Source organism: Vespula vulgaris, chromosome 4 (assembly GCF_905475345.1).
Source record: "Vespula vulgaris chromosome 4, iyVesVulg1.1, whole genome shotgun sequence".
Lineage (NCBI taxonomy): Eukaryota > Metazoa > Arthropoda > Insecta > Hymenoptera > Vespidae > Vespula > Vespula vulgaris.
Window position 1 is genome coordinate 2,253,597 of NC_066589.1, and position 72,089 is coordinate 2,325,685.

Consider the following 72,089-nt stretch of genomic DNA (forward strand, 5'->3'; position numbering starts at 1 on the left):
CAGCCACGCCGCCAGACGTCGGCCAGTGGCGTCGTCGTCCTCCTCTTTGCTCGCCCGATCTCTTCCTTATGAAGTTAATTTTTCTTCTGGAAAGAGAGAGAGAGAGAGAGGGGGAGAGGGGAAGTAAATCATCTTGGTGTTTGTCGAAAAAGAAAAAGATTATTTAATAATATATATCATTATTTATACAAATTTTAGATTTTCTTTTTATATACATTAGTAGTTTGAAAAGAATTCTCAAATTATCTTTTTCTTTTATTTTTTCTCTTTTCTTTTCTTTTATTATTAATTTTTGTTGGTTTGTCGACGATATTTATCGAATTGGAGAAACAATGTTTATAGTAGGAAAAATAAAATTGGAACTTAGCGAAAGGATCATCAATCTGATCCAATTTTTGTGTCCACGATTTTTGATTGGATGGAGAAAAGATATAGTGGAATGAATAAGCGAATAATATCCCCCGTCAATTCAGCTGCCATAAAAGTCAAGTTTATTTCAGGGCGATAATGCTTGTAATCCAAATATAATTCTTGTTTGAGGGGTGAGTCGACCGAGTCGAGTTAGCTTGTTCTCGTTGAGGGGTTGTAAAGAGCGAGAATGAGAGACGGAGAGAAAGAGAGAAAGAGAGAGAGAGAGAGAGAGGAAGGGAAAGAAAGAAAGAGAACGAAAGATCACCCCACAAAACTGTAGGATGTATTCGTGGGCAATGTTCCCAACGACTTCGTTCTCCTGGTGTTACTTTCGCTTCCCAAAATCACAGAACCATCATCCCCCTTTTTGCTTGCGACCGCAGGCGCGTTTACATCCCTCTGAAAACTTAATACGAAGTTCAAAGCTTGAAGCGATCGAGTTACCACTACACCAAACCCTTAATCGTAATATTTTCTCTTCAATAAGAAATTTATTACAAACATGAAAGACACGATATCGATACCAATTAAAGCTCAAGATAAAACGTAATTACGGAGTTCGTTAATTAATTGGGAAAACGAAAAAAAGAGATGAAGAAATTCGATAACGATTGAAGTTGGTATGTATTAGATAGAGAACGTATGTAGGTACGTACAACGTACGTTCGGCAGATTCGTAGGAAGAAAATTTAGGATCTCTTGGGTTCTTTTTACGTTTCTTTTTCAACACCGTTAAGTCTGTGTGTATATGTGTGTTAGAAAGAGAGAAAAAGAGAGAGAGAGAGAGAGAGAAGGGGAGGAAGGAAGGAGTGAGAGAGAGAAAGAGGGAAAGAAAGAGCTAAAGTCAGCAGGTTACCATCGGTGGGTGGACGTTGAAGAATTATGTAATCTTCCCTTAAGCGAGTTACTTCGAACTGCTCTAGGAAGTTTCGCTTTTTCTTCGAATCCCATTCAATCACGATGATCGATCGTGCGTGTTACCGAACGTTCTTATCGTTGGAGCACAAAAATACGTCAGTAGGTAGGGTTTCTTTTCGAGTAGACTGACATCATTGAATCGTGGAACTTTTTAATGCAAACGAACGGAATATATTATCCTTCGTGATTGAATGAAAAATCAAACTTTCATAGGAAATCAATTTATTCTGAGTATTAGCTATCAAGCTATCAACGATCGAAAGATCTAGCTCGATCACGTTACGATGAAGTCTTCGTCGAACTTTTTACTATTTTATGCTCGTCGATCAACGTAACTTGTCGTAATATTTGTAAAACTCTGGTATATCCCTCCCTTTAACTCTCTCTCTCTCTCTCTCTCTTTCTCTTTCTCTCTCTTTCTTTCTGAGAGAAAGAGAGAGGCTTCCTTTGAAGGCCGCACGTGACTTCGTCAACGTTTTGACAGCGTCCAAAGCAGACGAGTCCTTTCTTCGCGATTCTTCGACGGCATCGGAGGTCTTTAAAGGGATGATGGATGTTTGGCACGCGACCGACACGCCCACGATCGGTGTCGGCGAGTTCGAGATCGTCGAGGCTGAGCTGGATGTTCAACGCAATTCACAAGACACACAGTCTCGTTCACACACACACACACAGATAAACCCACATTATCACCCTTCTCTCTTTTTCGATATTAATGTTGGGATACGCCGCGCTTTTGATATCAAACAATTCATATATCTCCTGCCCGACGTACTGAAATAATAGGGAAATGAATTCGCGCGAAAGATGGAAATCACAGCGGCTAATCGATGTCCGATGCTAAGCGAACGACGATTCTGACTATCAGTCATTCCGCGGAGTTTTAAGATAAAAAAAGGGGAAAGAAGCATTTGTTATTTTCGAACTGATGTCTTTTAATTTCTTAATAAAATGTAGTTCGATAGAACAAGATGTTTTTTAACTTGTGAAGTTTTTTGCAATATTTAATTCAATAAAAAAAAAAAAAAACTAGTAAGAAAAGTCCGTATGTATTTGTTTCATATCCCGGAAGATATAGGTAATCTACTTTCGACGAAGAAAATAATCAATATCAAAGAAAAAGTATTTAAGTTATTTTGTTCATCGAATAACTTTCTCCCACTGTGTTCGACACCTTGACAAATTTGCATCGAGTTACTTATCTTGTATATTAATTAAATTATACATTGCTATTTATTGATTCAGTATTTTTAAACATTTAATCAGTATTTTAAACGAATGCTCAATATTTATAATGGAATATCAATACGTAATACAAGTGACACAATCCTAATGCAATTCTGATATTTATACTGATTAATGTATTTATATATACTGACCGTTTATTTTAGAAAATATTTAACATTAATTGATAAAAATACTAACCAAATAATTAGAAGTATAAATTGCATAGAGATTGTAAACTAGAGATATCAAACGGCAAATTGGATATTCTTGATGTAAAATGAACTAAAAGGAAATTTAATTCAAATAATTTCCAGGTTTGATCGAAAGGGTTTCGCGAGGTATATTCGGAATAGGGTGGTAAGAGGGGTTCGACAGGGGGTGGTAGAGCTAGGAGAGGAGGTGGTTGGCACGGTGGCAGTGATTTAAAATGACAAGCGCTCCAGGCCAGTGCAGGGGTTATCCCAAGAGTGCAGTGCCTCACAGTTGGTTACCTCGCTTGTTCTCCCTCTCTTCTCTTCTCTTCTCTTCTCTTCTCTCCTCTCCTCTCCTCTCCTCTCCTCTCCTCTCCTCTCCTCTCCTCTCTCTTCTCTCTCTTTCTCTCTCTCTCTCTCTCTCTGCTTGCTCTCTGCTACGCTGAGCTTCATGCGACGCGATTAAAAAACTTCCGCCCGGGGCACTGCAGAGCCTCGCGAATTTATTAGCTTCGGGCTAGTCTCGATCTCTGCGTTTTCCCTCCAATAGCTTTTTCTCTTTTTTTCGTGAACGAAAGTCACCATTGTTTTTTCTTTTTTCTTTTCTATTTTTTTTTTTTTGTGAAAATTCTGATTAGTAGTCAACAAGTTTACGGAGGGAATCATTTCGTGATAGCTCTACTTTTCTCAATTTATTAGATAACTAATCAATTTATACAATTACACAATTAATGATCTACAATGAGTTAAAGAAAAAGATATAAAACAATATATGAAGAATGTAATGATAATCCAATTTTTAGAATAGAATATTTTTAAAAATCGATCATTTAATTTATCGTACACTGCCAATTAATGATTTAATAATTAATGATCTATTAGAGATAATATATGATCTAAATGTAGAAAATAGAAATTACTTCAGATCATTTTTATTTTTTGAATTGACTTGAATCTTTGAAATTCAAATTTGCTTTGTTAAAGATTTGCCGAATTAATCGAATCTCAAGCGTAGAAATGGTTTCAAGTGTGCCGAATTTAATACAATAATAAGGCTAGGGTGGAGGTGCTAGGAATAAATTACTGAGGGCGGATAGGTCCCACGCGCGTTGTATTTACGTGGCACGAAAACGCTCTCGGCCGGGGGACGAACACGCTAATTACGAGGATGAATGGTCCGCGAATGGATGTCGTTCATCTTACGGCGAACGCAGCTTCCGTTTCCGGTTAGCTCGACGTATACTAGTATGAGAACGAGGAGAGAGAGTGAGAGAGAGAGAAAGAGAGAGAGAGAGTCGTTGTATCGCCGACTTAAGCTCCAATTTGCATCTGTCGTTCTGCTACGTTTGCTTCGACCAACGTGAACGCTAAATCGAAATGGTACGACTATCCTTTTACGCTGAACTATCTCCTCTTTTAATGGCAAACTTCTTCATTCGACTGATTACAGTACCTATATTCGAAAAAAAAAGTTTTCTATTACAAAAAATTTTGTTCAAACTTTTAAGATTGATAATTATGAGAAATTGGAAAAATCAACGGATTAATTAATTATCGTTACGATTTTTGATATATAAATATGATAAGAATTTTCTATTATAATTCATTGATCTATTCAGTCGAATGAGTTAGAGTATTATCTTATATTTTGGAAGGAATAGATTTCAATCATTTAATGGTGCTTATTCGGTATGACATGGAATAATAATATTTTGATTTTTCCTTTTGATGAGATATAAAATCGATTTTCTGTCTTATTTAGAATCCATAGGAAATAATGCCTTCCAGTATCCTTTTTTCACGCTTATTCGTTTGGTCGTAATTCTGGTCTCTAGAGAAAATTGCAAAAACGACATCGCGATCGGGGTCTCGTAAAGAAATGCGAAACAAGGAGGAGCATTGTTCCTTCTTTACGACTCGCCTGTCTGCATTTCTCATTCCTACGTCGTGAACCCAGTAGTTTCTCATTTTCGATTCCACGAACGGTCCACGTTTCTGACAGATTTCTTTGAGATCGAGAAAGGTCCGTAGAATCGAAAGGGAATACTTTCATAAGAGAAAAAATGACGGAAGGGACGTCCATTGCACGTTCCCATCTTGATTAGATCTAGAACAATTCCTGAGAAATCCACCGAGATCGCTGATCCTCAAGATTATAATCAAATTCGTGAACATTATTTCTATCCGTTGATCGTTTCCTTGAAAATACGCTACTCTTGCAAATTAGCGTATATTTAATTAAACATCGTTGTACGTATAATTAAACTGACTTGCGCTCATAAAAACGATTTATCATTGATTAACATCGAGCTTGTATTTGAATTTCGTTGTATTTAAATATTCAACGGGTATCTTAACGTTCTATCAACAGGACTTTTTCTATTAAAATCTGCTTCCCTCGAAAGACTCTCGGTTCGCTAAGAAAAGCGAAAGATAACGAATTAATGATGGAAGCTAATTTAGAGACGAGAAGAAGCATGAAAACCAGAGGGACGTTGTCTCTCTCTCCCTCTTTCTTTCTCCCTCTTTCCTTTCTTTTTCTTTCTTTATTTTAAGCGAGTTCGTTCGTCGGTCTCCTCGCATAAAGTGGAATCAATATTTTAATGATAACGGAGACGCCACGGAAGCATAACTCACGATTCCATGGAATGAGAGCGGATAGAAACGATATCAAATCGAGAGTCCGATTTCTGCATGAAGAATCGTCTAGGAAGAAGCTTTCGACGTTTCACGGACGTAGTGCCTATCGGCCAATTAACGGACTCGTTGCTCGCGAGTGTTTATTATCAGTTCGTGTAATTAATATCCTATACGGAGCATAACGAAGGGGGTTGATGAGAAAAAGATAGTCATATATATGAAAGCCGTATGTATGTGTGTAGAGAAAGATAGACGAATGGACAATGGAAGGGGAGAAACGAATAAGAAAAAGGTACGACGATGCAGCTGGCTTGGCTGTCGCAGACTTTAAGACGCCGCTATCAAAGGAAGTGAGGTCGACCTCGGTGATCGTTAATGTTGGTTTGAGCGTGGGACAAGCTTTTCATGATCGACGACGAACTAAAGATCGTGAACTGAATCTAAAGGGAGAGAGAGAGAGAGAGAGGGAGGGAGGGAGAAGGAGTGAGATAGCGTCGTTCAGTAATCATATCGATTGTAGGTTCTTTCGAAATACACTAGCCGCCGACAAATGAGTTCTCCGTTGGCTTTTAGATTAGTGACCGATTTTCCAAGCGCTTATCTTGTTGAGTTAACTTTATCGAAAAAAAGCGTGGCTCGTTCAGTGAAACACAATGTCCGATATTGTATATCGAACTTCATTCAAACATCGATTTCTTTAATTCTCTTCTCATTGACGAACGCGAGATATCTCCTAAAAATGGCGGTGAACGGAACAACTCGGAAACAACTAGAACACTCGTTTAACGCACATTTCGAAGCAAAACAAGAGCGAATAAATTTCTTTCGCGTCGATTGCACCGAATAATCGTTCTATAATCTTAATTACATAATTATGCGATCTTGAGGTCGATTTTGGTATACTTCTCTTCGGTAGCTGTTAGCCGGGAAAACGTATGCGAAAATCGCACAGGGAAAACGGCTAGGGCAGATGCGTAGCGCGAAGCGTGTCGAATTCCCCCATGGGCCAATGGGGGTGAGACTTTACATTCCCATATTAACATAGAGATACGGTCTTTCGGTGGTGTGTATTCGGGGCTTTACGCGCCTTCGTTCGACCGTGTGTATATTTTAGGTTAGGTATGCTCTCTAATGGAGGGCCTCGCACGTGGCGCCACGTGGCGTCGGGTTAAGCAAACTATCGATTATGGGATTTCACGCTAAGCACCTATAGGATTACACCGGCGATGGCCGATAAAGCCACTGGATTTGTTGCTCTTTTCGAGAGAGATCCTGCTACAAGCGTACGCCACTCTATCTGATCTGTCTCTTCTATCCTCTCTCTCTCTCTCTCTCTTTCTCTCTCTTTTTCTTTTTCTTTTTTCGTTCATCCTCCCTGCCACTCGTATATATCTGCGTAAGCGAGAATCTAATACGTGTGAAAATTCTTATTTTTTTTCTTTCGTCTGTTTCTCGCAAAATCGTATTACAGTGCTCTATCATAAGATTAAATCTTACGAGATAGATTCGAGAGAGTTTTGATATTTTAATCCTATTCAACTTGAAAAAGAAAGAAAGCAAGACAGAAAGAAAGAGATCGGATCATTTAAAACCGGGAGCAGTCGGCTAATTATCTGTGTCGAATCGGCGGGACCGGTATAGAAACAATTTTCACGGTGATTAGAATTAGAGCGAATGGAGGTGCCAGCCAGTGGGTTGTTCCCATGACGCGGAAACGAGCCGTACTTAATCGCTCGGCTGCCTCGCTCGATTCGCCGTGCTCGGTGAAATGATTTGGGAATCCCACGACTTTTCTCATTTCGATCGAGTTTTTCTTTTTCCCCGTTGAAAGATTTTTCACTCGTTACCGCACACCTGCGATTTCTCAAATGTTAAATATATTTTCTATTCAACGTGTCCCAACAAACTTGTTTCTGTTTTAAATCTTATTTTCCTTTCCTTTTTATTACTCAATGAATCGTACGGTGTAATCGATAGCCGGGAGGTTATTGGCTCCTTATGAAGCCACTAACGCCGCGTAATGACCGAGGAAGAACAAAGCTCGTAAAAAGGCACGAGCACAGAAATAGAAACGATCGAAGCAGGAAGTAGACAAGTATGGTTAAAAGGGGGACAAGAGAAACAGAGAGAAATGAGAAATGTATATATACATACATATATATATATATATATATATATATATATTTACTATGATTTGCTTTTCTAGTCGTTCACGAGTGGCGGATATATCGACCGTATCGTTGATATTGCGTCTTGCTGTAAAAAGATGAAGAAGATGAAAAGGAGAAGGAGGAGGTAGAAGAGGAAGAAAAAGAAGAAGAAGACGTCAAAGAGGGGTGGAGAGTGAAAGGAGGAGACAGCCAAGGAGATAAGACCTTTGAATATAGCCGCAAGGTCAGCTTGGAATTGACCCCAGCATCCTGCCCGACTGAATTCGAGTTTAATGAATAACTATTGAATCCCGCCTCTATCGCTGCCAATAAGAGCAACGTGACCGGCCACTGTGGCAGCGAGTCGAACGGAATGGAAGAAAATCGAGCGTGCCTCGTTTCTCTATTTATCACGTACGTTACCCAGAGAATTGATTAATATGCTTACGATTTCATTATTACTCTCTGTCTTAAATACATACACGTTTTCTTGCATAATTTCGTAAATTCGAAATTACAACTTACCAATTTTTAATAAATTTTTTCCTTTTCCCGATGAAGATATTAAGATAATCACACATATGCAATATGTCATAACTCGAAATTTCCAAGAGAAAAGAAAAAGTTACGAAAAAGTCGACGAAGAAGACAATACTGCGCCCGAAGGGCACGATCTTTTTTAAAGCTTCCTCCTGATCGAGCAGGTGCGTCACGAAGAGCCTCTACCCTTTGATCCTCTCTCTCTTTCTCTCTTTACCTCTTTCTTAAGGGAAAAAGAGGATGATCGAATTCATGGAGGGAGATTCATCGAGATGGAAGACAAAGACAGGGAGATGAAAGGTAAGATGAAAAAAATACTAATAAGAAGGTTAGGAAATGAGAGTGATAGAGGGCTGGAGAAAACATAGCGAAGAAAAGGCGGAAAGGCAGGGCGATGTTCAACGAGAGAATGAGAGAGGGAGATACAGACAGAAAGAGAGAGAGAGAGAGAGAGAGAGAGAATAATCTCTATACAGTGCCGAGGCATCAGTGCCATCGGTGTACGGAGCGAAAAGGCTAAGTATACATTTTATCCGTAACGTGTTCGCCATTACCCTACGACGCTGAGGCCACGGGCTAAGTAACGGCTCGTGAGGGTCGAGAACGGCCTCGTAATGCGATGTGTGTGCAGCATAAGTGGCCATCAGCCAACATAAACAATCGCCATGGTAAGTATATGGTGCGACGATCCTTTGCTCCCTCCCTCTCCCTCCTTCTCTCTCTCTCTATCTTCTTTCTTTTTTCTACTCCAGCCACTCGCTTCGTCTTCTCCTTCTTCTTCTTCTCCCTACCTCTTTCTTCTACCACCACCGGTTTTCTTCGTAGAGCATCGATGGAATCCTGCGGGTTCCTTACGGGACGCACGCTACACACGTTCATACTGCGAGAGGGCTCCATCGAAGAAGATGGTGCACCGTAATGGAGCCATTATCGCTGGATAACTTCATCATCGGTCATTGGCGTAGGCCGTACGCGACGTTGCCCTTCCATCGAACTCCATCGTCCGTAGTCTGGAGAATGAGAGAGAGAAAGAAAGAGAAAGAGAGAGAGAGAGAGGGAGAAAAGAAATAGACAGGAAAGGAGTTGGATCATAAAATGAAAATCGATCCTTATTTTTTCTTTGTATCTCATTTTTTCTCTTCCTTTTTATTATTATTATTATTTTTTTTTATTATTATTACCATCTCCACGATCTCGCGATGCAATGGATCGGTCTCCCTTAGATCTTACGTAGCATATTGAAAATTCTACGTAATTTAATGTATCCTCGTACTTACGTTACCGCAAAAATACAACAGTTCCTGGAAGAACGTCGTTTCACTCGACTTACATTCTTCGGTTCATTTGCTCGCGATATTCATGAGTGCATAAGGGCCACCTTCCCTTCATCCAAGGCCCCGTTTCCACCTTACTCCTGCTTTTGACCTGGCCTTTTTTCCCTTTACGACCGATAATTGGAACGCCGGTCTCGATTCGAGACGGCTACGCGAGCTCGTACCGTGCGATTATCGGGCCGCGTTTGTTAAAATCGCGCGAGCGAGCAAGCGAGATGCGAGCGTCGCACGATCGGCCGATTTCCTTTCGCGGCACATTATCAACGCTCGGCTTACTTGAGCAACGAACAAGTCGATGGGTGATCGCAAAAATAGTAAAACGGGGAGATGAATTATCTTAACTGCAGAGAACGAGAAGAAGAGAGGGGGGAAAAGAAAGAAAGAGAAAGAAAGAAAGAAAGAAGATGATTTCGTTAATTCTTCGAGAATGAAAAGGAGAAGCGCGACGATGGAAATTACAAGGCTTGGACATCGAATGATCTTCACCGTACGTCGCATCTTAACTGATCTCCGCTCCTCGTTTTCACTCCCTCCCATTCATTTAAAATAACCTCCTTCATGACTTTTAATATAAATCGTTCGAACGATCTAACAAATCGTATCGTAATGCAAAAAGAAATGTTAGAAGAAACAGGATGATGCTTTTTTCGAGAAACTATTCTCTCTCTCTCTCTCTCTTCCTGTCTTCCCCCCTTCTCTCTGTCTTCTTTTCTCCGTGAATTTGATAAATCGAATGCTGATAGAGTAATCTTCGGAAATCAGGATAGTGGCGTATCGTATCGCAGTTTAGCATAATTCGATACTTCGTAATCGGAAAACGACAGGTGCTCGTTCGGCAGATGACGTCGGGAGATGCTCTTTACCTCGCGGAGACTGAGCAAGAGAGGAACAGAAAACAAGAGAGAGAGAGAGAGAGAGAGAAATAAAGAAAGAGAGAGAGAGAGAGAAAAGAAGAAAAAAGAAGAAAAAGAAAAAAGGGAGCGTTGGGAAGAGGTTGAGAGGATCGTTGAGAGGCAACAACAAAACCGCGCGAAAAGTCACATTGCCTCTAACGACATCGATCCATCGAGGATGCTCGCTCCGACGAAGATTGACCACCTTCGATGGTAATGGGGCCCTGATTACAAAGTGCGCTACGCTCTGGACCAGCCCCCTCTTTATATCAATATCTCCCTTTTTCGATACGCAACGATGCACGTGCACGCACACGAACGCGTTTACCTTATACGGTACACATCCATATAATACCCCTACATCTTTTCTACCTACTTCATCTTCGAATCATTTTTAACGAGTTTTATGTTAATCGTAGAAATTGTGATATTCATAAAAACGATGTTTTTATATAATTAAAACAAAAGCGATTATGTTCCGTTGATTAATGTTCGTTATCACGTTTGAGTATCAATCTGTAGCTATTAATTTATAACGTTTACAAAACTTTTTTGTGATCGATCTTTTAATCAAGTAAAAAGTACAAATTATATATATATATATGCATATATATATACATATATATATATATATGTATGTATATAGGTAGTAAGTACGTACATGCACTGGTGGATGGCAAATCTTCTCTTTCCTAATCGAGTATCTTCGTATCTTCGAGTTGGAAGATAGCTAGGAACGTCTTTCACACATAAGAAAAAAAGAAAGATAGAGAGAAAGAAAGAGAAAGAGAAAGAGAAAGAGAGAGAGAGAGAGAGAGAGAGAGAGAGAAAGAAACACAGAGAGAGAAAGAGAGAGAAAGACATAGAGTGAGAGAAAAGTTTGGAAGAAAAGAGCAGAGAAAAATGCGCTTCGAAATACACGATCCAATCCAAGGTGGAATTTCGTACGGTTAAACCTTATCCGATCGACTGTCTGTATTTTCGGTGCAAAAGCGTCCCTTCGGTACGCGAGTCCTTTTACTTTTCCTTCTTTCTCGATAGGATCGTGGAGGTACCTTCGAGAACGAGGGTTCGAGTAAGGAGAGAAAGAGAGGAAGGAAAGGAGAGACAGAGAGAGAAAGAGAGAGAAAGAAAGGGAGGGAGAACGAAAGAGATAGAAAGAGAGAGAGAAAGCACGAGAGAAAGAAAAAGAGATAGAAACAGAAAAGACGGAGTCAGCACCACGGTGGCACCATTCGCAGGAGCAGCATGCCTGGCTGAAATAAAATGTATCGGGTATTTTACTTCCTGACACGGCATTGGTTAACCCGATGTTCCTCCTCCCAAATGATTCCCCGTCGTTCTTATTGGGTATGCGCCTTCCGTTCCACAACCTCTACACAGACTCTACAGTTTCATCCACCAAAATCCTCGCGCCTTTTCTCCGCGATATCTGCAATGGGAAGACGATTTTCCATCTGGCGATACCAATTTCGAAATATTAGAGAACGATCGGCTAGATTTACCGATAAAATCGAGTCAATGGAAAATCGAAGTGATCGTAAAGATGTCGGAATCATGGATGAGTATTTATTCGGATTCGGACATTATACAAAAGAAAGAATTAGACAGATATAAACTAGAAAGACTTAAGAAATAAAAAAATGATAATAATTATTATCTATTGATTAATTCCATTCTATTATTAATTTTATTAAAATAATCGATGAAAATTGAATATACGATCCAACGTTGATCTACGAATATTCGATGAATATTTCGAGTGACATTTAGAAATGTTAAATATTATATACAAGTTAATCCTGCAAAAAGATTTCTAGATATATTTGTCCTAAGCGTTTGAAATTTAAATTAAAGGAATTAAAAGAGGAAAAAAGGAAAAAGAAAACATCTCAACTTGCCGGAAATACATGAGAGAAGTCGGAATAAGAAGAAATCTTATCGCCCACACCTAAGCAGCGATAATGGATACCTCCGTTCGAGAATGGAGCATTCGTATATAGCCCAGAGGCAGCGGTGGTGGCGTCGGAGGAGGAGAATGAGAATGAGGATGAGGAAAAGGAGGTGGACGTCGAAGGGATGGGCCGGCTGGTCACTTTGAAATCTGGCGTGAACCGACGCTCGGACAAAACATACGCCGCGACGCCGCGGCGAGAGAACGTATAATAAGAGTGTGATTAGCATTATTTACGGCCGGTTAACTATTAACCCATAAATCAAAGCGGGACTACATTATTCCGGCTCCTCCATATATACCTACGTATATATGTGCGTGTTCTGTGTACTTGCTTCTCTCTCTCTCTCTCTCTCTTTCTCTTCCCCCACCCCTTTTTCTCTATCTCTTTCTCTAACTCTCTTTCTTCTCCCATGGTCTCCACTCTGCCATCGTCGAGAGGAAAACGGTATGGTACGAAGTGTATAGTTCATAGATTGGCTTGGACGATAAGCGTCGACGATTCGAGACGAGACCAGGAAGAAGAGAGAGAGAGAGACACTCGCACCATAGGCGAGAAAAAAAGGAAGGTTAAAAAGAGAATAGTGTCCGACCATTTTTCTAGTGATTTACTAGAATATATCGCTTTTTTTCTTCTTCAACGCTTTTGCTTCTTTTTCCTAATTTTTTTGTTATTCTTTCTTACGTCTCTCGTACTATATTCGCGTTGGATTTTTAAGCGAACGAAAATGAAGACTGGGATCAAAGTTCCTGCTTTTTTCGATCTGATCAGCTATTTGCTATGCGCAAAAGCTTTCTCATTTTTCTATTTTTATAAAAAGTTAGATAAATGAACGTCATTCAATAAATGAAGAATTAGCATTTTTATTTGATCATTTAATGGATCAATCGCATGGAAATGTATTTAGAATATAAAAATGATAAGAAGAAAATTATTTTGACTAGCCATTTAATCAAAGATGGATTCAGTTCATTACAAACGCAGTCAAACTTTTTATAATTGAGTTTTTAATAATATATCATTTTCAAATTGTTATTCCGTACTCGGTTAGAAACGAACACGATAAAGAAAGGAACAAGAAAAAAGGAAAAGAGAAAGAAAAAGAAAAGAAAAAAGAAAGCATATGCAAAATTTAGAAATTCACCTAAGTATCGAACTCAGGTGGTGCGTTAAATAAATTCCCATAAAACAATGGCCATGTTGGAGCAGTAGCACGTTCCTTTTAATCCTGCCGCTCTGGGTTACGCTCTGTGCCGCGCATCCGTTTGCTGTTTGAGTATTCGAGACACGAGATCCTGCCAGTGGTACGTCATTCGCCCTGTCGCTAATCAGAACTAACCGCCGACGCGTGACCTGAATGTCGTATCAGCGAAACAAAGGCGTGAGACGGCAATGGAGTAGGAGAGAGGAAAGAAGAGGGTGAAGATGAAACGTGCAAGAGGCTGAGGAAAGAAACGAAAAGAATAAGAAGAAAGAAAGAAAGAAAGAAGAAGAGGAAGAAGAAGAAGAAGAAGAAGAAGTGGAAGTGGTAGAAGCGTGGTCGCAGCCATCTTTGCATCTCTCTTTTAGCCAGCACCCTATCCGCACCCTCTTTATAGCCGTTCCTGCACGAGTAAGCTTCTCTTCTCTTCTCCTCTCTCTTCTAGACACTTCCTTCTCTTTCTCTTCCTTTTCCTCATCCTTCTCATTCTCCTTTAGTTCCAACCTCTTTGCTCCTCTCTCTCTCTCTCTCTCTCTCTCTCTTTCTCTCTCGGTCTCTCTATTTCTCTCTTTCTCTCTCTCTCTCTCATGTCTTTCTCCAGGCTCTCTTGTTTATGGAGACAATTTGACTTGCAAAGGGGACCACAAATTCGTGGTGACCCGCCTTGGGCCGCCAACATGGAGGAAGCCCGTGACAATATTTCTACGAAGGGTGAGAGAAAGAGAGAGAGAGAGCGAGAGTGAGAGAGGGAGTACCAGGCGTTTGCTTATTCAGCTTGAATAATTTATTCGCAGACGTAGCGCGAAATAACGATTCCAATGCTTCCGCCATGAGACTTTCATGTCGCGAAAGAGAGGGATTCTTTTTGTCGAAATCTCTTTCATTTGATCTTCCTTTCTCTGAAACGGTTGACGTATTTTCTTTTATTTACTTTCAATTCAACGATTGAATTCCTGATTATTCTTGCCGACCGGAAAATTTTACCGATCGATATATTTTAGCCACTCGGATCAATGGAGTGTTATCGAGAGAGAACTATTCATGAATTGAAATATCTCGAATGCCGTGTTTGGTCGCGACCCCAGACTAACCGCCTATGACGTACGATCACTTTATCGTCGTTCGATTATAAGGAGAAAAAGGCCATCCATCCGGCCAATGATTCGAGTCGTCCAAGAAACGGGCGAAAAGATTCATATGGTCGAGAGGGTGAGGGAAGGGGGAGGTAAGGGGAGGAACGGAAGAGTTAGTAGATTAGAAAAGTGTCGGGGTTAAGAGAGATCTTGTAAAAATACGCAGTAATTAAATCGATGTCGTTCTCTTTATGCTATACGCCAGAAATCCATATTTTCCGTCCTTGCTAAATTCTCTTTCTTTCTCTCTATCTCTTTGTCCTGCTTCTTATTTCTCTTGATTATCTCTGTATACGTGAAAACATTCACAAACGCTTAAGACCCACACACATAGGCGAACTTGTGGTACGGCAAAAGCCTCGTAACGTGTATCTTTCTCCGAGCAATCTAACAGAGTCGCGGTGGCGCGATAAAGTCTCGAAGTAATTAGCTCGATGTTTACACAGTTTAGCGTTTCTCCTGTATCTTCGGCTTGCCTCCACCTCCAACGCGGCACCTCAATTAAGTTACGGCGTACTTAATTAGTCGTCCGGGCTCTTAGCGTTAGCAAGAAGGTGCAACTGAATCGTTCTTGCCGATGATGATCAAGACGACCAACCAGTTTCGCTTCCATAATATAATCGGTCATTGCAAAATTTTACTTCGGTCGTTTCGCATTAGTTTTTCTCAGATTTCCTCATTTCTTTTCTTTTTTCTTTCTTTCCTTTTTTGTTTTTATTCCCTTATAATCAGATTTGAATTTGGAAATTAGAAGAATAATAGATATCTATCTCTTTGGTATTGTAAAGAACATTGCGATGTAATGAGCAAACAGGACGTGTCGTTCTAGAAAATTTTTCAACGAGCACTTTATTCATCGGAAGTCCCAACACGGAGAGACAGTTCTCAGCGACGACTCAAGAGAGCAAGTATCTACGTAAGAGAAATTGGAGCGAAGAAGAGGATAAAGAAACAAGAGAGAAAGAAAGAGAAAAGAGAAGACTGGTGAGTGCCTAATTTACACAGCCGCCACATTCCCTGGAGCCTATCTTCCTCTCGCTTCTTCATTCGTATCTCTCTTTTTCTCTCTCTCTCTCTCTCTCTCTCTCTCTCTTTCTCTTTCTTTGGCCCAGGTTCCATCGTTGGTGCAGCATCGTCGGAACTTTGCCGACGATTAAAACGGTTTAGTAATTAACTAGGTCTCCTCACGTTTCGTGGTAACAGTTGCCAAGCCACCTTTCCCACCTTTTTCGCCTACCCCTTTTCCTTCCACCTTTGGAAGCATACGTAATCTCTCTATCTCTGTCCTTCCTCTCTTGTCCTCTTCGTCGCGCATATTTAGGGGGTCGCTTGGTTAGGGGTTGCCCGGGCAACCACGTCGGGAAACCCTCTATCGTTGCCACGGCAACCACTGCTACTCCTTCATCTTAGCCTCTTACCCTCCGAACTCCTTTCGAGTTTCACGGGAGATTCAATTCGTGAGAGAGCGAGAACGAATCGACTGAGTGGAAAGAGGGAGACGATCTGTTCGCGAAAAGGTGAAGTAGAAAGAGGGATGGAAAGGATACGATGGAAGGCCAACGATGAGGACCGTTCGACGATGGCGTTTAATGTTCTGAATAGAGATCGAAATCTGATTCTGATGGAACGACATTGCTAAATCTAACATTCTTTTTTCTTTTTCTTTTTCTTTTTCTTTTATCACTTTATTGACAAAATTGTACTACTTTTTAAATTTGCCTTAATTCAATTGCAAATTTTATTGCAACGACAATGCATTTTTAATGACAAAGAATCTTAATGCTACCAATGTCCATAAATCTGTAGTATTTTACAAGTAACAAATAAACAAAGAAATTTCTTTTATTAAAATTCTTTATGTGTCGTCATAAAAATTTAATGACGAATTTTACTGGCATTTGACTAGAAGTCGAGATAATGAATGACGAGGATACTTAAAATTCTTTGGGATAGCATCAAATTAAGAAGAGATCGAGAAGTTTGTCCTCCAAAAGGAGGAGAAAGAGGGGTTGCACGTCGAAGCACGGAAGAACGTGGAAAGTCGAAAGCTTCACTTGGAGTAGGATGAGAGAAAAGGGTACGGTGTCGGATATTGCGGCGAATACGGGGTTATGAAAAATTGATCGAGCGCGATATCTCTCATGTTTAGGCGGATACGTTGAAAGAAGCAGGACACGCGCGGACCATAGATCACGAAGAGACTACGCCGGCTCTCTCCGAGCCGTGCTTTAATATAAAACTTAAATAACGATACGGTAGCGTCATGGTGAAAATGGGAAATAATCTTATGAATAAGTTCTTCCCTCGAGGGCGTGCTTCACCGGCGCTCAGCTGCTCCTGTGTGCGCGCTCGCGACCGTAAACTTTTCGAGAATTTCTTCGTACATCGAGAGGAAGAATGAGAAGATCCCATCTTGGTGGGAGAATTTTAACGCTCGCACGATAATGTCGATTCTCATTAAACTATAACATACTATCTGAGTGGATATACGAAAACGTCCGAAAATTTGCCAGGCGATAGATCAAAAAAGAAAAATATTCGAGAGAAGAACATTATCTAATACACGCATACATATATCGGAAACATTGAGAAGATAAATAATAAATTAACTTGATTGTAATAATAGAAATCACAAATTAAACATTTGCGAAATCAATTGACAGATTTTGATTTTCGTCAATTCGTCAAAAATTAAATCGACTATTTTTTTTTTAAACAGAAGAGCGAACACCGATTATACGCGAAAATAATGCAATGTACAAATGGGACACTGACAGGATGTAACTAATCTCAATAAAACTTTACTAGGTAGAACGTATGAAAGAATGTCTTCGAGGAGTCTCCTTCGAAAGACTAGATAAAAGCTATGATCGAGCTGCTTGGATCAGAACTTGGCGTCACGCGCTAAATAACTTTGCTAACAAGGTGCTGCCGCCACTGTAAAAAGATTACGTAAGCGGTAATGGCCGCCGGCTCCTCCTAAATTTGAGAATGGAGCGTTCTCGTGGAGTGAGTGAGATAATACGAAAGAAAAAGATAGAAAGAAGAAAGGAAGCGAGAGAAAATGAGAGAGAGAGAGAGAGAGAGAGAGAGGCAGGGGACAATTTAAAGCGGGAGAAAAGGAGAAGAGGGATGGAAGAGTAGCAAGGAGGAGTAAGTCGGGATCGTGGCGGGAGTTAATTTTAATTTCCTAATTTTTCCCACCCCGTGGGCTAAGGTAATTCCGTCCCCAGAAGAGAATAGATGTAATTACTTAACGCCTTCGAACTGGGAGCTCTGCTCTTATTAAAAGAGGATCGCGCCCACGGGGGTTAGAGGGGCGGAAGATACGCCCATATTGGAGTGAAGGAAGAATGGAAGGAAGGAAGTAGAAGGGGTTAGGGGATGAGGATTTACCAGCGAAGTAGGAGAAAGGAGCCAGGTTAGAGTGCCATTACGAAAGTAGTTTGACTTATTATATCTTTTGCTCTTTTCTGTAATCGATCGATGAAAGATCCATTCGTTGATCTAAGATCACTTTGGAAAGCTTTGGATATCAAGGATCTTCGATAATATCTGTCATTCGTCCTAGCTCAACCCGCACTCGTTCCGTAATCAGAGTTCCGAAGCGTGGAATATTTAATAGAGGTGCCACGGGGTCCAGCTTGTGGATGGAATTAGAGGGTAAGTTCAGTGGCATATCGGGTGACTTGGCTAGACTCGGTCGACTTGGTGAGGGAATGAGTCTAGGGGTAGCTCAGTGAAGCGCGCGCGTGTGTGGGCAGGGAGGAGCCATCTTGCGGCCGCTTTCAGGGCAGCCGCCAATTGATTCGTCCCCACCAAGGGTCGAGTGCGAGCAAGGAAGGGGCGTCGATTCAATTCGAGGGCAAAAAAAGCTCCCCGTGGGCGTTGCTGAACGAGTAATCCGCGAGTTCGGATTGGTAGACGATATCGTGGTATCCGCGAGGCCAACAGTGGGACGGCCAATCCACGTTACCTTGGGTGGAAACCCAAACCAGTTTTGGTTAGGCGAACAGAGGGGAGCTCCGTTTACTCGAGTCTCCGGGCAGATAGTGCTGTGCCGTTGGCTCGTGCCGTAGTGGGTCTCAACAACAACTGACAGCTCGACTTACCGAGCAAGGATTCCCTGGAAAATCGGCGAGTTTCGCGTTTAGACCCAATCGACGATTTTTTTTTCTAATTTAGCCTAAACCATCAAAACTCCGGTTTTGATTTCTTTCTTTCCTGAGGACTACCATGAGGGCCATCTAACATGGACGAAAGTGTTGCGTTGACGTTTATTGTTTGGAAAAGACAAAGATAGTGTTAGTGACTCTGCTTTGAACCGTCAGGATCCGGTGTTGACAGCAATGCATGAGATTCTCACTGTTTGGTTTTGTTCAGGACCTTTGTCAATCTGTGTTGTCAGTGGAATGACTAAAAGGGATGCTGAAGTGTCAATGGATTCATTGTTCTAATCTTATCATTGTATCTTATCGATTCTTTATTTTTAAATCGACCGACGTCTAGTCTATGAATCGAGAAAGTACCAAAGCATAGGCTAAAAAGTTTTCTCGGTAAACCCGATCTCTTGTCGCCGGGTTTTTCCTTATCGTGACACCTGACGTATGCCATACACGGCTCGTGCGTGCTACGATACATCTCCACTTTACATAATAAACGTTTTTCTGAGATATGCTTGATAATTAATGAAAACATCATAATACTTATCGATAAGGTCGCATGCTTCAACTCGCACTATCCGACGGACAGCGATATAGCGTCGAGACACGCGGTTGGTTTCTGTCGTTTATTTATTTTTGTATCACGAACATTCGTCGAATATCTGTTCCTGAAAGACTATGCCAAAATACTTTTATATCGTATCGGAGCTTGTGAAAATGATCGTATGAGCTTTGTCGATGCGTGGATCGAGGGATAATCAAAAAATGTGATCGCAAAAACCTCAAAGAGAGAACATAAAAAGAGTATCCAATTCTTGAATCCCTTTGATGAGAAAAGATTGAGACCTCTCCGCAGGAGAGAAGATCAATCATCGAGCTGGTACCAAACATGGTCCTGGAACCAGGAGGCGGTTTATCCTTTCCTTTGCCTCCTGGTAGCGGGTCCACTGCATCCGGCGGCTCGCTTCTGGCACCAGCCAGATTATTTCAAAGAGCGACACCAGTATTCCCGTTTCATCTTACGGGATGGCCACCTCATCATCCGGTTCTTGGGCAGGTCCAAAGCCAAGTTCAACAGACGATGCAGGCCCAGCATCAGGCAGCTGCAGCTGCTGTCAGATTCCTCAGTCATCATCATCCTCATCATCCTCATCCTGCTTTGGGAAATCATCCATTGGTACCGACGATCACCGGTCATCATCCGGCAGCTCATCATCTTCATCACAACACAGATCACGGCGATGAGGACGATGAGAAAAAAGGTACGATTCGTAATATTTGTAGTCTCTTTTAACTAGTATTTTTCTTTCTTTCATAATATTCGTCTTTATCGATAGCTATCGTTCATAATCAACGGATTCCAGCAACATATGTGAGAATCTGGCAGGGTAACATCATAGTTTTCTTCGAGAGAAAAAGAACAAAAAAATCTCCTCTCGAAAGGCGGATCAAAAAGTGGTCTATTGGGAGTGTCGTAACGCGGTCAATCATAAGATCGTTCCTGACGAGCCCTTGGGATCGCTTACAAGCTTAGACCCTATCTGCGACGCCCTTTTTCGACTCCCTATCTAACATAGAAGTCGAGCCAAAATCACGTTCCGTGCCGGCGGAAAATCCGTAAGACGATCGAGGGTGGAAATCTGTTTTTTACGTGATCTCATTCATACTCCTAACTCGTGTTTATCCTTCAAAGGGTGCGCCACTTAACCATACAGGATTAAACATTCTGTTCATCGGCACCGGTCATCTTATGTGCGTTTACTATTTTATTCTTTCTTTCTTTTTTTCTTATTTATTTTTGCTTCTTTTTCTTTTTTCTTTTTATATAATATGATGTCAATTATTCTTGTTTTAATTACTCTTTCGTATTTGAAAGTATTTGTTGCAAATGGTATTTAACTCGAGTAGATAAATATGTACGTATATAAATTTTTCTAAGTTAATAGATGGAACGAGAAGTTTTCGACGTGTTTCGTTACGATGACATTATCGTCAGTATTTAGAATAATAATATAACAAACGTGTACGGCTGCGTGACTTGGCACTACTTTTGAATTTCGCTACTCGAGTACGTGTTATCGTTATTTTACATTGAATTTACATCGTAGTTTTTTACTAGAAATATTTCTTCATTTTTCTATGACACATTTAGATAGGTACTTACATGTATGAGAGTAAAAATGAGCTAGCGATAGAAAGACAGACAGACAAACAGACAGAGAGAGAGAAAGAGAGAGAAGAGAGAGTGAGAATGAAAAAATGAGAGTTTTAAGAAGTGAAAAAAACAATGTAAATATGTATTTTATCAGAAATGACAATTTTTTTTTAATGTAAATACTCAATCGTATATTCTTTAATGTAACGCGTTGCTGTATTGCCACTATGGTTTAATCGTTATCATTCTAATTAATGTAACACGCGTAGAGACGTCAGGTAAGTTGAAATCGTTGCTGCTCTTCTGGGATCGAGAGCTTTGCAAAAGTCTCGTTTACATAATTAGTTCAACGGCCATGCTTGCTGTCAGCATCGCGTGCGTGAGCTCTACTCGACCGTTATTCTTGTATCTAAGTTATTTTTTCTTTCTGCTTTCAACTGTATCGTTTTCTTTTCTCGTTTTTCAAAAGTTGTATTCCACTGATCTGAATGTTATCAGTGAAATTCTGAATCTCGTACACGTACTTTATGAATTATTATTCGAATTTTCGATAAGTTTCAATCAATCGGAACCGTTTGAAAAAGAAAAATGGATAGTGTACAAGTTTCATTCGTTTCGCGTTCGAAATAATTAGAAAGACGAGAAAATTAAGCGAATAATTATTTGCCATCAACGAGTGGTTTAGTTACAACCGATAAAAAAGTTCTTATCTTTTTACCTCATTAAGTAAAACACTTATCTCAATTAAGAGTAATTCGATTGGATAGGTATTCTTGTTGAAGAAACCTTTCGATATTCGTTCGACTTGTACGAGTAAAAAATGCTGCAAATACTGATGATACTGATCGTGAAAGGCCCATTTATTTCGAATTTCCCGCTTTTAACAAAAGAGAAGGGAATGAGAAGGGAACTTTATATCGAACATCCCGTTTAACTTCTCTTGCCCCCTCTTCTGTCTGTTAACCCTACCACAGCAAATCAACTTTTTTTTTGTTAAGCAAACTAATATTCCCTTCTTCGCTCAGTCTTTCTAATCGTAAAATAATGGCTGGATTCTCAACACGGTAATGCCTGAGAAAAAGCTTGTGCCATTTTCGTAGCTTTTTTCTTTCCTTTTTTTTCTATTTTTCTTTCTTTCATATTTCACAGAAGGCATAACATTTATTAAAGAAAACCAGCGATGTCTTCTATTTCAGACGTTCTAACAGAGTGGTGACAAAAAATTAATGGGTTGACATAAAGGAGATTAAACCAATTAGGAGGAGGATTGAAGTTGTGACAAATTTTTGATCAATGTAAAACGTTGTGAAATTTTTACGAATGATGAAAGGTAAAAAGTCAAAAGACGAAGAGATGAAAAAGAAGACAGAGGTATAAACAAGAAAAAGAGAGAAAGAAATAGAGAGAACGAGAAGATAAAGATAAAGAGAGAAAGAGAAAGAGAAAGGGTCATAGTCGTGGAACAAAAGGACAAACAAAACGTACGGGCTCCGAGTAATAACTTAATTTAAACTAAACTACAGTTTAATAATTCTCGGGCTGGCCTGGCCGTAGAAGATGCAGCGGGCAACCAGCAATTTCAGAGCCGCCGTTAACTGCCGGTCGTTAGTCCCTTTTCAAAACTTCTTTCTTTCTTCCACCGTCCGCCTTCTCCCAGCCCTACGTCCTCTCTTTCTATCTTTCTCTTTCTCTCTCTCTCTGTCTGTCTCTCTTTCTTTTCCTTCTTTGGAAATACGTTTGCTCTCTTTTCTTCTTCTTCTTCTTCTTCTTCTTCTTCTTCTTCTTCTTCTTCTTCTTCTTCTTCTCTTCTTCGTATTCCTCTTACTTCTACCTTCACCCTCATCCACTCTTCTTATTCTAACTACTACCATCGCAATCACCAATACCGTCGTCTCTTCTATTCGGTCACGAGCTAATTTTCGAACGTGGTTTGCGTGCCACGCTGTGAATTTCGCCACGGGCCGCTAGAAATACTCGCACCACGACCGACAAATTGAATCGTCCCGTAGGTTTATCCTTTAAAAATCTCCATACGAATCAGACTATCGATTATCCAGCCACGATAACTCGTTTTTCTTTATTCTACATCGAATCTATGATCTATTGGCTAGTTTGTGTTCTTCTTCTTGTAAATAGCCAAATGTGCGTGTGTGTCTATATGTATAGGTATTTTTTCAACTTTCTTCAAGGATTTTCCCATATCTCTAATGTTTTAAGATATCGTCAAATATTCTAATATAGTATAAAAATGTGTTCCTTCTTTTTCCTCAAATTTGAAGATAGATCTTTCTTTCAATAGACGCATTCTTAATTTTTCAAGAAGCACTAATATCAATATAATCTACTGTTCATTAAAATGAATAATGATTTTTCGAGGATTAATTTGTCTTAATTTCATTACCTGAAAACATATCGTCTCGATTTTAGAGAATCTTCACTTTGTCATGTTCCACTACGAGCGTCGTTATCTCCTTCGGTCCACGAGAGCGTGAAAAAAGGGATTCTGTATCGTATTTCCCCAAGGATCCAATAATTAGTCTCTGGGGTTTGGTCCCTAGAGAGAACTAAGAGAAAATCGACAGCTTATAAGCAAAAACTATGCCGGTCTTATTATCGCGTCGCACAAGAGCAACGAAGTCGTTCTTATCTCTTGTCCTCGCACGATCTTCTTCGCCTACATTTCTTGTCCTCGACATTTCTTTTTATTTCCCTTTTCTCCTTCTCTCTCTCTCTCTCTCTCCGTTCGGCTACTTTGTTTTTTGCTTCCACTTGAAATCGAATCGATCATCATTCGTTATACACGAGAGACTTCATTTTTTCTTTCTATGTTTTTTTTTCTTTTTTTCTTTTCGTTCTTTTCGCTTCTCTTCTCGCTCGTCTAAAAACATTCACACAACATAATAATATCTGCCGATAGAATGGTCGAAAACACTAATAAAAATAGTTACGTCACGAGGAATTTTTTTCATACTATTATATCATATCTTTATTATGATTTATTCGTCTTCGATTCTTTCGTATCTCTTCGTTCTGAGTAGGGGGAAAAACATTAATTAAATAGTTTGAATTACGATAATGGCGCGGGGTTAGTCGGCGAGAAGGAGGCAGAAAGAAAAGGAGGAAGAAGAAGAGAAGAAGAAAAGGAAGAATGAAGCGAGTAAGATACGGCTGACAGACTATAAATACGTCATATTTATATGCTCCGCTAATTGTCTTGGACGATAGGAATCTCCCTTTTATTACTTTTCGAGTTATTTCTCCCGCAAATTCAGCGACTCGTGCCGACTTTCTCTCTCTCTCTCTCTCTCTCTCTCTCTCTCTCTCTCTTATTTTTTCTGTTTCACCTTCTCTCTTACCGTCAGAATATAATTTCTTCTTGGGCGAAATTATTTCAGAAATTTGTTCGCGACAACGACCAATTAAAATCGGACAAACTTTACGAGGAGATACAAAAAATATATAAACATTAACAAAATAGTATTATCTAATCGTAATAGAAAATATGGTGAAGACCAGTGATGATAGTTGGAATATGAACACCGGATATATTTTCATCCTTTTTACGAATAATTTCAAATGAGATCTTGAGGGTGAAGGCCATACGAAATCATTGGATTATTTTAAGTCTCGTATTCTGAAAATTTCGAATTCAAACATTACATTAACGGGGTTATCAATAAATAGATATTTAGGTATTCCAAATTGAAAAGATATTCCGTCGATGTTAGCAACGCGAGTAATACACCGGAAACTTTGACGTAAAAGAGAAAAAGAAGAGGAGGAAATGGGAGAAGACGTATTTCTGGAAAAAGTTGTCTTGTCGGAAAAGTAATTACGGTAGAAGCATTTATCATGAATTCCCGTTTGCGGCTGTCTAGCGGTTCGCAACTCGAACGTCTAAGAATCGTTTGTCGTTTATCACGATCATTCTAAGACGATCGAGAGATCTATCGATAATAATATAAATAATTACAGTTATTATCATTATTATTGTTATTACCATCATCATACTTATTTTAGTGAGAAGAAAAATATTTCAATGACAGCTCGTTAATTATATTTTGGAGGGGTGGGGCCATATGAGTGAAAAAGAAAAGAAGAAAGTAAATACATATTTTCTTTAAATATGTGAAAAAAACAATTACTGGGCCAAAACGGGCGATTTTGCTATTACTCCCGTTAGCATGTCTTTTCCTTTGCAGTTACGATAGTCGGTACGATAAAAGGTGAGCTGCATTAAAAATGCATGTACTAACGAGCGTATACTAATGGCTGACAATAACCTGGTAATATCTTACAGTCGAGGATATCTTACGTAGAAAACAATGTAGGAACATACATACCTCGTGATAAGGAATGGAGTATGCAGGATCAATTATTCGAACAAATTAGACATGCTATATCTATAAAGATGTTAGTTATTAAAAAATTTTCCGATATTTTGTAAGATTAAAAGAAGATATGGGAAATGGGACGATGATAAATAAATGTTACTCTACAAACGAATGGTTTTTATATTAGAAAGAAACGGATTTTAAAGCGTTGACATTTGCATTCGTATCGCATTTAAACGAAGAAAAATGGAAATAGAGAGAAAGGATTGTGAATTAAAGTAATAAAACAAAAAACGAATGTTTGTTTAAAAGAAATTAAGAGAAAAACAACAGATATTGTTTAGCGTACATTTTGACGCTAAAATTCTCGTAAAATATCAGCACTTAATAACCGTTATTAGAAAATAAAGTTAACACAGTCGATAAGTTTATAATCAATTTGATGGTAAATTCGATGAAGATAGAATCAATGAGATAATTAACGTCAAGATATTTGTTGTTTCTCTATTCATTTCGATACATCTAAATCAATACAAGTAAAGATATTTATTACGTTTTTCAAAAAGGAACTTGGTGAAATTTAGCCGTGGGCAAAACGCGTGGCTCGTACAAAGATTACGATAATATTTCGATTTAACAAAACCATTTGTAAAAGGTATACCAAAAGATACCGATTATCTTTCTGAAAAGGACACCTGTCGGTTGTACGCTGTCGACGCTTATATTTATTACTTGATCCGTTAGTTTCATAGATCTATTAAAGATAATTAATATTGAGGATGAAGTATCATGGTACATATGGTACACATGAACCAAGTTCAATTTTTAGAAGGATCTATCATCTAGGATAATAATTTTTTTAAATCATAAAAGTTGGTAGCTTTCATTGAAACTCAGGAGCGCATTGAGTTATCAGGATGTAAAAATTGTGTAGTAAAATAAGTCTAATCATCGAGTTTAATGAGTTTAGTTGCAATCTATGGAAACAATCTATGGAACATCATACTTTGTATACTTTGTATATAATAATGTATCTACTTACATAATATGTATATTAGATTCTAGAATTATATAGAATCATATAAAATAATACATCTCTGCTAAATTAATTCAACATACATAGGGTGAATAGTATTATTGTAATTTTCAAAAATAACATACTTTATAAAGTTTGAATTGCATTTTTGAATTACCCAGATATAATAAATATTTCTATTCAAATCTTCATTATTTAACGAAATATGAATTCGTAACAAGTTACACTATTCAACCTGTATTGTTGATTATGTTAGGACAGGCAAGGAGTATTTCTCTAACTTGTCCTAAAGGAGCCCTTTGCACGATTAAGAGAAGCCGCTAAGCAATTACGTCGTCTGTTTCGTGGATTCGTACGTCGCTCTACAAGAACCTTACAAATGATTCCGTTAAATAGACGCGAATCGCTTGTCGCTTATCATCGTGGCTTCTTCAACATAGACATGCACACACACACACATATACACACGTCTATACGTCTATTCACGTAGATACATACGCGCTCGAGCGAGAACTCTACGAATTTCATGCGAAATCGCCGGTGAAATTTCGCCAACGGCTCACTCTGCTTGCCACGCTCGCTGATAATTAAAATTGTTATTTATTGCATCGGCCCTAATCGTCCCGCCGCCTCTTGCGTAACGAGCATTAATTAGCCTCTGTCGGATTACCGCGCTCGCTGTGCGTCGAAGCAGACACTCTTCCGAGCTCTCATAGACATGATATTTTTTCTTTCTGTTTTTTCTTTTCTTTTTCTTTTCTTTTTTATTTTTTATTGTTCTACATTTTGCTCCCTTCCTCTCAATTACATGTCTTTCATCTTCCTTCGGAAAATTCCAAAGAATTGATCCACTAAACTAAATTGCCGCAATTGGTTTTTCCTTCTTTTTCTTATCTTATTATTATCCTATTACAAATTATATATTTGCTTCATGATTTATAATTAACTTTTCTTACGTTAACCGTGCCGAGCGTAATTGCATATCAATTAGAAGATTTTTCAAGAAAAGAAAAAAATATTCAATTTACCTAGTTGTATTTTTTCATGTTCATATAAACCGATTCGAGTTTATCTCACTATAGAGACATTTAATTTCTTAGAGCTCAAGGCGAAAAACGAGAAAATTAAAATTCATGTTACATTGCTTCTAGAAACGATCAATCTTGTTGATAATTTTGCTACGTATAGAATATCGGTCCTTTTTTCTTTTCTTCTTTACTTTTCTGAGGAAAAGTTTGGATATTTTGATGAAAATTGAAGCATGATGAAATTAAAGATATCTTTCGTCTAAATCGTTTGAGTTCTTTTCTTACAATGATATGTAATTAACTTAATCGTTGACGCCAGTCGAATCGCTTAAAAAGGTTACCCATAGAAAATTAATTTACGCCACATAATCTATCTGTCTATCTAGAAATATACTTACTCGATGTTCTTATCTCGCTTAGGGTAGCGTATAATTAAAATTATTAAAGCAGGTAGAGAATATCTCGCTTGTTCAACTGTAACTCACCTTTAAGGATAAGAGTCAAGATAGGCCGTGAGTTAAATCCTCTTCAAAGGAATCTATGATCGATTTGATGTCACAAATTAGTTCCAGCTTCGTCGGCATGACCGATAATCCTTTTATAACATTTTCAATATTCACGCAATACAACGTCAAAGTTTACAAAATTTATACGTATTGCTCGATGTTTTTGATATTTTTATATAAAGGTGAAAATATTCATAATAATGTACATTTCGTTGAAATTAATTCAACAGAAATTGTAATAATTCTCATAAGTAGACAGAGGAGGAGAAAGAGAGAAAAGGAAAGAGTTACGTACAGACATATTTCACAGTATTTTTTCAATGTTACGTTATCATTTAATATTATATTTCGTATTATTCTGATAACAAATCGAATCGAATAGAGATACATTATTTTTCAATAAATACCTTGAGCACGTGAGAATACGTAAAGACGAGTACGAGAATAGAAAGATAATAATCGTAGGCGCGAATAAAGACGAAAGGGAATTCGATTCCAATCGGTCGTTTAAAACAATCGGCCAACTAAGCCTGGAAAAGATCCGTCGGAGATCTCACGCGACGACGGGAGTATAATATCGTAGGGCAAATGACATGCCGCAAGAGTAACAACCCGTGGTTAGTAATTAGGGGTTGTGAGCGAGTAAGCAAGTAAGCGAAAGAAAGAAAGAGAGAGAAAGAGGGAGAGAGAGAGAGAGAAAGAGAGCGAGAGAGAGAGAGGGAAAAAGGGGAAAGGGTTGTGCTCGTGAGGGCCGTGTTCACGGCACGCAATTTCTCTTTTTTTATTGGCGGCAAAACGCGATCGAGCACGAGCCGACGGAATTATTCCTTCCTTGATAAATTCGCGCCCAACGAATTGTTAATTAACGATTGATCCAAAAAAATTCGTTCAGTTATTTGATAAACTTCATGAGGAAGTCGTGACGGCCATGTTCGACTTAAGATCATCTTTTAATCTCACATATTAAAATTGTTTCTAACGTACGAAATGCACTCAATAAATATTCTATCGGTAGGCGTGATCCAGTGCATAAAAATTAACATTGTCGGTTCTCTTAACGAGTAACACGTTATTAGCTACAATCGCATCGAATATGTCGAACCCTTTTTATCATGGCAGATGGAAAACGATAATAAAAATAATTCGTACCATTCACTGAAACGCCTTAGCTTTCATGTTCGAATAGCACCTCGATAGAGATCACGATAAATTCAGCTGGCGGGCTTCGGGCTGGCTTGCAAATATCATATTGAAAAGGTGCTTGCTAACTTAACTGACTTTGACATTACTATCATCGCGCATACTTTTGACTGTGCATATATATATATATATATATATATATATATATATATAATTATCGTTTATCAACGCGTGTAATGATGATTGATACCATTCGAGAAAGGTATTAAACTTTCGAACGAAGCTGTGCTTCTGCATCGAACTTTTTTCTGGTTATTATTATTATTATTGTTATTATTATTAACATTCAAGGTAGGTTGAACAACGTTTCGTGACGAAGAAGTAGCAACGGTGTAGATAATTTAACAATCTCTAACGAACGTGTATCGTTGTGTTTCGTGAAAATTAATTAAAGCGAGAACTTTGTCGGCTTATAGCGTGATGATACTTAATTCGATCGTAACGCCGCGGATGTCGGAGAGGGTGAGAGAGAGAAAGAGAGAGAGTGAAAGACAGAGAGAGAGAAAGGGAATATCGTAGCAAAAAAGAAAAAAGAAAAAGAAAAAATTATTAGTGGCCAAGCAAATAATGACGTTTTACGAGCGTCGGAGTAGTCGAATTAGCCGGTCAAAGATTTACAACGTGTTTTCGTCCGTTTCAGCGCATAGCTTTCGGTTGAACGAAATTTCAAAGTGGAAATAAGACTGGTCCTGGGTTACCACGGTAGTTCGTACATTATGCATACGGGTGCATGCTAAGTGGCGAGGATATTAAAATATGATAGATAAAAGAAAACACTGTGTTTTAATTGAGGTTGAGCGGTACAAATTATGCTGTCAGGAATGTCGTTAATTTTTATTCCACCGGGACACGTAAAAAGAGACCGGCTTTTTCGACCGTTAAAAAGGGAAGAACGGAACGCATCGTATTTCTCTTCGCGATATCGACGATTCGATACAGTTTGGAAACGTTTAACAGTCTCATCGAAGTTCGATCTTCCGCAAAAATAACAAAAAAAGGAAACAACAAAAAGAAGAAAGAATCGTTCGTAGTTAAAAAACGCTTTGGAAAGGATTAATATTAGCGGCGTTCAATAAACCGGATCCCGAAGGCGATTCATCATGAAAGGCAAATGATCGAGCGTGATCGAGTTCTTCAATCGAGAGGTCGAAATCGATCTTTCCTAGAGCCGATAGAAAGAGAGAAGAAGAGAGAGAAACGAAGAAAACGATCTTCGTGATCAAAGAAGTATTCTATCTCACTCTTTCGTAGAGTCTCGCGTGTGCCTTACGTTGTTCGCGTGTGTTGGCCAGCGAGTAACGACGTCTCAATTTTACGCTCGAAAAATGTAAGAGAAGCATGCCAGGAACGGTCCTCTACTTGGATAGACCCTTTTCGCCATTGCCAGTTTTCTCGACACCCTCCAGCCATCTTTTTCTCTTTCTCCTTTTATTTCGAAGGTTAGACGATGTTGAGAGAGAAAAAGAAAGAGAGGGAGAGAGAGGGAAAGAGAGAAAGAGAGAGAGGGAGAGAAAGATCTCGTCTCACTCGTCCCTTAACGTCGACCATACGCAGCCAAGGATTGCACGCGAAGGTATTAATATATAATTAACCAGCCTGCTTGTAGATCGTATCTGAAAACCTCCTTATCGGATGGCAGCCCGTCGATTCCAGGGCTACCCGTATTATGCGAAGACCTTTTACGTTGCCTTCCTTAGCCAGCCCGTTCGACGAGCTGCTGTTGCTATTGCTGCCGCTGTTGTTGCTGCTGCTGTTGATGCTGCTGGGACTGTTACATTGCCGTGGGACTACTACCTTCTCCCCATCCTTCGATTTTCTTTTATTTCTTCAACCTTTTGCATCCGAGAAACATCCAAGAGTTTTTTCAGATCGATCGAGACGTGATACCGCGTTTTATATCTAGTACCTATATATATGTGTGTGTGTGTATAATATATATGTTGTACATATGTCGTTTAAGAAATTCTTTCAATCTATCGAATGAGTCCTCGGATAGGATTATTAAGTAATTATGATGAGAATCGTTATATTTATTTTGACTTGTTTGTAATAATTTCAATGAAATTTGAGATAGAAAAAAGTAAAAAAGAAAAAAATAACTACGAGTATTTGAAGGTAACTAGTTAGATTTTACCATGAACCAATATCCGACATTATTTCTTGATATCGTTCATTCATTCTTTTTTTCTTGTCTAGTTTTATCTGACGAGGTCATCGTTTTTCATACTATAAGCCTTATTCATGAAACCATTATGTCAATGTATTTACATATATTGTATATTTAATATCGAATACGAACAGGGTTATACGATCGTGATAATGTAATGACGCTGCTGCTGATCTACGTGAAACTGGGTAATAAAATAAGAAAATGAAAAATGGACCGTAACTAACATTTAATGCCGATCGTATAGAAGTTGTCGTGTTTTACGTGCGTTTGTTCGTATACGAATATAATGATTGATAATCGTCCGTCTTATACGTACGGTAAGTGGTATGACAAGTTAAGAAAAAAGAAATGTTTACCCGCATCGCGATTCTAAAGACATAATAAGCAATCGAAGGTATTCATTAAAAGGAATTAAAAGTATCGTGAGTGATGTTCGTCGTTTGACCAGTCCTTATTGCACCTGTCAGGAATATGGTTTTATTTTTATTACCGATTCGATCCATCTTACAATTTTAATTACGACCCATTGACATATTTTTTCTTCTTTATTTCTTCTTCCTTTGTTTTATAGCAGATTTTATCTTTATTTAGAAGATCTTTTAATACTCGTGCAAAAAATGTAGGAAAGGTAAAAGAGCAAAAATTTTCAATATACGAAACAACTCTGATAACAATCTCATGAATTTGATAAAAACGAGACTCTGTAAGGCGTTTACCCACATAACTACATAAAAAAAACGTTTTCAGTAATAGATGATTTCAATTATTGACGGAAATACCCTTAAGAAATTTTCAATTATCCATACGAAGTAATTGAAAATTAGCATCAACTGACTATGATATACTTAGATTATTTCACGATAAAAAAGTTGATACTATCTCTACGTTAAGAATTGTAAAAGTGTTAAGCGCGTTACACGGTTTTTCTAAAATTTTTACTTTTTCTTCCAAACTCGACTTTTTTAACGTTAGGAAAGATCGAATAAGAGAGAGAAAGAGAGAGAGAGAGAGAAAGAAAAAAAAGAGAGAGTAGCTATTATTGCGGAAAAGGATAGGAAGAGAAAGAAAGAGAAAGAGATTAAAATGGAGATAAAAAAAGAAGAGAGAAGGATATTTAATTCGGTTCTCGTCAGGGCCGAGAGACGAGAACGTGTAACCTGGGGCAACGTGAGGTAAGAGAGGTAGAGAGAAAGGAAGAAAGAGAGAAAGAAAGAAAGAAAGAAAGAAAGAAAGAAAGAAAGAAAAGAAGAATATAGACGGAGAAAGATAGATAGATAGAGAAAGAGAGAGAGAAAGAGAGAGAGAAAAGGACTTTAAGAGAAGGGCCCCGTAGGATTGCTGAAGGGGTGGTGGAGGGAGTGTAACCGGGCGTCAGGAGGATTGATGGCGTCTAGATGCAAATGCAGTCAGTCTGGCACGCAAGCAACGTATCCACCTACCGACGCCTTATGCCAGTTAACGCCTTACAGCTTAATAATCTTGTTCATTCCTCCCTCCATCTCTTCTCCTCCTCCTTCTCACATTGGCAAGCGAGCACCTTACCACCCTTTCTCCGTTCTATTCCGTGTCTTTTATCACTCTCTCGCGTCGGTTAAATTACTTTATTAACCCCCTTTTCTTGGGTCCTACCTTCTCGCGCATCGTTGGAAAACCGAGCTACTGATATATGTGTGTATGTATGAGAAAGAGAGAGAAAAATAAAGAGGGTGGATCGTATTTCTCTGCAGGAAGATTCTAATACATGGAAAATTGGTCTACCGTTTGTTAAACGCTTCTATAATTAACTTCGTATTAATGATCTTAGAAGATTCATTAATATATATATATATATATATATATATATATATATGTGATTATTTATATGGAAAAGGAGTGAGGGAGGATTATATAGAAGTCGTTTAGAAATTGTTTTCGAGAAGATATTAAATAGATTTACTTGGAAAGAGATATATCATCTTTACTTGTTTTATATCGATGTTATATTTATGATACTTATTAAATCATCGGATTCGGTCTTCATCGATTAGATAGATCGATATTTGGATACATTTCTAAGAAACTTCTCGTAGAACAAAAATTTTAATTTTCTTTATAGATTTTATCTTCGAAAATGGAAAAGTATGAAAATAATTTGAACAAAGAAAAATCTCATGAAAGATCGAATGCATTAACCTTTGCGTGGTATCGTAGCGTGGGATGCATTCTGTGCTAATTCTCTCTCGTATTGCTATATTATCCCTTCTATTGTACTCCCCTTCAACATTGATTCATCGCAGTCCAGCAATATTAATTTCTCGAGTCGATAATAGTGAGCTCTTGCTCTATACCATCAAGTAATATATCTACACCTACCTACGTGTAACAATTCGATGTACCAAATGTTTCTAGCATAAAGTTCGAGCGGTAATCTCTATTTATTGAATATTTATCGTTCCCAAGGTATAAAACGTGTTTTAGAATTTGCTTCGAATACGAGAAGTTATTATGGTAGAGACTATTATTTAGTATAATTTCATTAAAAAGTAGAAATGATGATCTTTACGATTTTCCGATAAAAATTCCCGAACAAAAATAGTTTATGTGCGTACGTATAGGTACATATATATATGTGTGTGTATATATATATATATATATATATATATATATATATAACATGAGATTGTCTATAGTAACAGGAGGAAGAGCACCTGGAAAGTTCGTGTGCGATATTCCAGGTAGAAAGTGCTGGTCTCAAGGGTGTCAGGATGTCGTTCCTAACGCTAATGACGTCGTTGACTCTCACTTAACAAGAGACTACCCTCTAAATGGGGGGGTTGCGTTCTGGAAGTCGCTCGTCCAGCCTTTGCTCAGCGAGACCATGATTACGAAACTCGAATTCACTTCTGAATTACATTGCTCGTAAATGCCGTTAACGTCTCTGCAAAATCGTCGGTAAATTAGAGAAGCTAGAAATTAGATCGTACCGCACGAATTCCGTCTGTCTCGAGTTAATTAAAAGCATACGGACGAACGGAGGATGTTGATTTTAATAAAGAAAATATTATCGATTAGTATTTGTTGGTGAAGGAAACAAGTGATTTGGGTTTATCAACTTTCGTATTATTATTCGATGTCGTTACGAACGTGTCAGAAAATATAACGTCCTGTCGGTTGAAAATAAAAAGAAACGTGGAAGGGAAAAAGAGATAGATAGAAAGAGAACGAGGAAGGAGAGGCGGGGTTTGAAGTGCGTATGGAAATATTCGGCGTTCTTGACGCGTTGGGCCCGGGCCGCGTTGTAATTACAATTTAATTGCATGTTATACCGGCCAGAAACGTCCGGACAGTCCATCAGGGTTCTTTCATTAAAAGTTGCATTCACAACTCAATTCGGTTTTTGGCCGGCGCGTAATCAGAGAAGGCAGCAACATAGTAGTGCGTGAGAGAGAAAACGCACAATGTGAACGTATAATATAATTTCTCTCAGAAATCATATTACATTGAAATTTTTATTCTTCTTCTTTTTTGTTTCTTTTTTCTTTTCTTTTTTTTCTCTTTGTTCGAGTTTATAATTCATTGTCCGCGAGCTACAAACGTTGAGAATTCAAAAATCAACTCCAGAACGTAAAACGAAAAACAAATTGGTATTCAATTTGCTCTCGCAAAGAAATTAGATCTCGTCGGCTGTAATTATAAAACAGGATTACAGGAATACGGTTCTGTCTCGTGAAAATTTGACGTATCATTATGATTATCTCTTCGTTGCATTAATTTTCGTTTCTTATTCTGAAGCTCCCTCGACCCTCTTAGCTATCGTTTTATGTCTTACGTTAGCCGAGCGTGATGTCGTAAAACCAGCGTAAAACCATAAAAATATACTCGAGTTTCTCGTATTACGCACGAAGAACCGTACAAACGATTAAAGGGCACCTTGCCATTTCCGATACGTCCCTTTCCCTTTTTGCGCGTGCGCTCGCGCACACACAAGCCGCGGACCGGTTGTTCCTGTCAAAAGGACGTCAAGATAGCACGTAAAAGGCGAAAGCGTTCGTCGATATGCCGCTCGGCTATAATTTCAATTTAATTGCACGTTATTTCGGATATGCGTAAGTGTATCCGCACGCGTACCTATCATTCTCATCCATGTTTGAGTATATGCGTATATAGGTATATACATAAGTGTACGCACATCTCTCTCAGTGTGTATCAATATAACACATATATAAATGCGTAAAGACGAGGAGGCTCATTAAACGCCTTAAGCGAGCACGCCATTCCGCAGTTTGCCTGAAACCTGCCACAACTAGTACAACCACCATCACCACCAAAGTTTCGCTGTCTTCAAAGACGACGTATCTGGGATGTGAATCGAACCATGTTATGAACTTCATCCTTACTTCTCAACTTGCTTGTCTTCTTTCCAATGTCTTATTCATCTTATTGCATATTCATGGAGCTATAAGATAATTAGGAAGAACGATTTAATTGTACGGTTGAATGAGAGTTGATATTTTTTAAGTTTTTTTTTTTTGAAGTTTTAATGAAAAAGGGTTGGAGATAGTTATTGTGATTTCATCATTTTGGTTAAATTAAATTCATTTACTTTTTTCTCTTTAATAATTTAGTCGAGAACTTCGTTATAACTTAGGTTTTCAAAAATTTTGGGGAAAAAAGATTGAAATAGAAAACTTCATGAAGAAAATGAATTTATGATTGCACCTTGTAGGTGGATACTCGCCCGTTGCATGCCAGAACAAAATAAGGCGAGTAGTTAATACGCGACGACGTGCCGCGTTTTTCGCGTGGTATAATCGTATGATGATACGTTACAACTGCGTTGGCTCCCTTAACGACACACGCGACCCTGCGCGAATATCGTTCTGTCCTTCCTTTTATTACTCGACATCTTCGTTTGGATGAACGAAGTAAGAGAAAATATATTTCAGTACGAGAATTCGTCGAAATCTTTTTGACGATCGTACTCGGAAACATTCTGACATAATCTCTTTCGTACATTTTTGTAGCTTACTAATTCACATTCGCAAGATATTTTAATTTTTATATTCATATTTTCTCTTCTTCACTTAAATTTAACGTGTATGATCTCTTATATGTCAACGTGTTTTATTCAATATTTTTTGTATCACGTTAATCTTTTATAAATTCGTACATTCATACATTTATTTTTGGAATTCTATTTCATTTTTTTCATCAGCAAATTCGTTATATAAATCAATAATCAGTTCATGTTCGAAGATTAATGTTATCTCTAAATATAAATTACATTCGATATAGTGAAGTTATGCTAGTATACATAAATTTCATATTGTATCTATCGTTCTTTTTTCTTTTTTAGACACGAAAAAGTGAAGTTGTAAAAGGGTAATAGTATATTCATTCAGAACATAGAAAATTGGTAGGATACATCGCCAACGAGATTTCGAGATTATTAACGCTATTGAAGGAATCTTTCGATTTAACGTGAAGAGAATTCGAAGGAACGCGTGCGTACACCGGATTTACGAAGACGAGTCTTTACTGAGTGGGATAATCCTTCAAGCTGCCACTGTGCACGAGATCCGGTCGAGTACTTATTATGAATTACGGATTATCAATAACGAAGAGGTTCGATCGATATCCATTCTGGTCTCGGTTACCTCGGTTCGAGCAAAGCGCCTCGGGATAAATCGTATCTAATTACGTTGATTAATGAGCGACTCGATGATTTTTTTCTTCCTTTCGGCGATGTTCAGTATACGTTCACTTTACCTACAGGATTTTACGTAGATGTTAGATCTTAATTGGCCGATGTATGCGTCTACGTTCTAAAGCTATTCATTAAATTCGAATATTATATACAAATAAGAAATCGTTCTTTCAAACTAGACGTTGACCTCTCTTTTGAAACGTTTTAAACCATTGATATATGTTTTGTAATAAATTTAATAAAGTTCGTGAGCAAATATTTTTTCATGGTAAAAATTTGAAATTTCTCATTTTAATTATTGAATCTTAAGTAATTCGTCATATTTTTTATCTATTAATAAATTTAAGATTATACTTTTGGATGGATAATATCAGTGAATAAATTAGCATTGATCGTTCTTGAACAAACGAAAAATATGTTAAAGGTCAACAAATATAAGTTTTAGATTGAGATTTCTAATAGTATTAGATCTCTGATAGCTGATGGGAAGGGAGATGTTGACGAATAGTATCCTCTACCAATAATTAAACGATCTTTTGAAAGGAAAAGACGAGAAGGATGAGGATCAGTCGAAGAGTCAATAAATCACAGTTGCTCGCGGTCACGAAACGAAACTTGGCCGAAACGCGAGAACTTTGGCAATTTCTTCGACGAACTTGCCCGTTCGTCGGTTTAACGAGCGAATTTATTCTCTATCTCTCTTTCTCTCTCTCTCTCTCTCTCTCTCTCTCTCTCTCTCTCTCTTTTCTACAATACGGCTTCGGCGTGTTCACGGAAATGGCGGCCAGCTATATGAAAAGGAGAGGAATTTCGGGAGAGTATGAGAGATACTCCGAAACGAATGACATCGTAAAACTGTGGATTGTAAAGCTACGGAGAATGAAACGCTGGCGAAGGTTTGCCTCGTTCCTTTTAATTCGGTGAACCAAAATTGAATCCTCTCCTCGTGAAATCATCGGGCCCTCGTGTCACCACGTTCCTTATTACCTTTCGCCAATAACTTTCTGCTTTTTTAAGCGAACAAGATATCTCGTGACGCGTTATTAATTTCGTTGGGCTATTTGTTCAAGTCATATCTTTAATAATAATACTTCGAAGTAGATTATTATTCTCTGGTAACATCTACAACTTAAATTTCGGATGATATTAATGAATGGATTAATTTAACGAATTACGTTTCTCTCAGGATAAATTAATTTAGACATCGAAGAGGATGTAATTTGTACACGTTAACCGGTTCGATTATTTATCCTATAGCTACTAGGAAAGAATATTAGGGAACATGAAAAAAGGGGAAAAAATAATTTGTTCGTTAAAATTCGATATCCTTGCGGTTGTACTCGAAAATAACTACAAAATTAGTCGATTCATTATACTCGTATGTATACACTCCGATCCATCATTCGCCGGCTGTATTACCCATCGCCGAGCGACTTCCTCTCCGTTTTCTCGAATAAAAGCAAAAAGAGAAGAAATAATTTGCGAGGAGTAGAACGTCGACTGGTAACTCTCATGGAAAATGGCCGAACGGGAAGACGACCATTACCTGAAGATTGTTTAACTCGTTATCTCATAAATTATTTAACGCCAGCGATGCAGCCGACAATGTTTATCGGCTTTCTCGTAATTACCCTCGATGATAATAATAGAGGGTGCTATGGAATGCGAGTAATAAAGAATAGATAAACGAGTGTCGCGCTTTTATTAACGGAAAGATTCATAAATTTACTTTCAGATCGTTTCGCTTTACTAGTTCGAAGCTTTTCACGTACTCTTCTGTCTCGATTAACATAATTACTGAGCTATCATAAACTTTCGTAAATCATTGTTGCGAACAAAAAAAAAGTAACTTTGGAGGACATCATTGGAATACATAATTAGAAACATTTTACCCGTACGGCATGAGGCGCATAGCCTGAGAATTTAAAAACTTAGGAGTAAGTACCTAGATGTCGATATTTACGTCAAACTCGACTGAGTTTTTTCGTAGTAGAATTTTCGTAAAGAAATAGAGGAACTAGGTTCGCACCAGCCGAGAATGCCAAAAATTTATTATTCGTGGGTATATTCGGCATAACACGCAATAAAGACGAACGATAATACCACGAGCTTCGTTTCGTAATGGTCTATTTTCGTGATCGAGCCTGGAGTTTAGAAGAGAAAGGATCTTTCGTCGTCTCCTTCTTTGCCGTTTCCTCTTTATTTTTATATATGTATGTCTAGGTATATATACGTGCGTGCGCGAGCACACTCATACATGCAAAATGTACACATACGTAATATATACGGATGTCTATATATCGATTAAGATAAGGATTCTCTCTCGGGCGAGTATCGCCAAGTCAATCATAATTTCCGATCTTTTATTCAATTCTGTGTGTTCCCTGGTATATTAGCATACATATGTATCTATGTATGTATGTGTATATATATATAATATATATATGAGCACTGGTAAAAGAGATTCACCGTACGACAAGGAGGAAAGAGGACGAAACGATCACTGGGACTGGCAGATCCCTGAGGAAGATACGGACCTACCGTATGCTGGAGCATTCTCATAAAATCACTGAAATTCCATGTTTATTCAATATGTCGAGATTTCAGATTCGTATTTCGCTTTATCTGCACGAATAGAGAAAAAGAGAGAAAGAGAGGAAGTTAAATGTTAGGTGGTTTGGAAGGGTGGTGTAGAAGAGAGGGTAGATCGGTATGATGGTTGCTCCATGTTCGTCGACTATTTTCCTGCAGATAAGCCTCGATTCTCGATTCGAACGTCTTCCACGTTTATAGAAGGCAGACATAGCACGAGTTGAGTCGGACATGCGACTCACGAAACGTCTTTCGTAGACGAAACCTTTTCGAAGCACCGTAAGCATCTACGAGAAAATACCCTCTCGAGGTCAGCGTTCTCATAAATTCGTTTCGGATCAAAATTGATTCGATTATACATTTTCTGCTATCTCTATTAGTATTAGACGTATCGTATTTCGTACTTATATACACGAATTAGCGAGGACGATGACAGCAATCGTCCAAAATGTTATTTTGAATATTGCATGCTAATCTTTCATATATATTTGCATATATCTATTTATAAAAAGCGAAGGGTAAACGAAATTGATATGAATTAATTCATAATGTTTTCAAATCGTAATCGAAACAAGTTTTTTCTTTCCTTTTTTTCTTTTTGTTTTTTGTGCTTTCAATAGCAATAATTGCCCAGTTTGTAAACAGAAGAAATTAAAAGAGATTTCTCTTGGTTAATTTGATATTAGGTCATTTAATCAATCGATTTTCGTGTGTTAAAACAATAACGTTGAAGATGACAATTCTTTTTTCCTCGTTTCAGGCTGCGATGGCGAATCCGACGAAGGTGGTAGCAAAAGACGAAGGAGCAGGACTAACTTTAATAGCTGGCAACTGGAGGAATTGGAACGAGCCTTCCTGTCGAGTCATTATCCCGATGTATTTATGCGGGAAGCTTTGGCAGTCAGACTTGAACTGAAAGAAAGCCGCGTCGCTGTGAGTACCTTATTCCTTCCTCCTTTTTCTTTTTTCTTTTTTCCTCCTTCTTCCCGCTCTCCTTCTTTTTGTTCCTTTTAAAGATTATTAGCCTGATCAGAATACCAAGACAACTTTTTCTCTGGAGATGATCCTCTTACCACCGGTAGTACCGACGATAAAATATATTCTTCTGCAGGTGTCGTGCCTGGATACAAAGTCTTTAAGCTCGTATCAACGTTAAAGCTTGATATATAGTTTGTAAAGTAACCTACTAGCGTGCTACTTTGTGGACGGTCTTAAAATATAGATAATACCTGAGTGCCGAAATTCCTTCCTCGTGAGATGATCCATTTTATAACTTTCTTTATTGTTCAAGATAATTGTCGAACAGGGGACGACAAATTATCATTTCGTTCATTTTACGAGGATCAAAAGGAAATAGATATTTTTTTTTTAAATTGCAAGTGTAACAATGTTTTAAGAAATTGTTAAAAAAAAAAAAAGAAAAAACGAATGCTTTTCAAATAAAAAAGGATCGTTGACGTTTCAGATACGTATGTATAAGGGAAGTTATGATGTAAAGAAAATGTAACTTTATTCGGCCATTTTCATAATGCGAAGGGAGACGGAGAAAGAAAGAGAGCAGCGTCGATTCGACGACGCTTTACATTGGCGTATTTTTCGTTTATAGACACTACACTTCGAGATCGGTCGTTGTGATACGCACGAATTTAAAGTCACTTCGGAATCGTGTTTCGAGGGTTGATGCTCGACAGACGTCGGGGGTGGCTCCGCGTTACCGACCTTTGCCCCTTGGCCTGACTATCTCTCTTTCTCTCTTTTTCTCATGGGGGTAGTTAGTCCATCTGCTACATTTTGAATGCGGTTACCTCTGAAGAAAAGCACCCGAATCCCGGTCAAATATGTTCGAGGGTGCTAAACCGAAAGAGATCTATCTCGTATAACGTACCCTCGTCCCTCTTCAAATCGATCGTCTCTATTTAAATAATGACCGGGCCCGGGATGTTTAAGGTAGCCTATCGACGAAAGGGAGCTCGTAACTTTCGATTCTTCAACGTCATTTTTATCTTTCTATCATAAGTTTGTTTCTCTTCCGCATTTCTGAATATTTTTTTATTATTATCTTTTATCATTAATTTGTTTTTACAAACGAGAGAGAAAGAAAGAGAAAGATTCTGAAATAAAGTTATATCGATTAATAGTATTGTAAAATATATAATTTATATTATTGTGTATAAGAGTTAAACCATCTTATTTTCTTTCCTTATCGTTTTGCATGTATTTTTATTGCTACTTTATTGCTATTTTTTTTATACGAATTAATCTAAAACGAAAAACCCATACTTGTGAACTAAATCGTGAAATATGTAATTTATATTCACTGTAAAGTTTTATGCCTTAAAAAGAAATTTTTTGAAGGAAATTTTATATCATTATAAAAATCATATAAAAAGTTATTAAATATCGAACATTCCATTTTCTCTATCAAAGAGACTTATCGATCTTTCCATCAGAGAAGAGAACCAACTTAGGGTGGACCCTTAATTTCACGGCTGATCTGCCAAAGGGCTACCCTCGAACTAAGAGGGCCCTCTTCGACAAGGATATTTAAATTTACGCGCTTAGACACGCTTCGAGCAGCTTCCGTTCGACTTCTACCGAAAATATCGACAGGGATACGTTTTTTGATGGAGAGTTGCATATTCAAAACGAGTACGACCATAAGTTGAACGTAATAGAATCACGATAAGATTACATTAGTTGAAAGATATTCTTATTATTAATAAAATTTAAAGTAAAATGAGATTTATACAAAATTAAAGTCGATTAGAAAAAAAGAAAAATTGTTAGGTTTTGAGTCAATAACAAAAAATTATACTCTCCTCTCTAAGAGTATCAGATATAAATCTGAGACCATGTGAGAGAGAAAGACAAGGAAAAAGATCGTGGATGATAACCTAAACTGGTGACACGGTGTCACACAGCCGGTGCGTCTCTCTTCGAGAAAGGGACATCACCGCGATGGGAAACGGTTCTTTTAGATTAGATAGACTCGATCCCCGCAATAGATAACCTCACGAAATACGGGTGCTTTTGGACGAGCGTTTAAAAAATATTGTCACGTAGAGAGATAAGCGGATGACATCGTCGAATCGACAAAACTGGGAGCTCTTCACGAAGGATACGTGAAAAGATTCGTTTACGGTACAACGAATTTGAAACGATTCATTTTCCTTTTTTCCTTCTTTTTTATCATGCAACATATATAAAATTCCCATTACAGTAATTTATTTCGAAACATTACATATAACTTATCCTTAATAATTTTTATATTTAAAAACGAAGACTTTTGTTCTCTCCTTTTTTCATTTCCTTCTTTATTTTTTTTTCAATAATCTTACGATTAGAAGGGAAGACACGAAGTTATCGTTCAAAGATAGCTATAAACGCCACGTAGGGGAACACGAAAGAGGATGCCACTGGTATTTTCCTGACGTGTGATTGGTCGTAGAACAGTTTGTTAGACGTTATCGTTAAGCGATAGTTTCTGACATGTAACGGTAATAACCTTACGCTAACGCTTTCCCACGCATCACTCTTAACAAGCCACAGCTGCACCCATACCGATTTCTCCTAATGCTCTTCTTCGTTCCTTCGTGTGCACGGAAGTGCCGATAATTATCGGTCGTCAGTGCATACCCACGCGAAATGTAAAATGAATTTACATAATCCATACTCTTGTTGGATCGATCGATCGATCGTTCGTATTGATTAATTGTTAATTACGTATCGTTAGTAACCGAACTTCCTTAGCTAATAAATTAATTTCTCATATATATATATATATATATATATATATATATATTTATACAAATATTAATAAACGTATAAGAGCTATAAGATGTTGTAAATTGTTTTAATATTAATTTTAGCTAATGGTGCTATTAATTATGTTTGAACAGAAAACGAATTTTCCTGTTTGATTTCCTTTAGAAGAAAATAGAGGAAAGAGAGAAAGAAAAAGACATCAGGAAATTTATGGGGACGTTTTAACTGGTGTTCCTGAAATTCCAGCGTTGTTGAGCAAATTGTAGGAGAGAACGCACGATTAGAGATGATGGTCGGGAGAAGTCATAAAGGCGTACGACGTGATGAAGGTGTTTCAGCGGTCGAAGAGGGCTATTGATCTTTGGTTGCGTGTGAGAGCAGCGCCACGTATTGGCCAACCCTCGCAACTAATGTCTTCATCCCTCTCCTCCGACCGCCTACGCGAGCCCTGTTCGTTTCCTCTTCCTCTCTTCTCTATTGTTCTCCTCTCTTTCTCTCTATCTCGTTCTCTTTCCCTCTCTCCTCTTTCTCTCTCTCTCCCTTTCTTGCACACGTTGACTCCGCACGCCATCCCTAAATCGTGCTTCACGCTACGCGAGTATTCACGCGAATACGACCAAAGGGTTAGTGTTCTTGATGTATCAGGACACCCTCGGGGGTCGTTGGTCCTTCGTCCAACAGCAAGAGACAGACATTGCTTCTTCTCCTGTAATTTTGAATCTGAACATCTTTATTGAGACTAAAGAAAAAAGAAAGGTGGGGAAAGGGAAACCTGATATCGTTCAAAGTATGCAAATTTGCAAATTCGTAGAAAAAAATTAGAAGATTCGTCGTTGATTGCGAGCTCTTCTTGTTCTCTGTTTCAGGTATGGTTTCAAAATCGAAGAGCAAAGTGGAGGAAAAAGGAACATACGAAGAAAGGACCTGGTAGGCCGGCACACAACGCTCATCCTCAAAGTTGCAGCGGTGAACCGATACCACCCGAGGAATTGAGGAGGAAAGAACGTGAAAGGCGGCAAAAAAAATTGTTGAAAGCTCTTGAGCGACAACAACGAAAACTCGCCGCTAAGGTAAGCAAGAATAATTTAATTGAAATTGTTAGATATCTTCTAATGATTTCTGAAAGAATCTCAAAATCACTTCGAAAACTTGTTTCAATTGTTCCAGGGTATAACAGTGGACTTGTCGACTTTAAGAGCCGAGTGGGAGTCTCGAACAGCTGCGGCGTCAGGTAGCAATTCTCTAAGCGGCCATCTTGGAAATTCCTTTGGGCATTTAGGTAGTAACAACGAAAGTAGCAGCGTCTCCGGTTCTGGTAACGACGCTAACGAAGAGATCGACGTTGTTGGGGGTTTGGATTCCTGTAGCGAAAGTGGAAGTGAGAGAGTCGATTCAGCAGCCGACGGTTCCATTGATGGGGAGTCTTATCCAAGATTGGTTAATGGCAGTAACGATCAGACAGATCAGAGACAGAGCTCGAATCACGCGAGTACCAATACACAAAATCCGAACTCGTCTTTGAGTCTGGATCATTTGAATCATCAACAAGGTATTCATCATTGGGGTTTGAGTCTTCTCGAGCGAAGACGGGAATTAGTGAATATATCTGCGGTCCGACAGGCAGCGAATAATAGTAACAACAACAATAACAACAATAACAATAACAATGTTACTCGACTGATTAGGCAACAAAGTAACGAAGAGGACGTTCAAAGTAGCAGCATAGACTTGTCCGTGAAGGGTCGCGAGGAGAGGAAAAGGCTGAATCCATTTTCTATCGACAGTCTACTCGGTAACAATAACAGGACAAGTACACCTGTAATTAATCAGAACGAGCATCGAGCTTCCACACCTACGTTGTCAAATGGAAGGGAGTCAAGTACTCCGACGTCACCTATTTCGGTGCCCACTTCGCCGTCCACGACGTAGTGACGTTTCGATAGTTTAGTCCGATTTTCTGTATGTTCATTTTTGACGAAGTCGAATGAAGAAAGACGTTGACGTGTCGGTTTCGGACTTTTGATATTCTTTCAATTCAAATATCGTGATCGTCCGAGTAATTAAACACGTTTATCAGAAATTACAAATGAATACAGGACTTATCGGTAACTTCGATAACTTTTCGCGACCGAAGTAAATCTTCCAAACTTCCAAAGACTGGGGCTATCGAGAAAGAATAATAAAAAAAAAAAAAAAAGTATAAAAACAAAACTTCTCAAAGAAGTTACGAGTCTGTAACGTGTTTCCAAGATATCACCTAAGGGATAGACCAACAACAACGATTTACTTTGACAAAGCGAAGGAAGAGAAAAAAAAACAACGCCTATATCAGTTACGACATATCTGCAGCGAGTGGACGCCGATTTGAACGAAGTTTATCTTTCGCTAGGGCATACGCGAGGTGAAAGATAAATGAAGAGGAGAATGTGCAATAAAATACGAATGGGTAGTTCGAAATGACTTCGGTCAATAATCGGAACGATGTCGTGATCGATAGTACCGAAGGTAAAAGTGTGAATCGTGCATGCGTGGTTCTTTGACGTGTGATAGTGATAGAAGAAGATAGCTAAGAAAAGATGATGGAAAGAGGAAAAATATCGAATTAAATGTGTGCGCGTGTGTGTATATGTGTGTACGTGCGAGTGCATGTGCGTATGTACGTGTGCGTGTGTGTCCATACAAGAGAGAAAGAAAGAGAGAAAGACAAATAGAAATGAAAGACAAGCATGTGTATTTAATGTATATAATTAGATCCAAAATAACGGAGGATTCACGTTTTATTTAATTCACGTAGCTGATAAAAAGCAAGTGTTCGTCGAATCGCGGATATTATTTAAATTTTAAAGCAATAGAGATTTCGCCTGGTATACCTATGTATATAATAGAAGAACTTATAAAAGATCTAGGCAAGCGCGATAAGCCGAAATAACGACAAAGGGATACAGAAAGGGATGCGTTTTCCTTTGACCCTCATTCACACATTCACATCGAGCATAAACGTTGGCCGGTGGAAAGTTGTGGGAAAGCGAGGGAGAGAGAGAGAGAAAGAGAGAGAGGGAGAGAGAGAGAGAGAGAGAGAGAGAGAGAGAGAGAAGGAAGGAATGAGAAGAATAAAGCGATGCCATAAAATCCAGGATGCAAGATAGTACGTATCATATATCCATTAAAAATATATTAATTTATTCTCAAGACTATGCTGCTCGTTCAATCCTAACAACCTTATCCACTTCATTCATTCATAGGCTCCATATTATATCCGGAACAAACTTTTGCTTCGTGCTCCTTTTCTCGCCATTATCTTGATGAAATAATTCTTCATCAAAAATCTTCATCCTACCAATAATTTCGAGAAACAAAAATTATTTACTCGAAACGCGCTCAAACATTACGTCACGATTTTAATTGTTCGCTTTGAACTTTTTGATATTTAGACTGGAAATGATAATAAATTCATGCTCGAAAAATTTCGGTACTTTCAGTCGTCTCTGCTTCGATTATTAATATTCGAATAATAATAATAATAATAATAATAATAATAATAATAATAATAATAATAATAATAATAATAATATTAATATTAATATTAAAATTAATAATGGCAGTAATAATATTTTTATTAATGAGAATAATTAGTTTTTTCAGAAAGTAAAACAAATTCATTCAACATGGTTTGCATTATTGTGTTATTTTTTGTCTTCTTTTTCATTAATCTTCGTTCGCCTCTTTTGCGTTATCATATCAAAGCTATGTTAATGCGCGAAATCGCAAATCCGCCGAGTTTGCGCGTGCATATACACATACAAATGTAGATTGTATGTATCTACGTGGGTTACCCTGTCCCATTCGTAATAATTTAAAGCGCGCGTGCGCACCTAGTTAATTACATGTTTATCGCGGAGCTCTGCTAGTTCGTCGTAATTTACGACGAGGCGATTGCACCCGCGCTCGCTCGTGTCTCCGTGCCGAATCGTGGACTTTAAACGAGATCGAATTTTTTTTTTTTTTTTATTTCCTTTTCTTTTTTTTCTGTTTTCATACGCTTTAAGTCGACATTTACTTTTAATCTTGCGATATCAACTCGAAAACACGACATTAACTTCAAGTTGATTTCCGATTTTCAATCAACTTATTGCATCATGTCATTTTATTATTGTTATTATTATTTATTCAATGTACAAGACAAACCCTACGATACGTATAAATAATATTATTGGAATGAGCTGATATTTTCTTCATATTGATGCCAATTAAGAATGATCGTTAATGAGATTTCTGTTTTTGTGCTACGTTCTACATGCATTGTGTTGCTTCTGAGCGTACGTATATATATTTATGTATATAATATATGTATATTAGCCTCTGAACGTTACGTTGCATTGGTACGATAAGCTTTGAATCGAAGTAATAATTAATAAATCACGGGTGTATTATTTCCGTAGTGAAACAAACCAATAGAAGTTGACTTTATCGTGTATCGTAGGGATATTATTGACATGAAACGCATTCCGTACTCGCAATAACATTTACAACTTTATTGAAGCACGATCCCTCGTGGATTGATTCATTTCATCCGCGAGAGATAGGACGAACGAGAAAGGGAGAAGGCAAAAGCTTTGAAAAGATATTCCAGCTTGTCGGTTTCATCGAACAGCAAAATATAGACTGCTCGAGAAATTTAATTTATATTCCATTATTAACCAGACAATGACATATTACAATCAGTAATGATATTTCATTCTATAGTGACATGAAGAAAGAGATGAAAGGGAATCGACTGAAATCGTTGTAAATTTGCTCTCAATATGGTGATGCAAGAAATAATCTGTCCAATCATTCCAAGTAAATAAAACTTTTCCAATTGCAACACGGTAAGTCGGATATTTTTAGCAATGATTAAAAATAATCAGAGTTAGAAAATTTACATAATAGAACGTACATTATTTGAAATTTATGAAAAATAATTGGTAAAAATGAAATAAAATCTTTTTTTCAAGATACGTTTTTATTGAACTTATTTTTTAATTAGAATTTTCGAAGAATTTACCGATTTTTTGATCGAAGAAAGAAAAATTGTTAGTTCATTATAAAAGAGAAAGAGTCGAAGCGAAGGAGTAGGAGTAAGAAAAGATGGCGGAAGACGGCGGTCGTCGTCGTCGCGCGATTTATGTGCTTCGCGTGTGTGTTAGTTCGTGCATGCGCAGCGTTTACGCGCGCGACTGGACGCCTCCTCGACAAAAGGCCATTGTGCGCATCGTCGAGCCCTCTGTAATATTATTATTCACGTAGAAAGGAGCGTCGCTGTGCTCGATGGACCGATACTTCTTTCGTCGCGAAGATAGTCTTCATGAACGATCATCGAAAGATTTTTTGCCGATTATATACGTATAACGCATTCTTCAGGTAAGTTTATTTTTCTTTCTAACCCTTTCTCTCATTTTCTCATTTTAAACATCTTACGATATTATAATTTTCTTAGATATCGAATAAAAATAATCGATTACTTGCGCGATAATATATTTTCTATTTCAAATTGCAAAATATAAATTATTATAATGAAATCGATTTCCATAAAATATTATTTCACGATTTTAATGAAGTTTCAATTAATAGTTCAAAAAAATTAAAAGATAGAGATCACATGGCTATTATAATATTTGTATAGATCATAATAGGATCGATCAAATGCTATCTTATAACAATACAACCTTTAAAGTTAACGAGTAATCCGGGTAAGCTATTTACAAACATTTTCTTTGAAAGTCTCCGTGTTGATAGATCGAGGGTAATAGTAGAGAATAATCGGAGAAAAAAGGGAGTGGGGAGAGAAAAACTCAAGATCAACAATGAAGGCGTCTCTTTTCTTAACGAAGGAAGATCGTCGACGATCTCGTAAATCCTTGGATTATTAATACCTGGCAGTCTTCGTGCGTGAATCCGGCAGGTGGTTGGCCGGCCACCTCTAATCGCGATCCCCGAGAATAATTTACGTTCGTATTCCTCGGGTGCCGAAGAAGGAAACGTTAACGACTATCGGGGGGCCTTTCGAGCTTCTCTCTCTATCTTTATCTCTCTCTCTTTCTGTTGCTCTCTATCTCTCGCGTGATTTCCTCGTCGATCGTGTGCCGAGCCAGGTGACCGGGACTCGACTCGATCTGTACTTCCTCTTATCCTTTTCCTATTTCTTCTCTAATCTTTTATCATTTCTCTACCGTTTTTTATTTTTATTCTGTCGAACGGAAACCCGATCATCGCAATTCTTAGATTCTGATCTCTAAAGTATTGGATTAAGAAGAATTGTAATAGAATCGGCGAAAGGTGTCTTACGTTAACAGTGTCGTTCATTTTAAAAAAATGTCCAAAAATATTATTCAATGGAAGCGAGATTTATCAGACGACGAAGACTCGTAGTAAACATAATCGTTCAAATCCTTAAAGAACAAAGGAGATAAAGTTCCAGTCTCCTCGTAAGCAAGGTGTAAGACGATCGAATTCGATCCAATAGATCAGGCGGCAGATTCCTTACCAGTTATTACAAGAGGTCGAAGGTCGATCGCTCGCATAAACCATTTAGGCCCGATCGACTATCGATACCGATATTTCCCAGAGGTATCGACTATCTTCTCCGTCGATCTCTTGCTCGGACAGGACCTCGTTCTTCTTCCTTTCTCTCTTTCTTTCTCTCTTTCTCTCCCTCTCTTCCTCCCTCTCTCTTTTTCTCATTTTCTTTACCATCGTACTTCCCATCTATAGGACCATCCACTCTCACCCACGCTGGACCAGATATCAAATATCTCCCCTTGACTTCTTCCCTTTCACTTTTTTTTTCCTGTATTTTTTGTCGTACTATACAACGTGTTCGTGATAAAAAACCAAACTGCGTGGATACCCATTACTATGTATTAATTAATCCATCTAATTAATATTCCATAAGTAAATATTCGATAATATTCTATTATATTCTATATATCTTATATTCTATATAGTAAACCGTCATGAGATATCGATAAAAATTGCGATCGAACAGCGAGAATTTTTTCGAGTGTAAAATAATTAAAAGAAATCTTTAATGATATTTATAACGAAGAATGAAAGAAAAAGAAAAGAGAGATCGAGTGAGGAGGAGAGGAAGTTGAGAAAAAAAATAAAAGGAATACGAAGATTACATACAGCGAAATTAATGATAAGTTCAAGCGACCAATGCGGATTATTCATTTTTCTTCTTTGATATCAGCATTTATAAGTATAGAATTTACAAGAATATAAACAGGATTTAGAACAGAAAAAAAATATAATTTATTCATTAATTTTATTGATCTATTATTATACGTTACTTTTGTTATCTAATACTTTAGTATAGTAATATTTTAGTCTTTTTATTTTACTTAATATTTAATGCTTATGTATATTGCGAAAGATGAATAATATGTTTTATTATCGCAGCTTAAAGTAATAAGTATTTTTTGAGTCGACACATACACACACACACACATACATATACATATGTATATATATATAAGATATTTTGAATGTTTTTAACAAGGTTGAATGCTTTTAAGAAGGTTGTTTTTCATAGCTTAAAAGAAAAACATTGTATTTGATTACAAAGTCATAAAGAGACAGATGTTTATTAAATAGTTATTCATATTTCTCATTCAGTATGAGTAATCACGTTTCTTAGAATTATCAAAATAATGTTTACTAATAGATTGTTAAATATGTTTGCCCTTCTGGCGTAATGTATTGTTTGCCGTACTTGTGTATACGTATATGTTCGCTTTGACTTCTATCTATAAGCAACGATATTTAGTTAGATATTAGACAGGAAGATGTATAGACGTAATATTGGTTTCTCGGTTTGTTACTAATTATCTAAAAATTTTTCTCTATCCGTTTTACACTCGAATACGATAATAAGTTATTATTCAACGTGTAAGTCATAAGTTTTAAATGGGAAAAAAAGAAAAAATTATCTCTGTCTTCGGAATTATCTCGAAAGGTATGATCGTGCCAACGGCTAGTAGAGAATTCTTTAAAAAAACTTATAAATGCGATTCACTCTATAAGACAGATATGTACCATAATGGGATTATAATTATGACATTATAATTATGGCATTATAACGAACAGGCAAAATTATCATCAGCGATTGGAACGCATCCGAACGAATAACAAATTCGATCTATCTCGAGATGACAAATCTTTTCCTATTGTCGATAATAAACCAAAAAAAAAAGAGAAAGATAGATAGGAGGAATTATCCGGGTAAAAGAATCACATAAGTTATATCTCGCGTAGAACGATTTAAGTCATGCAAACAAATGTCGCGAAATTGTGAACGTTAAGTACTATTATCTGCGTGCATATACCTACGTCATGTCGAGAAAGTCAAAAACATGGATCCAGCCGTGAAGAGGAAGCAAAAGGAATAAGATTTATTACAGCGATTACGGGTAAGTAAGAGGAACGGACATCGTTCGATGCTCCTTATCGAGCTTATTAACATTGAGCGATAAGGTGACTGACACGCTGATGGTTCCAGGAAACTGAAAGTCACTGCAGCGAGAGGAAAAGAGAGAGAAAGAGAGCAGGTGTGTCCGGTTAGATCGAACGACAAAGTAGCGTGCGATTTCGTGCAATCTTGTGTCTTCATTTTGTGAAAATATTATTTTTCGAAAGAGAGAAAGAAAGAAAGCAAGCCTGTGTATGATAAAAAATAAAAAAGAAAGAAAGAAAGAGAGAAAGAGAGAAATTAAGAGATACGCGATAGATGTAAGAAACGACTTAATAGGCGGAGTACGAAATGTATGCTCATCCAATTTATGTACATACATAATGGGAAAGCGTTCCAAGAAATCTTGAAAGAGCGAGTAAGATTTTATGGCTGTTGTAGGATATTGAAAATCGTCTTTCTCTCTTTCGACAATAAGAATTGCGAACGACGCTGTTGGTGGTGGGTTTCCAAAAGGGAGTTTGAGAGGTGCTCGAGTGGTGGAGATGAGAGATAAAGAATTAATAGGCGCTTTTGGCAGAGAGCCCTGTCTGCCTAACTGGCGGGAACAAATTTTATTACCAAATTTTATCCACGCCCGTGTGCGCCAAGATGGCTGATATATCCGTATCGGCGCGTAGTACCTTTTCGATCGCGACCTCTCTTTTTCTTTCTCTCTCTCTCTTCCTCCCTCTCTCTCTCTCTCTCTCTCTCTCTCTCTCTCTCTCTCTCTCTCTCTGCTGGATGGCTGTAGCAACTACGTATCTGCGAATGTGTATATACTTTTTTTGCGAAAGAAAAGATGCATCTTAGAAGGCCACACAAGCTGGCAGGATCAAACTTCGATCCTCGTTCGTTTCACTTTCTCGTAAAAATCGATTTCCAATCTTTCCTACAGCCTAAAGCGATAAAAGATAGAAAGATTTGCTCCTGAGGAGTTTGAAAAGAGCTTGCCATCGTACTCTTTCTTACTCCTTTCTTTTACCTTTCTACCGAACGCGAATCAACAAGGTAAAGAACTGTGAAAGGAGGATTCACGTTTGTATTTTCTTAAGAAGAGCAAACGAAAAAAAATGTTGACCCGGTTTAACGCAATCGACCGCCGCGAGTCATATTTCAGCGAGACGTTGGAATCGTGGATAGTTTTGAAGTTGGACCGAACAGTTGAACCTTTGCTTTCAAAGTTACGAGCTCTTCGGTCGTCTTCTCGAGCCTATACTATCACATTTGTAAGTCTGCCGTTCTGTGATGTTATTACAAGTTCGAACCGATACAACTGAATTCCCTAGAACGTTATACTTCCAGGAGAAGATCTTGCGATTCCATCGAGAAAATGAAAGGAATGGCGAAAACAGAGAGAAAGAGATAGAGAAAGAGAGAAAGAGAAATAGGGTTCATCCTTTTCTAAAGAGTTTCTAACAGTCTTTCTTTCTCTTTTTTCTCTCTCTCCCTCTCCCTCTCTCTGTCTCTCTCTCTCTCTCTCTCTCTCTCTCTCTCTCTCTCAGCCCTCTTCGCGGCAATATCGTCGATAAGTATCTCGAGATGGTTCTTCTCGCGCTATGTATAAAGGTGTAGGATATCTACGTAGTGGTACATGGTACTTTGATGGCGGCCAGCCAGAAGTAAATCTAAGGTTTACGAGGCAGTACCGCCTCTTACTAGCACCTCCTCATACCGCACCGGCCTGCAGCGCCGCGATGTACCGGGATGCACCAGCAGAAAGGGAAAGAGGGGTATACCGCCGTTTGCTCGCTCATAATTCTCATAATAAATCGCCTTGGAACAACTGACGCGGCCGCTCCACATACAAAGGGCCGACTAACTTCGCAGATTTTAACTAATACTATAACGATGATTGATCGAGGAATGTAGGTTTATATCGATTTCGAAGGAAGAAAATTTATGATATTTGCGTTGATTCTTTACCGAATCTTCCTTAAAACATATGTTCTATAGATCGAAGATCGGATCGATTTGTGATTATTAGCTGAATCATTAGTAGATTATTAGTTTTATTATTAGAGAAATCATATGACAATTTTAATGATGATAGAACATCCATTACGGTAATCATATATTACAATTTGATTGCATCCACTGCAATTAATAACATATAATTTTCCTATGACATAAGCTTTCCTACTTAACATTTTTATTTTATTATCATATATTTCGAATTTTTAATGTTTTTTCTATCGATCATTTAATATAGTTCTTCTGTAGGATACGTCACGTCTCTATATTATTTTGTATAGTCGACACTGATACTTAATCATAACATATTCCACGAAAGGAAAGGAACTTGACGTGTCGATGAAGAACCTTCGAGGAAATTTCTATTGAAGGGCCAATCTTGAACATCTCGCGTGCGCGGCTTCCGTGGGTCTCATTCAAACTAGCCTCTACATTGTGTCGCGTTGTCGGACAATTTACTTCTTCTCTGTTCGGCCTATGGGTATAGCGTGAGTCGTCGTTACTTAGTTGTTGTTGTTATTATTGTTGTTGTTGTTGTTGTTATTGTTGTTGTTGTTGTTGTTGTTATTACCCTTTCTCAAAGAAAGATAAGAAGAAAAGAAGAAAAAGAAGAAGCCTAGGACCGAAGCGCGTGGTCATAGGGTTCGATAATATAGTTATTACCAACGGGGGGCCCCTCAAGCTTGAAGAAAGCGACGAACCCCGCATTAAAAACCAATTTTTGGTCCCGAAAAAACCTCCGCTCTTGGTCGTAATAACAGGTCTGGTAATCTATAGTAGGTTTTCTGTCGAGGCCTGAGGACCGACCTGCCAGGGCCTCCATTCTCTCCCCATCCCCACAACATACTCCTCTATCCACATCTTTCTATCTCTTTCTATCTTTTCTTCTTTTTTCTTCTCTATGAACTGACCCAGTATAATCGAGCAAATTGATGCTCGCAGCCTCCGACAGGATGACTATTTTCAATTAAAATGATCCAGAAAACGAGCGACAGCTGTCGAACGTGCCTTACAAGGACGATAAACTTGATGGCTGATGTCGTCCTTCGTGTTCGAGAATGCTCCTCCCACTTTAGTGAACTTGTTGAATGATTCTAAGCGAAACGCTTTGTATGGTGTACATTTAATATATGCGAACGGGTTGTACATTTATGTATACATAACTGTAAGTATAAACCTAATTTAACTTTTAAAAAGGCTTATTCTTTTGAGAATAAAATTTCAACGCCATTATTATACACACATGTATATACATATATATATATATATACATACATATATATAAATACACACACATACATACATATCTCACGGCGATTTCGTTGGTTTTAAGTAATGATTAATACGGCCGTTTCGAAAACTCTTTCTTTCATTGTTTAATGCACACTTAATGTTCTTTTAATGAGGCGTATGATTGTTATTTTTCAGGTGTTCTTCAAAGCCACGAAGATTTTAATCTGCACGTCTGCTTTCTGTGACGTAACCAGTTAGATATTTTTAAAGGAATTATTGCGATTAAGATAAAAATATCTCTTCAATATTTTCATCGTTAATTAAGAAACATAAATTTATATATATACATATATATTTTTTTCTATGTTAAAATATAACGTCGAATAAATTCTATGAATCTCCAAACTTCATAATTTATAAAATTTGATATAATATATGTATATATTATTTCATAGATAACGCTTCTTTTTTTTTTTATTGACGTGACTATGGCACTGCGTGCCACTAAATCAAGTCAGACCTTAGTCGCCGGGAGGGCCCCGCTTCTAATAGAATTCGGCCAATTATCCCCCGTGGATCATGGGCACCCCGTTACCTATTTCTATTAAGCGTATTATTATAAGTATTCCGCGGAACGATGGTCAATTACGGAGAAGGAAAGAGAGAAAGAGAAGACAGGTCTTAAGGGAAAGGGATGAGAATTATTGTAAAAAATGAGCCTACCACGTTATTACCGGTTTCTTTGGGGAGAAACACCGAATTTCTTCTCTGAGCTTCTATGAAAATCGGAATCTGAGAATTCAACTTTTAACGAACGAATTGATGTTCACAGGAAGGTAACAAATTAGCTTTTTTCCGAGGTTATTTTATTTGTATGTTTTACAAAATTCTTACACGATCGCACGAATCATCGTTACGTTCCAAGAATTTCAGACATTGTAACGAAGAAAATAATATAATCGGTACCTTTCTAAATAATACTTTTGATGCTCGCAATCATACGCAAAGGAAAATGACATACCTGTCATGCGTCATACCAAATGTTAATAAAACAATACGATCAATCATAAACGAAGATGACTTTTATTTTACGAGTTCAAACATTTATAGAATATTTTAATCCTTGATAACAAGCTAAGCGACTTCATTACTTTCGTTTATTCTTGCATAAGGTATTCGTAGTATAGACATATGCTTAGCAAATACATCGATATTGGATTACCGGTGACCATATTCGCGATTAGTCGTTTGTCATTGAACAGGTATAAGCGAAGAGCCTTCGGTCGAGCGAGCATCAGTAAATTTCTATTAACGGCGTGCGGCTTTCGAAACAATTGGCCATTAAATCGAACGGTCCCGCGGTAGATAATAACTGGCAATAATCAAGCGCCAGGGCCACCGGTTAGTTTCGACGCCGCTGTTGGGACCCTCTTTTCCTCTCCCTCTCCCTCTCTCTCTCTTTCTATCTCTCTCTCTCTCTCTCTCTCTCTCTCTCTCTTTCTGTCTCTCTCTCTCTTTGCTTCTATCTCTCTTGCTTGCTCTCTTTCGTTCGGTATAACCGGAGCAAGCCGAGCATCGGTAATGAGAGGCCAATTAGAACACCCCGTCGATGGAATTATCCCTCGACGCTTCGAAATTCAAACTGGCTGTTGCCGACGCCGCTGCTTTGCTGCCGTGAGCGTTCCTCGTAATACCTTCGAGGCACGCAAAAGAGAAGGAATAAAAGGGAGGAGAAAAAGAAAGAAGGAGAGAGAGAGAAAGAGAGACCGATGGAAATTTTGTATCTCACCAACAGAAAGATTCGCGTTTCCCATCTTCGCTCTTTCTTCGAGAAAGAAAAAAGGATCTTGCTGAAATAGTTGGCTACCTCGATCGTTTAGAATATTATGCCGATTTAATGCGACGTTCGAGTTTGTAGCATTGTTAAGCTCGTTAGGAAAGCAATGTTCCAAACGACTCAAAAGAGGAAGAGAAAAGGAGAGAAAGAGAGAGAGAGAGAGAACTGGATGGAATCCTTGAAAGGAAAGGATTTTTAAGCCGCACGCTCGGATTATTAACATTTTAACCGACTTGTTGACCAAGCTCCCGAGTCTCTTTCTCTCTCCATCTTTTCTTTGGCCACAAGCCAATAAACTCGCTAAAATTGTAGATGACAAGACAGCAACGACTAGCCCTTGGAACAGAATTTCTTCATCGTGCCAACTTCACTCAACCGACTTTGTTATTGGTCAACGTGTTATTACGCTCGAGAGATATCCTTGAACTGTTACATTCTAATACACAGGGAAGGCAACGTTACATTTTTTATTGTTTTTTCTTTTTTTTTCTTTTTCTCTTATCAAATGTTACTTTCCATATTTTTTATGAAGCAACGATCATAGACAGCGAATGACAATTCGAAGAAAACAAGCACATCCTTCATGAAGTAATGGTGGCAACAAATATAGATGACGATCGAACAAGGAAAAAAGAGAGAAAAAGAGAAAGAAAGAGAGAGAGAGAGAGAAAGAGAAAGAAACGGAGGAGGACAGAACGACTCGTTACTTCGGTCTCGCTTAATTTGCAGTCGCGTATAATTAACCGGTGTGTGAAAAACGGCCAGCCACCTGCTACCGTCGCCACGTAGTGCTCGCTTCAAGATTTATAGTTATTAATTTCGTAATAGACTCATCAACAAGTCAGCGTACATCGACGCATGCATCAACATACATATATACATATATGTAGATATATACTAATGCGTATAAATACGTCCTGCGTTAGATTCGTCTAACGAAAACGTTTTATGGATAACGAATGGTCGAGCCAGTATTCCCTCTGGGAAAACGATTATTATGATTACAATGAAAATGTGTTCTGATATTATCCTGCTGATATAAAGAAAAATTTTATTCCATCTCGTATTTTCTACATTATATTGCAACACTATATTGCCATTTAAAAATCAAGCCAAAGAATCAAGTTAAATTTTAATTAGACACTTGTCTCATATCTTCCGATTCGACCGAAAAAATGTTACTCATTATATTAATTACATGTCTCTACCTTATGTTTTTATCGGTCAATTATTACTATCGTAAGAAAATACAAAACTTTTAAGAAAGTTAAATAGCTTTAAATCGCCATTGGAGATTACTTGTCTAGAAGTTGGAAGTATTAGATTCAAAGTTAGGTACTTACTTTGGTGAGATCCATCGTCGAGTCATCGATAGGGCATTTGTCTTGTTTCGCCTTCGTTTCGCGTCGTTTACGGGGGTCGTTAACGGGGGCGTGCCGAACGGCCTTTGTCTTATCGTTGAATTCATGGTAACCGGAAGTAGACGATACTCGATATCACCCTTCGACGAACCGAACACAAATTAATCGCCGTTGACTGACCAACCCACAATAAAGTATGCGTTGTTACTGACGTCACTTTGACAGGTATATTTCGCGGACGATTAATTCATCCATGAAATTAAAATGTAGGCAGGTATTAATTATCAATAGTTAATGGTTGAATTCGTTCTTTCCATAATACGAATGGTAATTATTCTTTCGTGTTTTAGAAAAATCGAAACAATATTAGTATCTTTTACATGAAAAATCCTCGTTATTTGTAATAGGAGGCAAAGGATTAAATAGAAGATTGGTAAGTTAAGTTTGATAAATCGTGAACAAGGAACTAACTTGTCTTGTGTTATTTGTACAACTTCCGGTCAAAGAGTTTGTTATCGATGAGACGTATTTAAACTCGCCAAGGATAAGAAGAAGAAAGAAGAAGAATACGAAGTGGATGAATGAAGACCGGCTACTCTATGATATACGTGTAGACCTATACACTCTTACGCATCTCTATATGCATACAAGCGAGCGCGGTTCAGCCCATCGGCTCTGATTAATTTGTTAAGAACAAAAGGACGCGGCCCCGTTGGCAGCCGCACCGCAATCATTCGTATGATTAATGGAGTAATGAAATCTCGTCTAACCTTTTAATGGAATCATGAGTTGCGCCAATACGTAACTCAGGCGAACATAGCGGACGCAGCTGTCCGCTTTGCTATCTGTGTCGGGAGGAACAATAGAATGCTTGGAGTTTATGCGATCCTGCTGCCTAAGATAGATCTTATTTCGATAATTTAAAATTTCCATTAACTAACATTCTTTTACTAACATTGAAATAGTTATTCGACAAAATTCAAGAGTATATAAACTTCCTGATATAATTAATTAATTGAAATACACATTTTCACGTATAAAAGAGGACATAGCGAGTCGATTTGAAGGATAGAAGAAGATAAAAAAAAAAGGAAAGGACCATAGGTGGACCATAGGAAACCATAGAAGGAAAGATCGAAAGATATATGATCGTAGTTATCCCAATGATATTTCGACAGATCGGTCAGCATTTAGCCTCACAATGAAGACTTAATGTACCCAGTCGAGATTAATGATAAGGGCGAGTCCTATCGTATCTATCAAATAAATAATAAAGAGGAGTATCCTTCGCCGTTCGCCATTCTTGACGAGCACACGGAAAAGGTGTGAACTCTTTAAGACGAGGTGTTGGCTCGTCAGCAGTCAGGAAAGGTGTTGGGGCCACGATCATTTATTATCTCGAGATTGAATTTCTCCTCGGCGCAGCCAGCTCGCCTCGGTTTAATTAAAATATCGTTATGGGTAGGCGTGGATTCATGCCGCCGTATAGTATTTCGCCTCGTCTCTTTCTCTTTTCAAAAGGTATCCACGAGAAGAAAGAGAAAGAGAAAGAAAGAAAGAGAGAGAAAAAGGACGAAGAAGGAGGTGGACGTGGGTAAAAGTACGAGCTTCCGTTATCTATCTTCGACAAGGATAGCTAATGATTCAGTCGAATAGGCGATATAGAAAATTCGAAACTTATTAAACAATATTAAAGATAGTTTTTGTTATTTTTCGTTACACTTACAATTATTTGTCGTTATCATCGTTTTCGACGATATGCTCTTTACAGATGCTTTCAAATTACCTATCGAAATATTTAAAAATATCCGAGAGAGGGATACAGCGGTATCTGATTAACGTTAGGTGTTTTCAAAGTTCTACATTATTAGATATTATTATTATTATTATTATATTCGAAATCTTATCGAGAATACAGAATGGCACATCGATATCGGTGTACGTAAGCCACCGAGCGTATTTCGTACCATGATCGTTCCCAGAAGGATTCGTAATTAAACGAGGAGATCGCATTTCGATATACAGGGCCGTATCTCTTTGGAGCGGGCGCGATCAGTAGTGAGCAATCGTAAGCGCTCGAATTCAGCTTGGAAATCTCCGTCCGAGGAGAAAATATTATCTTACGATCCCTCGTAAATATCGCTCACTAATGCTTTATTAATCGATTAAGCAACGTTCTTTCGAATCGCATCCGTACCTAACCGATAAAATTTTTATCTTAAAATTCTACAGAAAATCTAATCGATTTATTATTTTTCTAAAATGTTCCAAAGCGTTTTATTTCTTGTATCGGAATTAGTTCCTGGAGTTTACCCACCTACCAATTATACCGTTAAACAGCCGACAAAGAACGTACGAGAAAATCGTTGGATAGTATAAGACGAAAAGGATGATTTTGTTGAGATAGAAAAAGAGAGAGAGAGAGAGAGAGAGTTTCGCGCCTATCGCGATGTCTTGCAGAGAGCCGGGACATGGGCTTAATTAAAAATTAATCGGCGTAAATTAATTTAAATGCAAAAAGAGTGCGCTCGTAAGGCCCCCGGAGAAAGAGTAAGAGAGAAAATAAGAAAAGGATAAAAACAGAGAATGCGAAAGAGAGCGAGAGAGTGAAAAGAAAGAAAGAAAGAAAGAAAGAAAGAAAGAAGAAGAAGAAGAGGTGGAGCGACGTTTTTCGTGGGCGGGGCAACGGAGTTAGGCGATCGTTACGATGCCTAGCGGGCGATAATCGAAAAGCTCGAGCGATTCGAAACAAAAGAATCGAGATCGGACCCACGATGGCCTCTTGGAGTGGGGAGCAGGCCCCGCACGGCTCTGCTTGCTCCCTCTCGGCCTCGAACTGGTTCGACTTGGATCGTTAATACCTCGTTATCGCTTAGGTCAGGATCGAGCCGTATCGATCGCTCTTTTCGATCACGGAACGGACAATGGGAGAGAGAGACCGGGTCAAGCGTCTATGCTATAATAAACTTTTAACCGTTATTGCTTCTCCTTGCTATTGGCAAGCCTTAAAAGTAAAAATGTTCACTTTAGAAAGTAAATAGATGGTTAGACACGTAAGAATTCCCTTTGGTTTTCGTTGTCGATAATTAATCGGTCTCATTGTAATTAGATGAACGTCCGCTTGATTATCGGATTGTTCATTCGTTCTATAGTACTTCCTAACAAACGTATCGATTAGCCTTCTAGTCTAATAGACCGATTACCGGGACACTGATCGAAAGGAAAACGCTTAACTCTCGTCACTTTCAAAGTAATTATTTTCAATCGTAGAAACGAACCGTGCGAAATGATTTGTTAGTTCGCTACTGTTTGTTCGTCTATCCTATGTTTCAAACGGAACGAATCTCTCAAATTGTCCATTATGCTATTTGCGAAGCACGAATTATGCACGCATTAGTATCATACGAAACGTTTAGAAAGGAGCGTACGGCGTACAATTTGTCGTCCCTGAAATATCGTTAATAATTTATTTATAAGCGTGTTACGTATAATTTAGCGGACGTAATTAATACACGGATATTAGAATTCTCTCGTGATCTTTGCACTTTGACGTACGTCTACGTGATTCTTCGATCGTTCTATTTTTTTTTCTCTTTCTTTTTTTTTCTTTCTTTCTTTCCTGTTCTTTTTAATTAGAATGCCATATTAAATCACGTCATTAAGGATCTTTAAAGTTCCATTAAAAGTATTAATAAAAGATCTCGAGCGAAGTGCCTGCAAGTGGAGAAGCGTGCTCACGAGTTATTTGCGTAGAATCTATGCTGTGCTCACTCGCCTTAGGAATATTAAATCGTTGGCGAGTAAGCGTGAATTAGTATATAGGTGCGTACTCGTAACTATTTTATGAATCAAGGTGAGCCTAAGATTTACGAGAAAAGCTTTTGCGATATCGACTATTTTTTTTCTATTGACATCCTCCTATCTTTATCTACGAAGTCCGTTATATATTATAAAATATTATACCCTAGCTCACCTTGAGTCCCTGTTGACTATCGGTTCGACATTAAGTTTGATGACTACATGATAAGCAAGTGTTATCGCGGAATTAACGAGCACCGATAGCTTTAGCGAGTTAAAGAAGAAGAAAAAAAGGAAAGAAAGAAAAAAAAGAAAAATGAGAAAAAATACGATAGAAAAAAAACAATATGGTTGGCACACCGATCGGAAATCGTTCTGTAATTAGTAGCTCGTTATCGTATCGAGGCGTGGGAGAATCTAATTGAGAGGACAGAACGAAGAACCGGCCTGATTAAACAACGTTCGAACTCGCTCCTTTCCTGGCTGCCCCGCGGGGAACACCGATTATAAACGATTATTGAAAGCTCTTGCTCTTTCTCTTGCACTATCTCTAACTCTCTTTCTATATTGCGTTTGTCAAACGGCACCGTAATACGGTTGCTCCTTGCGTACGGTCGATGCTAATTTAGATAACAATCTCTCTTACTCTTCCTGTTTCTTTTTCTCTTTCTCTATCTCCCCTTCTTCGTTCGTCTTTTTTTCGATTAATCGCATACACGAGCAGTACAAGATATCACGTTTGAAATTAGATGCGACAAAGGGTACTTTGAAGTCTTCATTTGTGCCGTAAATAGAGTGACCGTGAAAGTATTGTCGTGGCTCCTTTCTGTGTAATAACTTTATATCAAAATGAAGTGGATTTTTATCAAGTATTTCGTTGAATAATTTATTAGAATAAAAGCTCATGTAAAATATAAAGAAAGTTTCAGAGGAATAATTTTTAAAAGTTGTTAGAAAAATGATTGCAAAAATGTTACATATATATATATATATATATATATATATATATATATATATATATATATAGACATACACACACACACAAAGTACAAACACACACATATATATATAATGTGTATACACACACTTGTAGAACCATCTTTTCGTGTTTGAATAGTATTAACATCATTGTCAATGAAGTTAAATTTAATTCATTAGTCAAGACTTTGAGATGGAAGAAGAAAAAAAGAAAGCTACAACAAAGGGAAGAAGAAAAGTTAAGGAAGAAACGGAAGAAAAATTTTTTTCTCTCGCATCTCTTGAGCAGCAAAAGGCATCGCGGCGTGCATAAAACGGCCGTAAAACGCTAAACGGCTGTAAAGTTGCCGCCCCAAAACGCGCGTACAAGGAGCTCGCCGTTTAGTCGGTTGTTGCGCCGTTGTTCTTAATGTTGTTGCCGTTATTGTTGCGACTCTTTTTTCTCATAGCCAGTTCCAACCAAGGAGACATGCAGAGACTTCGACATTAAATCATCAGGCAGTGACCACGCCCTCTCTTCTGGCGGGACTCTACAATATGAAGCATGCTTGAAGGTTTCTTTTTAAATCATCATTAAGCTCAATCCCGTATATTTTTCAAAAGGCACTCTTACAACACGTATAATACACGTAAAATTCCTTATCGAAATCTACAAACGAACGTAAAAGTTGGAATTCAAAGATGACTTATACTCGATTCTTTTGTATCGTTTTTATTTCGAAGATAAATTAGGTTAGTTTCGTAGACGATAGGTCTAGATTTAGGGTAGAGAACAGTTTCGGATCGAAAATAAAATGTTGTTCCGAGGCAGCCTCAATTCTGTAGACATAAAAAGCGTATCGCGATGTGGAATCGAATCAGAAGTACAGTGACCGGTCTACCTCGGACAACCAATCATCCGAGCAACCCAAGGAGGATACTACTATGATGGTGATGGTGAGGGCGACCAAGGGAACGCAATCTTACGTATCAATTAGCCTCACGGTCCGCGCGCGCGAGGGGCTTACCCCCCGCGGGCCTTTGACCGTTTGCCGCTTCGTCTTCGAGGTGTGAGAACCGAGACACGAACGGCGTGTACGTTCGTTTTACAACGTCTTCATCGGACCTTCTTCTTCTTCTTCTTCTTCGTCTTCGTCTTCGTCTTCTTCTTCTTCTTCTTCTTCTTCTTCTTCTTCTTCTTCTTCTTCTTCTTCTTCTTCTTCTTCTCCTCCACCTTCTATTTCTTTCTCTTTCTAGTCTTACCGAAGGGTGCGAGAACCAGCTGAACAGTCAGGTAAGGCCAGAAAGCCTCGGGCCTCATCCTCCCACCGAAAACCAATGTCGGAAACTTGATAGGTCATCCTTTCTTGGCGGGTGCAAGTTTTGGTAGCTGATGGCCCCTTGTAAATTAGTATATCGACATAAACTCCAAACGATATCGATTGCTACAAAAGAGAAGGGACAGTTATAATTGAACACGAATTTCGACTCTACCGCTATATATTTATATGACTTCGTGATTATTCACTAAACTGGGTGCTGTCGCGGTAAAGCGAGATAAAAAATAAAAAATAATTGTGAGTTAAGACGAATATAGTAATCATATTCTCAGTAACAGGATTAGTTTTCTCTAATGCCTTGAGTAACCTTTGTTGGTGTATTCGATGATATCCTGGTAGCTGGTAGCAAATATCCCATTGTAAATTAGTATCATTTCGTATTCGTTGTGGTTTCATTGTCAGCGAAGTCTCAATCGTTGGATTAAGGTTCGGCCTGAAGAATAGGAATGATGATTCGAAATTGATGAACTCTCTTGAATATATCTGAAGACGATAATAATCTCCCAATGAAATCCTGAGTAGGATTTAATTTCACACCTTACGTTTCTCTTCTTGTAACGTCTTCATTGGAGGTTGCTTGCAGTTGTCGAGTCGAAGGCGACCAAAAAGAGACGCCGAGAGAAAGGAAGAGAAAAAGAAAAAGAGAAAGAAGGAAAAGAATGAGAAGGTGACTCGAGAAAGTCAAAGAACATCCGAGAAGAGCTTTGAAAATTTCATCGTCATCTCCTATGGCGTCCGGTGTCGTGCCGCGATCAAACGAATGTCACTCGTATTAGTCCGATCACGCGTTGACCACTTCATACTGACTCGATGGGAAGTTAAATGGAATTAGACTAATGAAGAGATAGAATGAATTACGTTGACGTGTCTACTTTTAATTGCAAGATCCTCGATAAATGTCCTCGACTGATATTATTATTTATATGAATTAAACGGTATCGAGCTAGGCTTTCTTATAGATATAAAGGACGTAATTCTAAATAAGTTAGTTTCGAATGTTGCTTAAGATCTGTTAAAAAATTCCAGATTCTCGAACAAATCATTAGCTAATTAACATACCTTAGTAATAGAAAATTTATATTCCTGAATTAAGAAATAAAATCTATCTATTATTTCATGAATTTATATTAATTAATACTTGTCACAATCATGTAAAAAGCGACAAAATATACATATTTCATGAAGATATTGGATAGTATGATAATTACTACTTTCGAGTCGTGAAGTATCCAAATTTATTCACAGATCTTAAATATATTCATGATCTCTTGTGAATTTTTAGAAATCTGGGCAGACATGAAACTGGTAAACTGAGTCCGTTGAATTTCGATAAAATTTTATGAAGTTAAATTTTCGCTTTATAAGTACAGAGACGTATTAAATAGGGGTCAAGAGACGAGATAAGAGAGAGAGAGAGAGAGAGAGAGAGAGAGAGAGAGAGAGAGAGAGAGAGAGAGATCAATTTTTACGAATAGTTCGACGTCGAGGGTGAACGAAGCAGTGGCACGATGTATTTCTTAGTAGGAGGGGGTGTTAACGAGTCACGATCGTTCTCTTCTTCGAGCGAAGGGATGAGACCTTTGTAGAGCCGTCCGCACGCCGCCATGGTGCCAGGTGTTGGCCACATATAATATATTACTTAACACCCACGAAAAGGGACTCAACGGTGGACTCACCAGCAAGCCACGGGGGTCCATCTTATCCTAATCCATCCGGTTTTTGCATCGACCTTCTTTCATTCTTTCTCTCTTTCTCTCTCACCAACAAATCGTCGATCGTATAATTTCTTTTAAAAGATCTCGCGAGCTATATTAAATCTTTCCGCGTGACTCATTCATATTTTTCTCTTTCTATCGTATTAAAACACCGCAACGATACAGTGATTCGCAAAATATCTTTAATAGATATCTACATAGATATACAAATGTATATATCAATCGAAGAATGACTAGTAACGTGTAATTAGTCATATGAAAAAATATCGGTCGTCATTATCGTTAACATCCTTATTATAATACATATAAAAAGATTGACGTACGTATTATACATATATATAAGTATATATATATGAATACGAGGATAGTTTTTCCTGGATGAAAGAAAGAAGTCAATCATAAATCTACGAAGTTCAGGGAGTTTAAAAAATTCAGATGGATACGTTCGCACCTTTTGGCTGATTAGGCCGAGCATAATTTTCTTTGAGACCGTGCCAGAAAGACAGGGCCGAGGGATGCGAATCGTTGTCGTTGTCGTCATAGTCGTCTCGTCGGAGAAGGACGGGCCTTTCTAAGAGAACGTGGTGGGGAGTTGCGGGCAAGAAAGTGGGGGAAAGGGGCAGAAGCTTTCTCTCTCTCTCTCTCTCTCTGTCTCCCGAGAGAGAGAGAGAGAGAGAAAGAGAGAGAAAGAGGAACCGATGTAGAAGGTGTCGGGCAATACTTTTCAGGTCGTCCGTCGCCGCTTGACGTCTTAATGCACGTCGAGAATAATCTCACCACCAATTTATTACACTCTTTCTCATTTCTTCCCTCCTTCTTCTTCCTCCACCCTCTCTTCTATCTCTATCTCTTTTCTCCCTACCACTTGAACGTGTTGCGCACCTACCAAGACCCTTCCTTTTATGCCTTCTCTCCGACAAGCTTCTCTCACTCTTTCTCTCTCTCTCTGTCTGTGTTGTTCTATCTCTTTCTGTTCCTCCTCCCTCCAACCCTCCTCTTTCTCACTCGCTCTCTCTTTCACTCACTCTTTTTTTTCTTCATCTGCAGCCCTTCTTCGTCTTTTGCTCTCCTCTCTTCTTCTCTTCTTTCTTTCTTTCAATTCTTTTCTTCCTTTTTTTCATTCCAAACCGCCACATTCTCTACCACTCGGTCTCGCACCTAATAGAATACGTAATTTGAATTTTTGAATTATACTGCGGGCTCGTACGAGGTAGAAGGACCCAGGGTATTTCTTCCTTGGTGCCGAGAGCCTATCGGGCGACAGACGCACCGCCCGATAAATTTATGAACTTTATGGAGTATTTCTTTCTTTATTTTTCTCTTTTCTTTTCTTTTCTTTTTTCTTTGATTTCTTTTTCCAGGAGGTTTAGCCAATTGCAAAGAATAGAACCGATCTTGATTTCCATCCATGAATTTCGTAAAGCTCCGTTCCTTTTCTTCTTTCGTCAGATCACACGCTTGCAAACTCGTCATCAACAGGCTGCAACCATTTCTTTCTCACTCTAGCGATCTAATTTTAACTGATAGATCGGCACACCTGGTCGGTCGTTCTTAATGAGACCGTGAAGAGATTATCCAAGGTCATTGATCTTGGATGACGAAGTGGTCTGTAAATCTTCTCTCGGCATAATCATTTAATAAGGGGTCTTCGTGTAGCTATGCGAGCCCAACACTTTATTTATAAGCGAAGGTTAACGTAGCCACGATTCTGTCCTCTTACGTTCATAAATAATCGCCTTGGGATTAAGTAGGAACGCTCGCCGTTTAAAATCTCTACTCTGGTCCGGTCCCAAGTATCCGGAAATTTGGGCCGCAGTCTTTCTGAATCGGGACTTTGAAGTGACCCGACGCGAAACGAGCACCCGTTGGATAAGTAGAAAAATGTCAAGCAAAAAAATGTAATCCCGATCCTTTCTTCTCTTTTTATATACCTCTTTCTCTCTCTTTTTCTCTCTCCCTCTTTTTGTCGATGATTTTCTTTAACGAGTCGGCTTTGCTTTTGCATCGATCAAGAATCTTATCAAGACTCTTTGTTGTTGAAAATAATGTAGACTCTCCCTCTCTGTCTAGAGAGATGAGAAAGAAAGAGAATGGTTTTGCATTCGTTGGTAAGAAACGTCGTCGTTGTCCGTTTGCGGCGAGACGGGGTGTGCAAAAAACAAGAAGACCCCAATGAAGAGGAAGAAGAAAAAGAAAGAAAAAGTGTAAGAAAAGAAGAGTTAGAGAGAGAGAGAGAGAGAGAGAGACAAACAGAGAAGAGAAAGAGAGAGAGAGAAGAAGAGGCTACGACGCGGCAGCTGTTGGCCAAATTAAGTGATCATCTCGTCATCATCAGTGAGGCCGCCACAAGCCGGAGGAACGAGTCTCTCTCTCTTTCTTTCTCTTTCTCTTTCGAGTCTCTTGTAGCCGCGTACCAGTCCCACGTTACTGCCATGTTGCTGCTGAAGCGATAGGCTCTACAAACCCCGTGAAATTAGCATCGGTGGATTGTAAAGGTAGAGCGAAAGGGAAAGAAGAGCGGCGCACGTTCCAAGCTTCGATGCAACCTGACAAGTGACAGTGTCCTGTGTGTATATGTGTGCGTGTGAGAGAAAGGGAGAGAGAGAGAGAGAGAGAGAGAGAGAGAGAGAGAGAAAGTCAAGAATGAGTGGTCCAAAAGGACAGAACATGTACAGAAGACATCGTATCCGTTCGGATTTAATAAGCGCGACCCATAATCGTGGTATTTACGAGCGACACCAGAGCTCTTGCCGCGAAATTAAATTATTGTCGTAAAAAAAGGTAGTCGGCGATCCTGTTGGTGTTGACGATCTCAATCTCAATGTTTGAAACTTCGTTATCAACGACGACACCGAGTTGTAAAGAACGCATTGAATCTACGAATTCAAAGGGAAATGAGTTGAAAGAATTTAGATGTGATATTTTTTCTTTTTTTTTTTCTTTTTTATAAATATCGTTATTATTACAATCGATGCTTGTATTGAAAGTTCACAAAGGTTTGATTAGCCTTCGTAAGAAGAAGTTGTATATATCTAAGTATATCTACATGCGTATATAAGTTACTACTATTAGCTTATTCGCTAACGAAGCGATTCGCGATACGTTTTCCGGTTCTCCGTCGAAGAACGTTGAAATTTATGTCGCATAAATTCGAGATTACAACTCGCCTCGGTGACTCCGTACCTATTTCCGATGGCATTTAAATTTCATTCCGTAGAAGAAATTGATAATCGACGAAATACAAGCCATTGGATTATGATAATGAACGGTGATATTGTAATTAAAAAAAAAAAGGAAAGCGATCTAGAAATGATTTCGTAAAGTAAAAAAAAAGAAAATATCGAGAGAGAATTCAATGGTCGATCGAATCGTCGAAGATACTTGAGAAGTGAAGAAAGAGTAAAAACTTGTACTTGGTGGAGTTCGTGGACGTTTTTCTTTCACGTAAGACGCTCGACTGACTTTTTTTTAAAGGTGAGAAACTAGAAATAGAGGGAGAGAAAGAGGAAGAGAGAGAGAGAGAGAGAGAGAGGAGGGAAGAAAAAAGAAAAAGAAATGGGGTAGAGTGAGAGATTAGGTTATACGTTTTCTGGCAGAGCCGGCGTTGAAACAATGAACCAACCAACCGGCGTGGTTCGTGCAAATCTCCAGGCTTAGCGCCTCCATTGTCACCCCCAACGTTCCTCCAACTACCCTCGTTGCGCTGCGGAAGGGTGCTCCGCGGATTTAGACGGTCCTGTCGCCATAGCAACTGCAGGCGGCGCTTACCTCTCGAACTTGCTTGAAGCGTATTCGGACGCTAGAAGCCACGATACTCTCGACGACCAATTTTCAAGGACGATCACGATGAATTTGTCGTAAAACGTTCAAAGATCCTTCGGGAAAATTTATTCTTATACAAAATCTCGATGAGGATAAGAAATTGAACCGAAAGATCATGTAGTTATCAATTAGTTTTAAGAGATCGTTATATAGTTTATATATTGATTAAAAAATTTGTTAAACTTTTGTCAAAAACACTAGTATGGAATTTGGAATGAATTATCGTATCGAGTGCCAAGATATTCAACGAAAACGATTCGTGAGAAACTCTCTGGAATAACCCTCAGAATAAAGAAGAGAAGATAGACTTCGAAAAAAGTCGAGCCTTTTGTCTGGCAAATGGAGACGTTTTCGGAACATTCATTCGTCCGTCGTCCGACAGGATGAAACGCCGAGAAGGTTATTTTTTCCGTTTGCCCCCGAAGTAACCTATTCTGACCCTTGCTCTTGGCAACCCTCTTCCAACTTTTAGGAATTTTACGCGTTTATCACGCCCTTGGAAGCACCCGTAAAGCTCGACGTGTTTTTCTGTTTCATTTTCAAACTTTCTTCACCTCGATGGAATAATTTCGGTGATCCGAGAAAATCTTAGGGGAATTTCGGCGTAGATGAATTCTAAAATCTGGAAACATTTATCTTTTATAGGCCATATACGAGAAAAATCTGTCATTCTTAAAATGTTGGCGATCATGATCGAACGTATTTCTACCTTCGTAAAATTTAGTGAAAAAGAATAAAAAAGGAATACTTAGATGAATTACATCAGAAGGTAATCAAAGGTCGCAAATCACCGAAACCATAGTCCAGGCTTGACGTTAAAATCCGTGCAGATAAGGGTGGTAGCCTCGCCCGCGGCTCGCAATTCCCTAAAAAGCTCTGGTTTTACGGTAAAAAGAAGTGAATGGCCGAAAAATGGGAAAAATGTTTCGCAGATAGAAGCAAACTGCGGTCAAGCGTATTTACTTCACTGCCATTCTACTCTTTCCTCTAGAAATTCTCCGAAATGAAATTAGCCTAGAAAGCCGTCCACGATTACAACTACCTCGCGTGCTATCTATGCGTAAACTTTTTTCTTATTTTTATCTGAAACGAAAGTTCAAATTTATTTTTGTCTATATTACAAGAAAGAAAATAAAATCTTAAGTGTAGCCTGTTCATAACGAATTAATTAATAGAGTCGATAGTAGAAAATTGACGATTAGTGATAATTAATACGGAAGAAACTAATGAAGAGTCTTGAAAGTATTTAAAACTTAATTGTGAGATTCGTTGGAATAACGTAGGTGAAAGAATATAAAAAGAAAGGTCGGTAATAAAGATATACTAATCAAGTGTGCAAGAGAGAGAGAGAGAGGGAGGGAGAGAAAGGGAGGGAGAGAGAAAGAGGGAGAGAAAGAGAAAGAGAGAGAAAGGGAGGGAGGGGGGAAAAAGAATAGAAAAGTAGAAAACATAGAGCCCGCAGCAGACGAGCAGCACCGGAGCCAGGAGTTGCTGCCAAATGAAATTATCCTTCGAAAGCACCAGCAATCTCGAGGGTTAATTCCGCGAGAGAGGGCTGGTGGAAGAGGCCCACGCTGTTTGTTATCGCGCAACATCGGTATCACTGGCGGGCAACGTTGCCTCAGGCTGACCATAATTTAATACCGGCTACTAATACGTTCCCTCCATCGTTCTCTTGACCAGATAAGAGTACCACCCTTCGTTCGTTCTACTTGCGTTCACGGGGTGAGTGCATCTATAGTGATCTCTCGACGTTCGAAGGTAACCACATTTGCTCGTCTAACTCGATCGACTATCATCTGTCTCACAGCTTAATGGTAATTGGAAACGTGATGGATCCCATCATAATATCAGCTTCAGGTAGGACCGATGATGCGTAGTTCATTTGACTTGAAATTGACATTCGAGTTTCTATTTTCTTTGCGAATATTTGATGTTTTATCTATTTGACTGTGTTTGTATGAAAAAGAGCATAGAAAAGCTCAAAGAAATTTATCTTTTTAATTTGAAGCATGGTAAAGACTAAAGGTATAAGGGACATCTTAAGACCCAAGGGAAAGGTGGATCTACGTTGTTCTGTTGAGACACTGGGGTTATGGAAAAAGAGAAACGAAGTGGAAGCAAAGTGGAGCGAGGTACATTCATCATAAGTTATTAAACAAGGTAACAAAAGGCCACAGTGACTACGAAGGGTGTACGAAAAAAAAAGAAAGAAGAAAGAAGAACGAGAAACGGACGGAAGAAGATAGAATCGGCTAACTGGTAGACTTTCTGCGATGATAGATGGCCAGAAGGATTAAGATATTTTTCGACTCTCGACACCCTTTCTCTCCTCG

The 72,089-nt window shown here is 38.4% G+C and overlaps 1 protein-coding gene and 2 long non-coding RNA genes across 4 annotated transcripts in view; all 3 read left to right on the plus strand.

The window, feature by feature from the left end:
• Positions 1–7,599: 7,599 nt before the first annotated feature.
• LOC127062980 (uncharacterized) lies at positions 7,600–9,160 on the plus strand. Its single transcript, XR_007781238.1, has 3 exons — positions 7,600–7,951; positions 8,099–8,377; positions 8,903–9,160. It is a non-coding gene; the product is annotated as an uncharacterized LOC127062980 (long non-coding RNA).
• Positions 9,161–18,571: 9,411 nt separating this feature from the next.
• LOC127062918 (homeobox protein 2-like) lies at positions 18,572–48,502 on the plus strand. Of its 2 annotated transcripts, XR_007781220.1 has the most exons (5): positions 18,572–20,018; positions 40,224–40,396; positions 44,095–44,298; positions 44,396–46,373; positions 47,972–48,502. XR_007781220.1 is itself a non-coding variant. In XM_050991893.1 (4 exons), the coding sequence occupies exons 1-4, from the start codon at positions 19,646–19,648 to the stop codon at positions 45,155–45,157; spliced, it is 1,512 nt and encodes a 503-aa protein (XP_050847850.1). In that variant the 5' UTR covers positions 18,572–19,645; the 3' UTR covers positions 45,158–46,711. The 2 variants fall into 2 exon arrangements, 1 of the variants encoding a protein (XP_050847850.1); XM_050991893.1 differs by lacking the exon at positions 47,972–48,502 and having other exon boundaries at positions 44,396–46,711.
• Positions 48,503–71,371: 22,869 nt separating this feature from the next.
• Positions 71,372–72,089, plus strand: part of LOC127063590 (uncharacterized) — a 1,884-nt gene continuing 1,166 nt past the window's right edge. Inside the window, exons 1-2 of the long non-coding RNA XR_007781420.1 lie at positions 71,372–71,613; positions 71,765–72,089. The exon at positions 71,765–72,089 is cut by the window's right edge and continues 37 nt beyond it. This is a non-coding gene — a long non-coding RNA (uncharacterized LOC127063590). The remainder of the gene's footprint in view (positions 71,614–71,764) is intronic.

Bases quoted from the DNA above. Each gene is read 5' to 3' on its own strand.
- LOC127062918 (XM_050991893.1), top strand. From the start codon at position 19,646: ATGGTCCTGGAACCAGGAGGCGGTTTATCCTTTCCTTTGCCTCCTGGT. The intron at 20,019-40,223 runs GTACGATTCGTA...TCCTCGTTTCAG, and splicing joins TGAGGACGATGAGAAAAAAG to GCTGCGATGGCGAATCCGAC. The intron at 40,397-44,094 runs GTGAGTACCTTA...TCTCTGTTTCAG, and splicing joins TGAAAGAAAGCCGCGTCGCT to GTATGGTTTCAAAATCGAAG.